The sequence below is a fragment of the Pinus tabuliformis genome, chromosome 2_2 (genome assembly GCF_031772625.1).
Source record: "Pinus tabuliformis cultivar Carrire ecotype Pingquan chromosome 2_2, CPIR1, whole genome shotgun sequence".
NCBI lineage: Eukaryota > Viridiplantae > Streptophyta > Pinopsida > Pinales > Pinaceae > Pinus > Pinus tabuliformis.
In genome coordinates this window covers 719,687,982-719,760,070 of record NC_142300.1, presented here as the reverse complement: position 1 = coordinate 719,760,070, position 72,089 = coordinate 719,687,982, and the positions used below count along the sequence as shown (strand labels likewise).

The window sequence follows — 72,089 nt, the reverse complement described above, 5'->3', positions numbered from 1 at the left end:
AGAATTAGTCTCTTTCATTTACATGCAAGTGGTTTGTTTTCATTTAGATTTATATCTTGAGATGAATGAGTTACTATGGAAAGCTTTGAGTGTCTCTTAAGTTAAGAGCCTTTTTCATGTATGATTTATGCATCTTGAGTCTTTGATTGTAATCTCTAATTCATTGAAGTCATACTTGAGGAGGAAGTAGATTTCTTGAGTCAAGAACTCTTCCAATGTTACCTCTTTTAAGCTGATTGAATCAAGAGTTTTTAAGATATAGTTCTTCTTAGTTTGTAATCATTTATCTTTCAAGCATTGATTATATTAGATCTTCACAAATAGTGGTTTGCCTCCAAGAATAAAACAACCCGGATTGATATTAAATACTTGTGTTAATTTAAGAACATAAATTAGCTCAACAGGTGTACTTCTGCATCAAGCCCAAGAAGATCTCCTTGATGATTTTATCATGTGACAAGATGGCACTTCAGTTTTGCGGACCTTTGAAGATTCTTGAGAGGATTGGACCAGTAACCTATCGACTTGCACTACTTTTAACAATGAAATTCCATGATGTTTTCCATGTGTCATTTCCTAAGAAGTATGTTAAAGATGTTGATCATGTGATTGATTGATCTGTATTGCAGGTGGAACCAGAAGGAGAATTTCATTCAAAACCTTAGTGAATTTTGCAGAGAAAGATGCTCATGCTCTGGAACTAAGAAATCAAGCAGGTTAAAATGCAATGGAAGTGCTTTGGGCCTGATGAAGCTACATGGGAGATGGATGACAAATGCGGGCTATGTATCCTTCTCTATTCACTAGTTGAGTGAATGTATTTTGGTATATGCTTTGGTATGGTGTTTTAGTATCTGTATATATGTATATGGATGTAAATACCACCATGAGATGTGTTATAAAGCTCCAATAAGTGGTATAGGTGTCATGTTGTTATGATTGTCATATTGTTATGTTTCTCATGTTGGTTTGCTTCTCAGCTGGATGATCATTGTAAATACTGCATCGAGTTAAGTTATAAAGCTCCATGGGAAGTATGTTTTTCTTTTCAGCAGTCGTTCTAGTTGTAGGTGTCATTGAACACTAAGGATGGTGTTCCCTCAAGGGGGAGGATTTTTATCATCCCTGGTCAAAAATCCGTGTAATAAAGTTAGTAAAGGAAAAAATAATAACCATGGTCATGTGACAAAAGCATAGTGATGGGGATCATTTGTGATTAATTAATGGCATGGAAATTGGCAAAGGAAATGGAAAAGGCTTTGGAAAGTCATGAGACATTTATTGGGATTTTAGTTATGAAAATAATGCAAATTAGGAGAAAAGGGAGGTGAAAGGTCACAGGTTGCATGTGAGGAGGAAAATGAAGGAAAATCATGGAAAATTGAAGAAAATAGAGGCCTCGTTAATAAAAAGGCTTATGAGGATCAGTTCACAGCTTTTGGTTAGTTCATCTTTTTGTCAGTTCAGTTTTGGAGCTCTCATCTTCTACTCTCTCTCTTATACTCTTGGACACTTAGAGTTTTCTTGGATGTCTCTTGGAGGAGTGTGGCGTACTTGGGATTTGGAGAAATAAGGAAAAGGAAGAGTATGAAAATGCAAGAGGACATCAGTATAAACAACTAGAATGGGTTTTTTTTGCAGGTACCGAGTTGCATGTATGATTTCCTTGCTAGTTTTCACATGCATGCCATATGCATGTGGTTTCTTGGTTATGATCTATCATTAGCATGGAGGATTTCCTAAATTGACATTGGATTTTCCTATACTTTCCATTTCCTAGATAGCCATGGTGTTGTGGGTTTCATTCCTTTTTTTTTTGGTTGGTTCTCATGTTCTTTATGGTTGTGGGTTGAGTTACTAGTTCTTGGAAGCCTTGGTTGAACAAATGCTCTAGAATTCCTATAATATCTTCGGTTGAGTTACTAGTCCTAGAAGCCTTGGTTGGAAAAAAGCTCTGGAAGCCCTTGGTGGGTTAAGTTACTAGTCTTAGAAGCCCTAGTTGGACAAACTCTCTGGAAGCTCAATAGTAGCTGTGGGTTGAGTTACTAGTCCTTGAAGACTTGGTTGGAACAAATTCTCTAGAGTCCTAGATAGCTTGGGTAGAGACCAATATAGTGAGGGTAAGTGATGTCTGACCATGAGGTGGAGTCACTAGTTGAGGGTTGAGGTGGCTTTACCTCTGTAAGCCCTGGTTTGGTTTTGTTTGTTTTGTTTCATGAGATCCCACATTCATGCTTGGAATATGGCACAGGGGTGATTAGCTGAACAAGAGATTTGGTTCAACCAATCTATGGTCAAGTGGTATGTAGAAGCCCCAGACTTGGTTGAATTTTTCATATGTTAATAAGAAATCCTTTCCTCTTGTACTCGATGGGTAAATATTCTCGTTCATATGTGTTTTTTATGGCTATTTTATCTTTCTTATTTCTATTGAATATATGTTGCTATGAGGATGTTTTATGGCAATATTGATGTATGGCTCTAATCATGTTTTGATTAGAAAATGAATGAGCAATGAATATATGACCTAATATATGATAATTCAAGTATTGTGATAAGGCATCAATACTTACAAATCTCAGATAAGTATGAGACACCTATGCTCAGTTTTGTTATTATGACCCGTAGATTACATATTTGTCATATGTTTGATGAAATTCCTGTCATGGATAGTAGGGGTCCAGTCAAGTCATTGATAAAAAAATTTCATTACCACCATTCTTTCTATGCTATTTATCATTTTTGGAAGTTTCTTTAAGTTCTGGGCAGCGGTATGAGTCCCAGCCTTGAAAAGAGTGGCATAAAATCTAGGGTCGCTGGCACAAAACTACTTGAAAAAGGCCACAGTCGCATGCATACCTTGTTGTGGGAGAAACTAGAGGGTCCCAATTGCATGCATGCCTTGGCATGGGAGTGAGGCTCTAAGGCAATGAAAGAGCAAGTTGCCGCAGGGGTTGGTCACCTGGAAGGGTTGGCTGGCTCCTGAAGGTTTTTTAGCATGTCTAGAAGGCTAGATTGGTCTTGTCATGTTAGTTCTACTTCCTTAACTGCACTTGTGGAGTTGAATCATGTCATAGTAATAGGCTCTAGTGCCTCCTTCCTTCTCCTATTGTGTCATATTTGTAAATCCTTCAATCCTATCCCAAGTTGTTCTTAAGGGGGGATGTTAGGATATTCCGACACATAGGAAATAGTTAGGTACAGCTTGGTCTAGTATAGAGTTAGGTATAGAGTTAGGTAAAGTGTGTTTCTTTACTATGTACATTTTGTAACTTACAATCCGATGGTCACGATATGTAGTGATCCGACGGTTCATTCTCTCCTCGGTATTACCGACACTTGATCTGTGGCTTAACACCCGATTGGTCCATGATCTCTATTTAAATAGCATGGAGGGTCATTTGTAGGGTAATCCGTCTATGAGAGAAGCATATGTAAATTTTCATTCTTTTATTAATAAATTGCCTGAAGTGGCCACGTTGGCTCAGGTCGTGGACTGTTTCCCTCCTTGAAGGTTTTAACTATGTCAAAATACTGGTGTATTGATCTGTGATCTGTTTGTGAGCAGTGTCCTTTGGTGTTTTATCTGAGGAACTTACCCTGTAAATTCCTACATGGTATCAGAGCTATTTGAGGGCCGCGTCCGTTGGTGATCCAAATCTAAAGCCGGTAGAACTGCATCCGACTACCGTTTCCTAGATCTATTGTTTTTTACTGCTTTCGGGCCGAGAGGACTGCTCTGTTGTGTTAGTAGCATCTGTTCCAGTGAGGAACCCCTTTTGTTTCACATGAAAAGGTTTCCGGTAGCCCTAGCTGCGTCATTTTTAAGATCTGGAGGTATACAGTGTTTATTTGCAGTTTATAGTTATTTTCTCTCTGTTTATTTCAGTTTTCGGTTTATTTAGCTTTTTTTATTACCAGATCTATACCTTTCATTTCTGCGTATGCTCTTTGCCCTGCGACTCTGTGCGATCTAGCAAATCAGAAACAGAAAGGAAGTATTTTTCTCATGCGTATGCTCTTTTCCACTGTGCCTTAGTGCGATCTCGGAAAATCAGAAACATTGAGGAAAATATTTAGTTTCCGGCTAAAGCTAACTTCGAGCCACAAGGTTCGTTTTTTAAAATATTTGGTTTCCGGCTAAAGCTAACTTTGAGCCGCAAGGTTCGTTTTTTTTGTATGTCTGTGTTGGGTTTTGTGTTTTTTGTTTTGTAGGGAAAAAGAGCTTTCTCAAAGCAAGCACGCAACCCAAAGCATCAACCTCTCTCTCTCTCTCTCTCTCTCTCTCTCTCTCTCTCACTTGGTGCAAAGCTAATTTATGAGAGTAGAGGTCTTGGGTTCAAATCTCCATTTTGTGGGGGCGGATTTTTCATTTTCGCACATTCCCGCACTTCGACGGCGACTTCATCAAATTTTCTTCAAAAAGCCATAACTTCTTCATCCGGAAGCCGTTTTCAGAACCGTTTTTTTGAAACAGCCTAATTTTTCAAGATCTTTCCATTGAAACACTTAGTTTTAGCATCTATAGCTTCAATTTTTTTTAAAAATGGAAAGTCCATGACAAGTTATTCTTGACAGCACCAACTACTTCCAATGGTGGTCCTACATTGTGGATTTAATTAGAAGTAAAGGTCTTTACAGAATAGCCACAGACCAAGAGACCAAACCAAAATATGAAGACAAGGTAGCTAAATGGGAAAATAGGCAAGACCAAGCACATGGGTTGATAGGGATGTCTATTTCTCCAGATCTTAGATTCCATATTGCAGAACTTGATACTCCTGATGAAGCAATGAAACAGATTACTAAAGTCTTTGGAATGAAAAATGAACTTAAAGCCCATCAACTTGAAAATGAATTGCTTACATTGGACCCCAATAACGTTTCTTGCATTGAAGATTTTTTGTCCAAGTTCAAGACCCTTAGACTTCTCTTGGAAGGTGTTAAGGTTAAGAAAGAAGATAGTAGCCTTATCTACTCCATTCTTACTAAGTTGGGACCAGCCTATTCTGTGTTCGTTTCCACCTTCCATTCTACAAGAGAAGCCTTCATTTCTCAAGGACAAACCTACAAGTCCCCTTCCTTTGATTCCTTTTGTGATTCTTTAATAAGAGAACAAGAAAAATTCTTACACCTTGGTCTTCTTCATCTTGGAAACTCTTCTAAGAAAGTGTTAGCTGCCCAGCAGCAACCAAATACAAAGAATCCTAAGAAGTTGTATCCTAAAAAGAATGGTCCTAAACCAAACAAGGGTCCAAAGCAATTTCAGCCTCAAAATGAAAAATCATTTCAAAAAAATGATAAGACAAATAAAAACAAAGGGAAGAAGACTGATAGACATTGCAACTTTTGTAATCGAGATGGCCACTTAGAATCCAAATGCTTTAAGAAGATGGAAGCCTTGGAAGCAGCAATGAAGAAGCATAACATCCATTTGGAGCACTCTTCAACTTCAACTTCATCTTCAGGAATGGCACTTTCTGCATGTGGTTGTCAAGCATCTCGGTCTGGCTATGCACTAAATGTATCTTCTTCTCATTCTCATGAGTGGCTCATTGATTCTGGAGCTTCTTATCACATGGCCAAAAACAAAGCCATGTTTTCTTCTTTAAATGATTGTAACACCAAAAATATATATGTTGGTGATGATAGATCTCTTAGTGTTGTAGGGACTGGAACTGTTCATATAGACAATGGTCAGTTTAATGATGTATTATGTGTTCCAACCTTATCCTGCAACCTTCTATCTGTATATCAGATAACTCATTCAGGTGAAGGTAAAATCGTTGAATTTTCATCTCACGATGTTGTAATTAAGGACCTAAGAGATCCTAGACAGATTTTAGCTACTGGCATTGCTGATGATTCTACAAGGTTGTATAAGTTTCACAACTTTGGGTCATTAAATCTTCCCTCAGTATTTGTTGCTCATAATGATGAAGTGAGCAAACTTTGGCATGAGCGATTTGGTCACTTAAACTATCGCTCTCTTTAGAACCTATGTAAAGAAAATATGGTGACAGGTCTTCCAATGGTATCTTGCAGAGATGGTGTTTGTTCCAGATGTGTACTCGGAAAACATCATTGGGACAGTTTTAAAAAGCGTGCCTCTTGGCACGCCTCAACCCCTTTACAACTCGTGCATAGTGATTTATGTGGTCCACTTCCAGTTGCTTCATTCTTTGGCTACAAGTATTTCTTAACTTTCATTGATGATTTCTCCAGACGCACTTGGGTATACTTCTTAAAACTCAAGAGTGAAGTATTTAACATGTTCTTGGCCTTTAAGGCCTTTGTTGAAAAACAATCTGGACATCAAATTCTTAAGCTAAGATCTGATAATGGCGGAGAATATGTTAAAAACACATTCATCAACTTTTGCACTGAGAATGGAATTCAAATGCAACATACTGTTCCATATACTCCACAACAAAATGGTGTAGCTGAAAGGAAGAATCGCACCTTAAAGGAAATGGCTAATTGTATGCTTCAATCTAAAGGACTTAGTCTTAATTATTGGGCAGAAGCAATTAACTGTGCAAATTACATAATAAATCACACTCCTACTAAGGTTTTAAAGAATATCACTCCAGAAGAAGCATGGAGCTCAATCAAACCAGATGTAAGTCACTTTCGTGTTTTTGGAAGTGAAGCATGGGCCCATATTCTAGATGAGAAACATAAAGCTTTAGAACCTAAGAGCGAAAAATGTATTTTTGTTGGATATTCTGAAGATGCCAAAGGATATAGACTTATTCCACTTAAGTCCAAAAATGTTATCATTAGAAGAGATGTAAAGTTTGCTGAAAATATATCAACCTGCGAGCCTAGTTCAGTGGATGTGCCACCTCTCCATATCTCTTCTACTTTTGAAAATATTTCTTCTTCAGATGATGAAAGCAAGGATGAAAATCCTCCCCCACCTTCTCAGGATCCTCCTTCAGCTCCTCAGTTTCCAAAATGGGTCTGTGCTACTCGAGATGCAACAGGGCATCTTGTCGGTGATCCTACATATCAGCGACGTACACGTTCTCAGTTCGAGAGAGCCTCTTCTTTACTAGCTCAAGCTTCAGTGAATTATGATCTTGACACCTTTGAAGAAGCTTCAGGCCATCCAGATTGGGAAGCAGCTATGAATGAAGAATATCATTCATTACTGGCAAATGATACATTGGATCTTGTTCCTCTACCAAAGGGATGAAAACTTGTTAGATGCAAATGGATTTACATAACCAAGTATGGATGAGATGGGAAAATTGATAAACATAAAGCTCGTCTTGTTGCTAAGGGTTTTTCACAAGTTGAAGACATTGACTATACTGAAACCTTCTCCCCTGCTGCCAAAATGAACTCTATCCGCCTTGTTCTTTCCCTTGCTGCCTCTTTCAAATGGGAAGTCCATCAGATGGATGTTAAATCCGCCTTCTTGCATGGGGACTTGCATGAAGAAATCTATATGGAACAACCTATTGGCTTTATACAAACAGACTCCAGCCTTGTATGTCGGCTTAAGAAATCCCTTTATGGTCTCAAGCAAGCTCCTCGAGCTTGGTATGCCAAAATGGATAACGTTCTTTTAGAATCTGGTTTCTCTAGGTGTCATTCGGACAATACTGTCTACACCAAGAAAGTGGGCAAGTCTCTTATCATTCTTGTTCTTTATGTTGATGATCTTATCCTAACTGGTACTGATCCCAACCTTATAAACCATGTGAAGTCTAGCCTTAAAAGGAAGTATGAAATGACAGACTTAGGACACCTACATTATTTTCTCGGTCTTCAAGTCTTGCAATCCAAGGAAAGTATTTCCCTTTCTTAGTCCAAGTATGCCTGTGATATTCTACGCCATTTTCACATGGAAGACTGTAAGCCAGCCCCTTCTCCCTTTCAGTCTGGAGTCAAACTTTCAGTCACTTGTACTTCTCCTGAAGTTGATGCTACCTTATACCGTCAACTTGTAGGAAAACTTTTGTATCTAACCCATACTCGTCCTGACCTTTCCTTTGTCGTTGGCCTTATTGCTCGGTTTATGAAAAACCCGCATGAAAGTCATTGGAAAGCAGCTAAAAGAATACTTCATTATGTTCGAGGTACAGTTCAGTTTGGGATTCATTACAGTGCCGAAGAATCTCCTCTATTGGTTGGTTTCACTGATTCCGATTGGGCTGGTGACACTGATGATCGGAAGTCTACTGCAGGTTATGTGTTCACTCTTAGTTCAGGACCTATTACATGGGCTTGCAAGAAACAAGGTGCCATTTCTCTTTCTTCAGCAGAAGCAGAGTATCGTGGTGTCGTAGAAGCTACTAAGGAAGCCTTGTGGCTTCGTCAGATCCTGTTAGAGTTTGGCTTTCAGCAGCAGCATCCGACTACACTTTGGTGTGATAATCAAAGTGCCATTCAGCTATGCAAAGATCCAGTCCAACATCAGCGCAGCAAACACATTGAACTGCACATGGACTTCATCAAAAATCTCATTCACGACCATGTTCTTGAAGTGCAATATTTTTCAACAGATGATCAAGTTGCAGACATCTTTACAAAGGCTCTCACAGAGGCAAAGTTCACTAAACTTTGATTTATGGTTGGAGTTCAAGAAGTTGTCACTAAGGGGGGATTAGGATATTCTGACACATAGGAAATAGTTAAGTACAACATGGTCTAGTATAGAGTTAGGTATAGAGTTAGGTAAAGTGTGTTTCTTTACTATGTACATTTTGTAACTTACAATCCGACGGTCACGATATGTATTGATCCAACGGTTCATTCTCTCCTCAGTATTACCGACACTTGATCCGTGGCTTGACACCCGATTGGTCCATGATCTCTATTTAAAGAGCATGGAGGGTCATTTGTAGGGTAATCTGTCTATGAGAGAAGCATATGTAAATTTCATTCTTTTATTAATAAATTACCTGAAGTGGCTGCGTTGGCTCAGGCCATGGATTGTTTCCCTCCTTGAGGGTTTTAACCACGTCAAAATACTGGTGTATTGATTTGTGATCTGTTTGTGAGCGGTGTCCTTTGGTGTTCTGTCTGAGGAACTTACCCTGTAAATTCCTACAATAGTAACTCTTCATCACATGTTTACCCCAGTGAATTGACTAGCTTGGGTAAATGTGGGAGGAGGGTGTTACATACATCATCTTATCATCCTCAATTTGATGAGAAAACTGAGATAGTGAAAAAATGTTTGGAAGTATATCACTGTTGCTTTATATATGATAAAAAAATACAATGGATCAAGTGGTTATCTCGGGCCAAATGGTGGTATAATACTTCCTTCCATATTGCAAAAAAAATGAACCCATTTATGACACTTTATGAATATCATTCATCATCCATCACATCATATTTAAGAGAAAATTCTAAGGTTCAAGTAGTGGAATATCACATCAAGCATCAACAACAAGTTCTCCAACTCTTAAAGGATAACCTCACTCTAGCGCATAATCGAATGAAACAACAAGAAGATGAGCATCACAATGAAAGAAGAGTTGACATAGGTGATTGGGTATTTTTATAGAGCTACAACCATACAAATAAATGTATCTCAAGCAAGCTAAGAAGGATAACAAATTATCACCCAAGTACTATAGTCCTTACAAGTTGTTGCAAAATACTAGTACTATGGCATAAAAATTGGAGCTTCCTGCATCTCTCCGACTACACCTATTTTTCCATGTTTCGTGCTTAAAAAAGGTTATTGGTGACAGGCTCTTAGTTCAAACAATATTTCTAGAACTTGACGAGGAAGGAAAAATCATATTGGAGCCTGAAGCAGTCGCAAAAATAAGAACCCAACAACTACAAAATAGATCAATTTCAGAATATCTCATTAATTGAAGAACTTACTCGTGGAACATTCCACATGGGAGGATGAGAATTTTATACATAAGCATCAAGAATTACTCAACCATTGAGCACAACACGTTTTTTGAAGGAGAGGGGCATGTTAGATCCCTATAATAGTAGTGTAGCCCCCTTATTGTTATTGTTGTGCCCAACAAAAGCCCACTATTGTTATTGTTGTACCCTTACATTGTTATTATTATATACGATATGATTATATTATGACCCCTTAGACTCCTATATATACCAAGGAGGTATTTTCATTTGTATCATCCAGGAATTATTCATTTATGTGATGTAATGGAGGCTTCCTCCTCGAAGAGGCTAATTTTCAAGTCGTTGACCTATATTTTCTTTGCTTTTGTGATCTGGTTGCACAAAATTCAATGCTCGATAGAGAAATCTTTAAGCTCTCAAACAACTCGATCAAGGGCTCAAAGATTGCTCATTTGAGTTCTTAAAAAGGATAGATTGAGCTTCTTTTTTCCACACACAACATTCCCTTTCTTTCCAATAAGTGTAACCCCACTTCATGCATAGACCCAATATTATTGCCTTATTTTTTATTCCAAATTTGGAACCAAGGTTAATTTCCTTCTTGAATCCATTTCCACCAAGTTTTAGCATTAAGGAAGACATAAAGTTCTGAGTATTTTATGGAAGGCCCTCTTGTAGCTTAGGCAAAAAGAGTTTGTGTAACACCCCCTCCCAGGTATACCCAAAGTAACCATGCCAATCGGGGTAAATATGAGGAGAGATTTTACTATGATCAGATTCAACCTCCTATGTCACCTTAAGGAAGTGGAATTGATGGAACATCACACATAGCCATCCAATATCATCAAAAAAACCCTCAAGAGACAAGTCAACCACTCAAACAGCTTGTCCCTTGGTCCCAATCTTATTTTGCAACTCTCAAGCCATAGTCACTCTCATTCTATGGGCAAGGGAGTGACAACAAACCCAAAGTCACTCTCATAGGCCTAGCTACAAGTGACTATGGACCAAAATTGCTAGTTATGTGCCAGCAACCCCGAGATTTAAGCCACTTTTCTAGCCTAGAATCCTAGCCTCTGCCTAGAACTTCTTCTAACTTCCATAATTCATTAAAAACATAATAATAATGTTTATCAACCAAAAATCAACCTCATGACTAGGCCTGAGCATCCCTAACCGGGACTGACATTCTGTCAAACACTTGGCATCAATGCAACCTACAAGTCTCAAATATAAGACAAAGAATAAACGACTGAAACAACTTATGAAACATATCCAGAAGGATCACCTCCTTCTCCTTTGAACTACTACATCATCAATTAGGCCTTGGATCCATCCATTTAATAGTTACAAGTACATAGATGAAATAACTATGACATGGAGCAGCCATTCAACCATGCTTATAACCATCATAAAACCATATAAATATCAGAGATATGACAACCATTAAATCCACATATAAACTAGTGAAAAAGTAAGAGAACTTAGTTTTTGTTAATCATAGGCAAATCCAACCAGGTTTGGGACTTCCATGTACCACCTGACCATAGACATGGATGAACTAAAATCTCTCTTTCAGTCAGTCACCCCCATGCCATATTCCAAGCATGAATGGGGTATCTCATAGAACAGCCAATCCAAGAACAAATAAGGGAATCCAAAGGTTAAACCACCTCCACCCTCATCAAACTGTGATCACACCAAAATCGGTGCTTTGATCACAACCGAACAAAACTTGGAATTCCATCTAGAATCCATCACTATCCTTCAGAAATTTTCCATCTCGTTGTCTCTCAAGATTTACGACAATTCAAACCCAGATCACTAGGCCCTAAACCGATACTGCTCCCTCAAGATTTATAGTGTATCTCGCCAAAACCAGTCAAGGGATTCCTAGGCCTTTGGGAATGATCCTTGATACCACCTCTATCCCAGATTCTGAAATCTATCTGGCAATTCCAAAGCTTAAAACCAAGGTCAACATCCCAACACACCATGGCATCCAAAAAAGGCTAGGCTAGGCTGAAATCCACTATCATAACCTAGAAAAACCATGCCACTGACAATAAGAGAACCATACACCGATATGAAAAGCCATGCATGTCCAAACTACCTAGGAAATCACAAATTGAAAAATGTTACGCGAAAGTATTCTTGTTGAAGCTGCTTGATCATGCTTTCCTTTCCTTGATATTTGCTTGATTTTACTTTCTTTTGCTTTCTTTTCCTTTCCTTTCCTTTCCTAGAGTGCTCCAAGAAAAATCTAAGTGACCAAGAGAGTGAGAGAGATAATAATGAGAGAGCACCAAACTTGAACTAACAAAAGGTTAACATTGAGCAAGCCTAACACTTAGCAACCTGTCAACTGATCCTCATAAGCCTTTTTACCGATGAGGCCTCTAATTTCTTCCTTTTCCATTATTTTCCTTCATTTTCCTCCTCACATGCAACTTTTGATCTTTCACCTTAATTTTTTCCTAATTTCTTTTATTTCCATAAATAAATGTGCCAAAAATGTCTTTTTTCCTTTTAATACCTTTTCCTTAGCCTTTGCCAATTTTCCTTAGCGAAAACGCACATCCAATGATGCCCACTAGGATATCTTTGCCGAACATTAAGCTTGGAATAAGTGTCCCTTACCCCTGGTCTTATTTTTCCTTTATTAACTTTTATTATATGTAATTTTCACTAGGGATATTACAGAACTCTCCCCATTGGGGAACATTATCCTTGGCGTTAAACCACACTAATACCTCATAAAAACTGCTGAAAACAAACATAATTCCCATGGAGCTTTATAACTTAGCTCGTTGCAATATTTACAATGAAAGGCCTGCTCAAAAGAAAAACCTCATGACAACATGACCAGATAACAACCATACCGCATACTGGAGCTTTATAACAAAACTCATTACAGTATTTACAATAACCACGTATACACATATGCACATTTTCTAAACCAATAAATAAAATGATATGATTCCCATATCAATCAATAAGGGAATCCAAAGGATCACACCTCCACCCTCAAAGTAATACCAAGATTCACCTCCTTCCCAAGAATCCCAGAATCCACTGTCACAGTCAAAGATGTATCCAATGTCCAGCGCTACAATCCTGCGCCACTTTTCCTTTCAGTGGACAATTACTGACTCATTGTTCCAGGGCATAGTTCCAATGCCAATGACCAAAACTAATATATTTGTGACCTTCCCTTCTTTGCTACATAGTCCCTCAAGAAATCCAGTCACCCCCCTGTTATATGGAATTTGTATCTATGGATAAAAACATTTTCCCTAAGTGGGTAGCTACACTTAGAAAAACAGAAATAAAATAGTTTAACCTTTTCCTATAGTAGATAGATGAGATGAAGGAACTTACTTGTAGTCTTTCACTTCCTTGATCTCCTTTGAATTGTTCTTATCGTTCCCGCTTGAACAGAATCCTCTTAATTGGTACGTGTGTCAACAGAAACAGAAACAATAACGATCAAATCATACATGATATATCTACTATAAACCAATGGAATTGACAACATTGAAACACATAATCATCATAGATATGAACAAGAATATGAGAAAAGGAATAAACAACTTTATTAATGTAGAAGGAAGAGTTTCACCTAATGCGGTTTGATCCCGTGTCACCCATCCAGCTTCAGTGTAACCCTCATCACACCAAAAGCACACCAATCTAGCAGCATAACATTGCTTGAGATAAGCTCAAATCTCAAACCAACAGAATTTCTCTACCATCTTCAAATTCTAGTCCCTTGATCACTACGATGAGTGCTCAATTTATAGGGAAATGGAGGTGGTTTTGTCATAAATTGGGTATTGAATGGCCTTCCAAAATTGGAGTTAGTTTCCATGGAGCAAGGGATGAGAGGATATGAGGTTAATTGATCCATATCCTATCCAAATACAAGCTCATAGGATGAGATAAGAGCTGGGATCCTTCTAGAATGATCTAGAATCAAGGAATATTCCCAAAACCCTATGAAAATTTCGCTCATTCTCGCCCAGTGCAGGTGTAAGTGGGCCTAAGTGCACTGAAGTGAAAGCCTGAATGGGCCTACCTACATTGAAGTTAGTCACTCCTGACCGAGGCTGCACTGGTGTCCCAAGAAGGCATTTCTGCAAGGTTTGAGACTAGGAAACTTTCATGGATGGAAGCATTCAATGAGATGACTTGTCTAGGGCATGTAGCAACTAAATTAGGGTTTTATGAGCCCTAATTGTACTGATCTAAGTGTCAGGAGTGATGTGCCCAATTAGACTTTTAACACCCCCTTCTGTGTAGTCACTCACCTTCCAAGTTCCCTAGAATCCCCAATCCCGAGCGATCCAGCTCTTGGCAAGGCTTACTCACATCGGAAGATACAAAACCAAGGCATATACCTACCTCAAAACCATCATCGGAAGATATGTTCTATGCTTATAACAGTTTACTTCTTTTTCTTATTATATTCCACCGATTAGCAATCACATGTACATAAAGTAAAGTGCAGATAGAACATTAAACGATCGACAGAAAACAAGCCAAGGCAAGAGACACAAGATGTGGCGGCTAGCCAGGGACAAACCCCACAATGTGTGGGGAAACCCTTTGATCAAATCTTCTTTTATCTTCAATAATTCAGCAGAGAGAAATAGTACAATAAATCTGATTCATATCAGCAGTAGCAAACCCTAGATCAGCAGCATTAGCATTAGCGGCTTCATTATCAAACTAGGGCAGACGATATTTCACAAACCGTCCGTCGGATTGACTTCATTCCACCACCAAAATTTTCGGATTCTAGAGGAGGTTCAGATGAACCTACAGTGTAGTTCAGATGAGGAGATCTTCTAGGCCACGCAATTCAATCTTTACTTCTGCAGTTGCAGCTTCAGATTCAAAAGCTTCCGGCTTCACATGTGTGAGAGAGAGAGACCCATTTCAGTGCAGTAGAGAAGAGACTCATATCTGCGCAGTAGAGAGAGAGAGAGATGTGATGAGATGAGTGAGTCCAAATGATGAAAAGTCCTCTTATATTTATACACAATGTTGGTGGGTGAATAGATGCGACTGTTGGGCTTCTGAGCCTACATGAGTTGTAGGTCGGCTTGATAATAATTCCATAATCAAAATAAATTCATATCTCCATGAATACTTATCAGAATCGGATGATCTTTATATCAATCCTACACCTCTCGACGAGAGGAATCTAATAAAAATATTATCAGTCATGAATAAGATGACCCACATGAAGTTTTTCCCTGGTTGCCAATTTTAACACTCCCTCTCAACCATGGAGAACTTCAACTGCAATCTGTCTATCGGTCGTTACTATTCATCCATCAAATGCACTGCTTTGTACAGCCTGACCCTTGCCCTACTCTGCTCTATTCTGCCTATTCTTCTTTGTCTTGTTCTGCCTGCACTGATCTGTACTGTTTTGCTCTGCTCTTGCATTGTTCTGTTCTGCTTTGCTTTTGTCAGAATTATGAAGAAGAAGAAATGATCGAGGATGTATCATACTGACTCAAAGTCAGTCTCAGAGTATGTACCACTGGTCCCAGACCAGTCTCAACCAACCCAAAGTCAGCGTCATAGTGAGTACAACTCCATTGGTGCCAGACCAATATCATCCTCCACTGACTCAAAGTTAGTCTCAGAGTATGTACCACTGATCCCAGACCAGTCTCAACCGACCCGAAGTCAGCGTCATAGTATGGTACAACTCCTACCACTGGTCCCAGACCAGTATCATTGATCCCAGATCAATGGAGGTCATCCTAGCGTAGGGAGTATGGTAGTTACAACGATGCGTCCATCGGTACTACTATGGTCCCTAACTTCATTTCCCTGCTCATTGATCAGATGAGAGGTACTTCCCATGAGTCCCAGACTGCATGGGTAGGATGCCTCGACAGGAGAACTAATCAATCCTGTCCTCACAGGAGAACACATCAATCCTGCTACAATTTCCATGGAGAACACATCAATCCAGGCCTCACAGGAGAACACATCAATCCTGCTACAATTGCCATGGAGAACACATCAATCCAGGCCTCACAAGGGAACACATCAATCCTGCTACAATCGCCGTGGAGAACACATCAATCCAGACTGCCATGGAGAACACATCAATCCAGGCCTCACAGGAGAACTAATCATCCTGCTACACAGGAGAGCGAATCATCCTGTTCCACAAGAGAGCGAATCATCTTGTCCCACAAGAGAGCGAATCATCTTGTTCCAGTGTGCACCACCAGGGGAGGGTGAGTCACCCTATGGTCATATGTTGCTCCAGTAGGACCCGCAAGCCCTTAGAGCTCCCAGAGCTCAATGTATGCAACATGCAGGACCCTTGTACAAAGGTTTCTTGCCGACTCCAAGTCGTTTGGGAAAATCACAGATTAGATCTTTCCTCGGGGCTTTGACAAGGTGTATCAACCTGTACATCATCTTAATGTGATGGAGCTTCCTTGCTCATCGACTTACCATATCCCAGATGATGTCTATCTGCTTGAGCAATTGACGAATACGGGATTCCTCAATAATCGAATCCCACCTCTGGTTGTTACAGAGAATCACAGTGGTATCCAATGTAAATCCAAACAGCTCACTGTAGAGCTTTTGCAACCAGACTGGCTCACACGAGGTTATGCTCGCAACAATATATCCTGCTTCGGCGGTGCTCAAAGCCACCGACTTCTGCTTCCTGCTCATCCAGGATATCGAAGCAGATCCCAAGGTGAAACAGTACCCGGAAGTTCTCTTACGGTCCACCACACTGCTTGCCCAATCAACATCAATATATCCAAGTAGTCTCACATCTCCAGCAGTGTATCTTAATCCATGAGAGATTGTGTCCTGAAGACATCTCAGAAGATTCCTGGCATCAATCCAGTGAGGCTCAACCAAATATGAGCTCACAATGCTAACTGCAAAACATATGTTCGGACGGAGGTTCACCAAGAACATCATTGCGAATGAGCTTTTGAAACTCAGAGGCATTTCCCAAGTTTGGTCCAACATCACTACCATATAACTTCTAAAAGTTAAGATCCTCGAGGTAGTCACAGGCTTGCAGTCCATCATACTGAATCTTTCCAACATATTTACCACATATTTTCCTTGAGATAGGAAAATTTCCCTTGGATTCTGCCACACTTCAAGTCCTTGGTCCTTCATTTCAAATTCAGAAGCCATCTCCCTCTTACATTTGTGAATGAGAGGGTTTGCACCTGTTAGAAAGAGGTCATCCACATACAACACCAGTATGAGAGGCTTGTCATCTTCAACCTTAAAGTAAAGGTTAGGATCAGCCTCACTCCTAGTGAATCCCAGCTTCATCAAGTAGCTATCGATCCTCTCATACCATGCTCGGGGTGCTTGCTTCAGCCCATAGAGCGCCTTCTTGAACCTGCATACATGAGATTTTCAATCATAAATCTCAAATCCTCCAGGTTGCTCCACATAGACCTCTTCTTTGATAGAACCATGCAAGAACGTGGTCTTAACATCCATCTGATGTAGGTTCCATCCTTGTGAAGCCACAAGGGCTATGATCAAGCGGATGGTCGTATATCTGGCAACAGGTGCAAATATCATAGTCTATACCTCCCTTCTGGGATAAACCACGAGCAACAAAATGAACCTTATACTTTTCCATACTTCCATTTGCTGCATGCTTTATCTTGTAAAGCCATTTTGAAGTAACAATTGTCTTGTCCTAGGTCTGGGAACTACTTCCCAGACATCATTCTCCATAATAGACTCATATTCTTCGGTCATAGCATCCTTCCATACTTTATGCTTGACGACATCTGAGAATGACGAAGGCTCATTTTGTATGATCGTGCTCATGATGGTCAGGTATCCTTGATACCTATTAGGTTTCTTAATTTCACGAAAGGTTCCTCGGGGTGCAGCATGTCCTTCAGCATCATCAGGTAACCCCTTAAGCCATGAAGGCCTCTTCCTAGAAGAGGAAGGCTCATATGGAGGAGGATCAATCGGATCCATGGGTTCTTCTACATCAGGCATTGATTCATCATCCTTTTCTTTCGGTTCCCTGGTGTCGGCTTCTTGAGAGCTCCTCAAAGTCGGAAGATTGATCACCTTGCTGAGAGCCATATCTTCGTCAAAGGTGACATCATGACTAATTATGACTTCCCTTTGACCGGCTACATAGATTCTATAGCCTTTAGTATTTTCACCATAGCCCACGAAAATTCCCTTCTTTCCAGATGCTCCCAATTTATTTCTTTTCTCTTTCAGCACATGAAAGTATACAAGGCTTCCAAAAAATTTTAAAATGAGAAACATCAGGTTTCTTACCGGTGAATTTTTCTTCAGGATTCTTGGAACCCAATGCTTGATGAGGGCATCGATTTTGTACATATACGGCAGTGTTTGCAGCTTCAGCCCATAGAAACTTAGGAAGACTTTGATCATGTAGCATGGCCTGGACAGCTTCCATAATTGTGCGGTTCTTCCTTTCTGCCACACCATTTTGTTCAGGAGTAGATGGTGTAGTAGTCTCCCTCTTGATGCCAACCTCTTTACAAAAATCATGGAACTCATTAGATTCATATTCAGTCCCATTGTCAGTTCTTAAGATCTTGATCTTCTTTTCGGTTTGATTCTCGATTAGGGCTTTGAAGTGTCGGAACCAAGGGAACACTTCATCCTTCTTTGTCAAGAAGTATATCCAGGTCTTTCGAGAATGATCATCTGTAAAAGTGAGATAATATGAGTATCCTCCCAAGGAGTTCACAGGCATCATACCTGATATGTCTGAGTGAACTAGTTGTAATATATCGGAGGTCTTGCTTTGACTTGAAGGGAATGGTCCCCTTTTGAGCTTCCTTCGGCACATCCCGAACATACACCTTCTTTCTCTACTTGGAATTCAGGCATCCCTGTCACCATTTGTTTTACTCCAAGTAGAGCTTTGTAATGAAGGTGGGCAAACCTCTGATGCCAAAGTTCAGACTGAAGAGTTGTGTCACAAGACATGACACCTAGTGGACTTCCATCGACCTGATATGATGAATCAACACTAAACCCAAGAGTAAAGTCATTTCCATATACATACCTTGTCATTGCTTAAGTCTACCTTGTAGCCTTTGTCTTCCATTGTCAAGATGGACACTAGGTTCATCCTGGACTTTCTAGCCTTCTTGAATGGTTGTCTTCTTCCTCGATCCCCAGCTCTCCTCTTACCTTTGCTGTTGAATTTTTAATTCCTTTGATTTTCCATCAGAGGGATTTTGATCATTGTCCCGGTGTGAGTCATTTCTATCAGGGCACTCCCTTGCATAGTGACCTGCTTTATCGCAGATGTAACATCATCCTGTTCTTCCACCCTTAGGTCCAGCCTTTCCTTTTGATTTAGACCCAGAATTATTTCTTTTCTTAGCATGAGAAGAAAAAGCAGAAGGAGGACCTTTATGCAAGGGCATTTCCTACTCTTCTATCCTTGTTTGTTCTTGAATGCATCTAGCCATTAATTCCTCGAAACTAGGAATTACATTATTGTTCAGAAGAGTAGTCCTGAACACATACCATTCAAATGGTAATCCTCCGAGAGTTGTGAGTGCCATTTCTCTGTTAGTAATGGTTTCCCCAATAGATAGGAGATCATTCTTGATCTCGGTGATTCTTAAGAAGTATGCTTGCATACTTTCATCTTTACCCTTCTTGATTTCCCTCAACTTATTTCTAAGAAACAAAACTTGATTTGCATCATTAACTTTAAATAAACTCACCAGTCTGTCGTAGATTTCTTTGGAGGTGTCTAGATCAGAGATGTAGGCCACCAAGCGCTTGTCGATAGAGTCCCAGATGATCTTCTTTGTTTTGACTTCTCCATTTTTCCATTTTTTACAGGCAGCAGCAGATGCATTTGATGAAGGCTCAACAATATTGCCTCTTACACGGTCCAACACTCCTTGATCTTCAAGGGTTAGATCGATAGACATCTTCCATCCGTGATAGTCAGCTTTCTCACGGAGCTTGTCTTCGGCAGGAAAGAGTGTTGAGGACCCCATAGTTCTTTTAGGATAGCCTTGCCAATCTTCTCTTCAATGATTTCTCTTGCTCTTGCTCGGGCTTTGTCTTCACCTCAGCTCTGATACCATGTTAAGTTATGGTATGTTCTATGCTTATAACAGTTTACTTCTTTTTCTTATTATATTCCACCGATTAGCAATCACATGTACATAAATTAAAGTGCAGATAGAACATTAAACGATCGACAGAAAACAAGCCAAGACAAGAGACACAAGATGTGGCGGCTAGCCAGGGACAAACCCCACAATGTGTGGGGAAACCCTTTGATCAAATCTTCTTTTATCTTCAATAATTCAGCAGAGAGAAATAGTACAATAAATATGATTCATATCAGCAGTAGCAAACCCTAGATCAGCAGCATCAACATTAGCGGCTTCATTATTAAACTAGGGCAGACGATATCTCACAAACTGACCGTCGGATTGACTTCATTACACCACCAAAAGTTTCAGCTTCCAGAGGAGGTTCAGATGAACCTACAGCGCAGTTCAGATGAGGAGATCTTCTAGGCCACGCAAGTCAATCTTTACTTATGCAGTTGCAGCTTCAGATTCAACAGCTTCCGGCTTCACATGTGTGAGAGAGAGAGACCCATTTCAGCGCAGTAGAGAAGAGACTCATATCTACGCAGTAGAGAGAGAAAGATGTGATGAGATGAGTGAGTCCAAATGAGGAAAAGTCCTCTTATATTTATACACAACGTTGGTGGGTGAATAGATGCGACTGTTGGGCTTCTGAGCCTACATGAGTTGTAGGTCGGCTTGATAATAATTCCATAATCAAAATAAATTCATATCTCCATGAATACTTATCGGAATCGGATGATCTTTATATCAATCCTACACCTCTCGACGAGAGGAATCTAATAAAAATATTATCAGTCATGAATAAGATAACCCACATGAAGTTTTGCCCTGGTTGCCAATTTTAACACAGTCATAGCATGCTCATGGCAATCAACAAACACTATTGGGTACTAGTTTCCCACAATGGCCTTGCTCCTCAAGTGTTTTACTAGCATACTACTACATGTTCCTATTTATTTTGCTGTTGCTCCCAATTCTTGTAGTCGATTTCAACCACCCAACTGGGCATGTTCATGCATTCCTGTTCCAGGCACATAACTTCCATTAGATTCAAACAAATTGAAATAACCTCATTGGTAACTTGTCAGTAAGGTACACTTGCAATCTTTTTTACTTCCTATCATAAAAAATCAAACTAGCATCTATGACCAAATCATCATTCATAACAAAATCACATCAGGTTAGCTCAAAACATAACCATGAAAATCATAAATCACATGTAACCATCATAAACATAATCATATATCACCTGTAATCATCGTGTGCAAAACATCACATGTACATGGCACCACCTGCACAACGTGTACACAAGGCCATATGTACACTACACCATATGTACAATCTGTACACAAGACCACATGTACATAGCATAACATGAACGACATGTGAACGACACCACATATACATATCATCTCATGCATGACACGTACACATCACCACATACACACAACACCACATGTACAACATGTACACAACACCACATGCTCACAACACCACTTGTACAATCATGCACACAAAACCATATGTACATAGCACGAGATGTACAACATGCATAAAACACCATATGTACATAGCATTGCATATCCAACATGTACATAGCATCATCTGCACACAACACTGCATATGAAATATTCAGACAGCACTATATGTACCATCTTGTACATAACATTTCATAAACACCATGTACACACGTTATGTATACACAACACCACATGTGCACAACATCATAGATGCAACATGTACAACATATACAACATATACAACATATGCACAACAATAGTACCTCACCTCCAAAATAACATTGTCTCTACCAAGAAACCTTGCTCCCAGTGTCTTATTTATGCTTGTCCCAGCATGTCGCAAGCCATACTGCTTTCAATTCATTGATGTATCCTTCCACATCACATGTCATAAACATAGGCATAATACACATATACAATATCAATTCATATCCAAAAGATATTGAACTTGTATATTTTTCGTGACTACTTTTCACACTTGATTCCTCGTGAACCAGGAATCTCTTCATGCCATTCACCTGCATAACAAATCATTCCTCTACAAGAACGTTCCCTGAAAACCCTGTCAAATAGTGACAACATACATATATATATCTATATATATATATAATCATTAGCATAAAACAATCATCATCCTGTCTAACAACGACATACATACATACATGCATACATATATAAACATCAACATAATCATGATCATCACATAATTACCAGATAACATAAGGTCTAGGCTAAGAGAACTTCCTTTATCGGTGTACAACATGTACAACATTGAGAAAAATAATTCCCAATATAGCCAAGGCATCCGACACCTCATATCCATTTAATTTACCTTTTCTATTTACCTTTCACATGTTTGTACTACCACCATCCATTTACCACTATGGACCCAACCAATCCAATCAATTGTCATAGTTTTACCTACTGTTGTGCTTAATCATGCAAAAAGCTTCATCTGAGTCTTACCTTACTTGTTAGGTACCGTATAGTTCTCCCAGAGCTCCATTAAGTTCATCCTTTCCCAACCAATTCCCAAGACACCAAACATAAAAGGCAACCCAAGAAATAAACAAGAATAAGATCATGAAAACCCATAACAACAATACGACACTGCAGGGAAGTGGCATAGCTATGCATCAGACACACGCAAAACCACAAATCAAGCACAACAATCACAAAAGACAAAAATCATAAGACTAGCAACATACACTATTTCTCAATCCCCATGGTTCCCAATGCTTCCAAAGGAAAGCTCAACCTGAGCATTCTTCAACCTTCATGTTAACCTCTCTTGCCATGCAACTCCCTACATTATATTGCCATAAACACATAATGCCAGTGCATAAATAAACATAACAATAAATATGATACCTTATCTTTCCATGTGAGGCTTGCTGCCTTAAAACTGAACACATCCTTTCCATCTCTCAAGGGACTCCAATTATCTTGACATATCCACCTATAACTAGAGACTAGCTAATATATCTGTCAAGTAAATGTTCATGAATCTAACACATACCCACATAATGTCAACAAAATCAAGGTTAAGAAGACTCCATGTATGCAAAGCACTCATTTGATTGGAATTAGAGTTTCAAAACCTAACCAAATAAATTCTTTCCCAATTCCTTTCTTTTACCTTTTTCCTTACTGTAATCGAGGCTTACTATGTGTTGTCACATCACCCAAATATTAGTTATATAAACACATCAACTATTACCTTGTCACGCTATTACCAAGCATGTTTCCTGCAACTTCTCACACATGTCAACCACATGTTCAACATATCAAGAAAATCATATCTATAAATTCGAAATCAACCTTTACAAGGACTAACAATCATGTCGTAATCCATAGACAACTCATAGTCATTAGTCATAGTACATAATGCTACAAATATCACCTATCATACTTAAGTACATGTCAACTTATATGTATTAGCACAATCATCTTAAAACAAGATCATTTGAACACATAATCATATTATCCAATTCATCAAACATTCAACCAACTTGCAACATACCATGTTAAATAAATCAACTAGACAACATAATCAAATAGTCAAGCACCAAATATAAAACATAAGGAAAATCGTACCTTACTATATCTCAAAGGAGTCAATCTTTGTCAGGCCAGGGTAACTCCAGAATGAGCGGAAGAAAAACTGATATGTTATTTCATTAGAGAACTATTGTTTATATACAAAAAGGAGACGGAACAGTTCATCTTCTTGATGACTGTTCACGTTCCAGTTCACCCATCCGTTGAGGATTAGGTGTCAACATTCCCCCCCTTAATCTGAAGGGATGTTGGTGAGTCCAAGCATCGTTCTGAATCTTTCAAGCTTTTCTCTTCCAAGCGCTTTGGTGAAGATGTCTGCAATTTGCTCGTTTGTGGAACAATGACGGAGATGGATTGTTTTGGCCTCAACATGATGTCGGATCAGATGATATTTAGTATTGATCATGGAACTTTGGGTTCTTGGCCAACTTTATTGCAGAGGTGTTATCAATCATGAGTGGAGTTGATTGTATTTGTTTTACCTACAAATCTTCAAGAATTTTCCTGAGCCACACAATTTCTTTCGTTGCTTCAGCTGCTGCCACATATTCTGCTTCTGTTGTGGAATCTGCTGGTACTGATTGTTTGTGTGATCTCCAGGAGACAGCTCCTGATCCAAGACTCATAGCATATCCTGAAGTAGATACCCCAGTTTCTTTGTCTCCATCGAAGTCTGAATCAGAGTATCCAATCAAGTTGAAGTCGTCCACGTGTGTATACTTGATTCCAAGGTCTTGAGTTCCCTTCACGTACAACTCTTTTTGCAGCAGACCAATGTCCCTCACAAGGCTTTTGCATAAACCTGGAGAGGATTCCAACAGCAAATGAAATGTCTGGTCTGGTAGTAGTGAGGTAGATGAGACTTCCTACAAGCTGTCTATACTTTGTTGCATCCTCAAATTCCTTTCCTTCAATAGATGTGAGCTTCAAGTTTTGTTCCATTGGAGTAGAAAGAGGATTGCACTCTGTCATGCCAAATCTGTTTAACAAATCTCCAATGTATTTATTTTGAGAAAGAAATATGGATTTTGGATGTTGGGTTACTTCAATGCCAAGATAGTAATGAACATAGCCCAAATCAGTCATTTCAAAACTTTTTCCTAATTCTTTCTTTATGGATGCAATATAGCTTTCTTTGTTCCCTGTCATTAAAAGATCATCTACATATACCACAAGATATACAACTATTTTGCCAACTTTCTTGACAAATAAAGTTGCATCATCAAGATCAAAATGTTTGAAGTTGAGTTTCAGAAGATGCTCAGTTAGTTTTTCATACCAGGCTCGTGGTGCTTGTTTGAGGCCATACAAGGAATTCACAAGTTTGCATACTTTGTGTTCATGTCCTTTCACAGCAAATCCTTCAGGCTGGGACATAAAAACATTCTCTTTTAAATCTCCATTCAAGAATGCAGTTTTTACATCCATTTGATGGACTTTCCAACCGTTCTGAGCAGCTAGTGCAAAGAGTGTCCGGATGGTGGCCCATTTTGCTGTGGGGGCAAAATTTTCCTCATAATCGACCCCTTCCTTCTGTGCAAAACCTTTTGCCACAACCCTAGCTTTGTGCTTGTCAAGTGAGCCATCAGCTTTGTACTTGTTCTTGTAGACCCACTTGCAGCCAATTGGTTTGGTTCCAAATGGAGGATCAACCAGCTTCCAAGTGCCATTCTTTATGAGGGCATCATACTCCTTCTGCATCGCTTCTTTCCATTCATCATGAGAAGAAGCTTCTTTGAAGGAAGTTGGTTCAAAATCTGTAGACAAGTTCAATTCACAATCATAAGTAACATCCATATCAACAGGTGAATTAGAGTTATCTACATCACCTCCATCTTGTCGGTTTGTATTTCTGGTTCCTGTTTTTCCAATTTCATTAGGATGAACACTTTCAAGTGTCTTTGTCAGCCACTTTGGGGGACCTTTCTGAGATGGTCCAGGCTGCTCTGTTGATTGAGTTGGGACTGAATCAAGATTGAGTCTCCCAATTCTATCAATTACATCACTTAAAGGATCATCCGGTGTTGGAGTTTCATGCAAGGGAGATTGTTCTTCAGAAGAAGATTCCATATGTTGATCTAGTATAGGAATCCCCCCTTCAAGATGTGGAATCTGATTCTCAAACTCTTGAAATGATTTTGTTTTTGTGAATCTATCCAAGCGATCAAGTTGCCGCTCAACAACACTGTTAGATTTGGATGATTCAAGAAAAATGACATCTCTAGATACAACAAACTTTTTATTTACTTCATCATAGAGACGGTATACTTTAGAGGTGTTTGAATACCCCATGAAGATACACTTACGACTTCTAGCACCAAGTTTGTTTCTATGTACCTTTGGTATTAAAGCATAACAGGTGGAACCAAAGATCCTGAGATGTTTTACCGAAGGAACATGTCCATACCACAATTCATAAGGAGTCTTGTTTCTTATAGCACTAGATGGACATCTATTCTTTATATATGCAGCACATAGAACAGCATCAGCCCAAAACATTATCTTTACATTTTTGAAGAAAAGCATGGATCGTACCATATTCAAGATTGTTCTATTCATTCTTTCTGCTACACCATTCTGTTGGGGATTATAAGGTACAGTTGTTTGATGTTTGATCCCATGTTGGCGAAGATAGTTTTCAAATTCATTTGATGTATATTCTTTTCCATTATCAGTGCGAATAGACCCAATATGAGATTGTGCATCATTTTCAATCCACTTATGAAAATTCTTGAATGTTTGAAAAGCATCAGATTTGTTCTTCAATAAATAAACCCAACACATTCTGGTGTAATCATCAATAAATGTCATGATATATTTATTTCCATTTGCAGAAGGAACAGGCATTGGACCACATAAATCTGAATGAATGAGTTCAAGCTTCCTATGTGCTCTTGAATGTGAATCATGAAAAGACTGTTTGATATGCTTTCCTAGAATGCAAGCATCACATTGCTTATGTTTTCTAGGAATTGTAGGCAAACCAGCAACACCATTTTTCTTCAACAAGCGAAGACTATCATAGTTTAAATGTCCAAATCTAACATGCCATAATAAACTTGACGGAAGTGTACCTTCTTCATGATGAGAAATATATGAGAAATGTTGTGCATGAGCAGAGGTTCCTTGCAGTTTAAGAAGTCTTTCTTCTTCTATACCCCTCATGACAAGTGAGTGGTCAGATGCCTTTCTTACCTCAAGCTTTCCATCAAACATATGAATGGAGTGACCTTGCTGGCGGATGTGGACCAGGGACAACAAGTTTCTCTTGAGCTGTGGGAGATATATAACATGATCCAGAAGAAAGTCTGGAAGACCAGGCAGTTTAAGCCTGATTGTGCCAAGCCCTGATGGCTTGATTTTTGACTGATCTGCAAAGTATACTGCTCCATCAACATTGTCAGTGAAATCTTCAAAAAAATCTTTCCTATGAGTCATATGACAGGTTGCTCCTGAATCAAGCAACCAATCATTTTTCGAAGAAGCAAGTGAAGCATTAAACAAATCTTCATTTACTCCAATGTTACATTGTGCCTCAATATAGTGAGCGGATTCAGGTGCTTTACCTTTGTCTGTGTCATCAGTTTTACCTTTCTGCTGATTTCTTCTCTGCTCAATTTTGTCCCATGGTAGCTTGCATGTAGAAGCATCATGTGATCCATTTCATTTGCAGTGAATGCAATGCAGATCTGCCTTTTCTGCTTGAGAATGTCTGCCCCCCCTGCCTCTGAAGTATCTTCCTCTTCCTCTTCCTCTTCGTCCACCTCTTCCTCTTGTAGAATCTTGAGCAGGATTCTTTTCTTTATGAGCAAGGCAAACAGTCTCTTCAAAAGATTCAGGGACTGTTTTCTTTCCAAAGGCTTTCTCTCTCTCAGCAAACTTTTTCACAAGAGACTCAAAGGTTATGTCTTTAAGATTTCCATTTGCTTGTAAAGACTCAAGATAATTGGAGTAGGTAGGATAGAGTGCTTTGAGAAAGGCAATAAGAGAGATATCCAGCTCAACCTTAGTGGATTTAATATCATGCATTATAGACTTTATTTCAGATGCAAGAGCAAGGGGATCATTATTTTTCAGTTCAAGAGTGAAGAGTTTAATCATGAGCTGAACAACTTCAAGTGCAGAATGTGAATCATAGAGTTCTTTCAGCTTTTGTAAAGCTTCAAAGGCAGTGGAATAAGATGAAATATGACGACTTACTTCTTCATTTACAGATGCTGCGATCAATGCATAGGCTTTGCTGTTCTTGTTTTCCCAAATGACAAGTTCTTTATCTGATGTAGGCTACACAGGGTCTTTGTCTTCTTCTCCGACACACACTCCTTTCCACAACTCATTGTAGATGAGGGTGTGTTTTACCATCCGAGACCATTCAGAATAGTTCTCCTTGCCAGTGAGAACTATTCCGACCATAGAGATGATTGAATGCATTCTGTAAAAAAAAAATTCTGCTAAAAAAACTTCTGCTGATAAAAAAACTTCTACTGATGTACAGTGAAATTGTACTCAAAAAAGGGCAAATACTTTACTGTTTATTCAAAGCCCTCTAGAGATCCTCACCATATTACATATGTATAGACTACGCATTCAAAACTCAAACGCTGGTTAATGTAACCACAGTGCACACATATATACAGCGTTAGTGCACATATAAAGCACCACCACAGCAACAACATTAACTCAGCACCGCTATCTCAGATAAAAGGAACACCGCATATAAAGTGATCATAAAAAATTTCAATGTATTGTAAATACACCAGCATGCAATCAACGCACATACAATCTCAGTTGTAACGCACAACAACATGGACCATCATATACCATTCAAGGCAGCAATTAACACATGAGTATAAGGTCAGATCAACGGTCATACAATCCATGCAGCTCGGTCTTGAACGCAGAGATCAAACGACTTACGTAGAACGAATCACCATAAGCAGCTCGGTCTTACATTTCTTCCGCCAGCTTCGACATGTACACATAAGAAGGAAATGCAACTTATCTCGAGGTGGTGGTCAGAGTCATATCTGCCGCAGCTGGATTTCTATAGGAAACGTCACGTGGAACTTTACTTTTGGGCGTTTCTAGGCACATTCGAGCCCGAATTTCGTAGCAGCAGAATCGCCTTCACAAAACTTTCAACCTCGATGACGGTTATAGATGACCTATATGATACTCACGGAACTTTGGACGAAATCAAAATCTTCACTGAGGGAGTGAGAAGATGGGATACTTCACTAATAAGCCGCCTTCCAGACCACATTCAAAAAATATTCGAGTTTTTCATGAAGACATCGAATGAATGGACTGTTGAAGTGAGAAAAAAAAAGGCAAGGGCGTGACATGGCCGAGAGGGTTCAAAGCTTTTAGTGGTCGAGATACGCAAGTCCTACAGAGCCCGAGCCCTTGTTTGCCATCCCTACAAAAGGCCCGACGACCCCAACGCGGATGCCCTCCTCCAGAAGATACAAACTGCCTGCAAGCTTCTCACTGACAGAATGGGAATACAAGGCGTGTAATCGTTCAGAGGAGATCAAGGGATCGTCTTGCAATACGTTTTTCACAAAGATATCCGCCCAATGTTTCAGCTAAACAATTGAGGCGATTGTATGTGTAACGTTTGAATAGCTCAGTGCTTATGGACGCTAAAATGGTAAGATATGTTCATAAAAACAATGTGCAGTCTCTGGCAGTCAGAGAGCACAGAGAATCATCATTGAGACGCAGGACAGAGGTGCAGACAATCAATGATGTGCAGAGAATCAATGACACTCAGAGCAGCGCTCAGGAGAGAGCAACGCTCAGGACTGAGCAGCGCTCAGGACAGAGGCAGGAGTTACAACTATTTTTAGAACCTGGGACCTGTGCTCTGATACCATGTCAGGCCAGGGTAACTCCAGAATGAGCGGAAGAAAAACTGATCTGTTATTTCATTAGAGAACTATTGTTTATATACAAAAAGGAGACGGAACAGTTCATCTTCTTGATGACTGTTCACGTTCCAGTTCACCCATCCGTTGAGGATTAGGTGTCAACAATCTTGTCTACACAATCAATCCATTAGCATGATATAACTTCTCAACATATCAACCCAACATAAATAATATTGTGATATCCATAACAATCATTAATAAACACGTTCAAATCTTAACTCATAAACAATTATCATTTATGCATAGCAATCAAATATGTATGATCAGTCTAGATTAGTACCACACATTGAAACATGATTAGTTGACTCACACCTAAATTTCGTAACCCTAACCATATGCATAGTCCAATCCAATTTAGCAAGATACATAGAACATCAATATCATAATGAAATAACCCTAATCATCAAGTTACTAGAATACAACAACCATAAGTTAACCTATAAGATATTTCATTAACAACACATAACATTTTCCTTAAGTTATCTAACCTAACGCAATAATAGCAATGCATACAACCATAGGTTACTACCATTCTTGATTATCCAACACATGTGCACATAACTATACTAATCAACTAACATATGTCATAATGTAACCATAAAATCAAAATACATGTGCATAAACCTAATGTATATAAACCTAATGCATATAACGATCATTAACTTACGTACCTGCATGTCAACATACAATACCAGTATGACGATATCCTCTTACCCCAAAGCCTAATGTTGCAACCTCATTATGATGCTTTACATCTCCTGCTCTATCTCAGCCAACACATTAGCAGCATAACACAGCAATAGCACCATGATGACCTAAATTGCATACCATGACTTCACAAGTCATGTTTGACATACTATTCATGCATAACTATAACCATGAACATACATGCATGACCACAACCATTACTCCAATGTACACATTGCCTCATGCAACTATCAACTTGCATAAGCAATTCTGTTGGGTCCCTATAATACTAGTGATTACCCCATTACTATTGTAGTTATACCCCTTATTTATATTGTTGTGCCCCTATTAACCCCATATTTTTATTTTTGTGCCCCATAGAATCCCTCTATTGTTATTTTTGTGGCTTTATATTATTATTGTTAGGTCGCCTGGATTATATTGTGACTCCTTAGACTCCTATATATAGAAAGGAGGTTTTGTCATTTGTATGATCGAAGAATTGTTCATTTATGTAATGTAAAGGAGGTTGCCCCCTTGAAGAGGTGGAGTTCTAAGGCGTTGATCTATCTTTTCTTGAGCTGGTTTCATAACATTTGGTATCAGAGCTTTGGATTCTAGGGTTTCGCTGCTCCAAACAGGTCATCGTGGAATTTTCATTATAACTTTTTTTCTGTGATGTTTCAGAAGTTGCAAAAAAAAACCCATTTGAGAAGAAATCGTGCTAAACCTTCGTTCCGAGTTTCAGAGCTTTTTGCACGATATTTGCAGATATATGATCTAAGGAAGTTGGTATTTTTGCAGACTCCTGAATTACATTCAAAACAGGTGACCTGGGGAAAATCGTCATAACTTTCTCTCTGGGGATCAGATTGAAATTTCGTAAGAAGTTAGAAAAAGAGGACGGATTGTAGTTTCTTGTGTGTGTATTTCAGATTCAAAGGTTGAAACAGTGACTCGTGGCACGTCGTACAAGTTCTCTCTACTGAACCAGTCTAAAAGCAAGTCACTGTGGGAGATTTCACATAACGCTTCCTTGGAGAATCCAATTTGGCTCAGACTTGGGGCAATGGAAAGAAGACATAGAACTCTACTACAGGTAGCAATTTCAGAACTGGATGATCCGAAATTACGAGATACATCAGATTCAATATCAGGCTTTTATAAAGTGAAAAAAGTTGTGTAGTTTTTTTTTATTATTATTATTTTTGTGTAAGCTTGGTTTAACAGAATTCAAAGGGCATAGTAAAGCATTATTATCGGTAACTGATGCCCCGAGGAAAGAAAATGCAAACACCTAGTAAGGAACCTGAAAGCTCTAGCATGACTCATGAAGAAGAGGAAGAAATGCTACATGATATATCAAAATTACAAGAACAAGTGCAACAAATGTCACGCTCACAAAAGCTAATAGAAGCTAAGATAAGTGGCGTGGAATCTAAGATAAAGGGCATGGAAGCTAAGATGGATGATTCAAATACATATTTGAAGAGAGACATGGCAGATTTGAAGATAGATTTGAAGACAGACATGGAAGAATTGAAGAAGTTGCTACAAGAAAGGGTCACTAATGGTGAAAAGGTAGTAAAGGAAACTCATGATGAGAACAAAAGAAATGTTAATCATGATTCCATAGACGCTAATGTTGGATCGAAGAATCACTATATTCCAAAAATCGATATGAGGAAGTTTGATGGCAAGGATCCCGCCACATGGATATTACAGATGGAGCAATTCTTCGATCTCAATAATGTGCAAAATGCACAAAAGGTACGTATGGCAACTGTATATTTGGAACCAAATCAGTTTGTATGGTATCAATGGCTTTGCGCTCGTAAACATTTTATCACTTGGGCAATTTTTACGGAAGAATTGATAGCACATTATGAAGATACAAAAAGCAACACTTTTTTTAGCCAATTGATAAGTCTCAAACAAAAGGGTTCAGTAATGGAGCACATTGAGGAGTTCCAAAAATTGAACATAAGGGTAAAAGATATTCCAGAGGAGCATAGGATTGATGTGTTCATATGGTCTTTAAAGGATAATATCCAACATGATGTTCGCCTTTGGGAACCTGATTCATTAGAGAAGGCATTCAGGTTAGCAAGAAAAATGGAAAGCAAAATTATGGCAACCAAGAAGCATACCACTCACAACTATAAAGACGAAAGTGTTGTTGCCCCTAGTCTTCCACAACCTATAAGTTTGACACCACAACAATTGGAAGAAAAAAGAGAAAAAGGGCTTTGTTACAGTTGTGATAGCAAATACACTAAAGGTCATAAGTGTGCTGAGAAGAAATTATTCTACATAGATTGTGAAGAGGAAGAAGAAAAGGAGCAAGAAAGGTCAAAAGAAGAAGATATACTCCAGGAACAAAGCCTAGATGAAGAACAAATAAATCCGACCATATCTTGTAATGCATTGGCGGGAATTACCACTCCTCAAACCATCAAGATAGAAGGACAAATCAAGAAGAAAAAGGTAATAGTGTTGATTGATTCAGGAAGCACCCACAATTTTATTCATTGTAGGGTAGCAAAAGAATTGAATTGCTTCCTATATCCAGCACCAGAGTGTCAAGTGATGATTGCAAATGGAGGAACAATAAATTGCTCTGGAAAGTGCCATAATATCAAGCTATCCATGGGAGAATATGTATTGACTAGCCCAATGCTTTCCATTCCAATGGGAGGTGCTGATGTTGTACTAGGAGTCCAATGGCTACAATCCTTGGGTACAATAGCTTTTAATTTTCAAGAAATTTTCATCAAATTTTCTACGGAAGGAAAGGAAGTTGAATTAAGGGGTATTGCAGGGAAACCAGGAAATATAATCAGCTCTAATGGCATGACAAAGCTTCTAAAAAAGGAGAAAAGAGGTGTAATTGCACAATTATGTTCGCTAGATTTTTCCACATTGGAATCATCTATTTCTTCAGATCTCCAAAAAGTCCTGGACAATCATTCCAAGGTATTTGAGACTCCAAAAGGTCTCCCACCTATGCGTGATCATGATCATGCTATTCATCTAATTCCAGGAAGTGTTCCTCCAAACATCAGGCCGTACAGATATCCCTATGTCCAAAAAAGTGAAATTGAACGTATGGTTGCAGAAATGCTAGAGGCTGGTATAATTCAACTGAGTCAAAGTTCTTTCTTAGCTCCAGTAGTATTGGTGCACAAGAAGGATGAATCATGGCGCATGTGTCCGGATTATAGGGTGTTGGCATTATGATGCATGTGTTGTACTTAATGGCAACCCTCTCATAGAAGAATATCTCACTTATGTATAACTGGATGAATCTTCAGACGAGATATCAGATGTAACTGATGGAGGATAGCTCAAAGGAATCAGATGATGAATCTTCAGAAGAGATATCAGATGTGACTGATGGAGGACAGCTCAAAGGAATCAGATGCTAATTCTAAGTATGACAAGTTAGCTTTGCCATCAAGTCCAAAGGGGGAGATTGTTGGCATTATGAGATAAGTGTTGTCCTTGATGGCAAACCTCACTGATGACAAATCATAGTACAAAAGGTCAGCAGCAAGGAATTGATGATCAGACTATAAGAAGAAGAGAAAGTTCACACACGCAGGTTCATTAAGCCCAAGTCGCGTGTACACGCTGGTTGGCTTCAGCAAAAGCGCGTGTATGTGGAAAAGTACCTTTGGTCCATGGCGGTTATTCCTTGGAAGTTGTGCCTATGGTTTTGGACCTTGGCGTCTCGGCGGACGTGTTGATCCCTAGTTTTTGTTGATGGTATTGGATTTCTATGGTTTTGGCTCTTGGTATTGAACAAGGCCTAAGGCTATATAAAGGGAAGGAAATCATTAGGCAAGAGTATCTGAAATGTCTCGAATATCTGATGAAGCATTAGATCTAGTATGCAGGTTATGGGTTGATGATGCATTTACTGAAGATTAAGCTAACTGAATTATAAGATCTCTGGATATACGCGAGTTTCATTAGACACAGTAGCGTGTACACGCGGGTTCACTTAATTGAAGTAGCGTATATGTTTCTGAGTATGAAATTGAAAAGTTTGATTGATCTGATAATACTGATTCACCCCCCCCCCCTCTCAGTATTATTTCCAACAATTGGTATCAGAGCAGGTCCTTTGATAGAAGCTTGATCGCTTGAAGGAGATCCGTGGAACAATGGGAAAGAAGCTTAAGAAGAAAGCTCATAAGAAGAAGAAGACATCTCAGAAGGACTATGACAGTGGGAGAGTCGATTGGGGATTAGGTATAAGAAGCTCTTCAGATTCAGAATCAGATTCAGAATCATTATCAGGTATGAATGTGTTATCCTCTGATGTTCCTGCTATATTTCCTTGTGAAAGTGATGGAAGTGATAGTGAAACTACTGAACATGCTTTTATGGGTGAGCAAGAAAAGTGTCAAATAGAGGCAGTGTTTAGAAGGCTTGCAGACAAAGTTAAAGATCAACAAGATCTATTGAACAAAAGGGAATGTGCTTTCAAAGAAGAAGTTACCAAACTAAAGGCCCAACTAGAAGAAGGAAACAAGGTAAGAAAGCTACTCAAGGACAAGGAAGACCAATGTCAAAAATTGCAGCATGAAGTGACATCATTAAGAAAAGAAGTCAACGAAAGAAGCACAACCATCAAGAAACTCAAAGATAGATCCAGCTACTATGAAAATCTTGAAGCTACGATCCTCTCACTAAAGGAAGATCTTGAAGAATCCAAGAAGCAGAATGAAGATCAACACCAAGCAATTGAAAAACAAGACAACGAAGTCATCAGCTTAAAATCACAGTTGGAATGTGCCTTCAGAGTTCGTCAAATTCAGCAGGATCTGTATGAAAAGCAAGAAAAGGAGATACTCAATCTAAGGCAACAAATGGAAGAAGGAAGAAAATATGGAGAAGACATGAAGAAGCAATGTCTAGAAAAGGAGGAACAACTTCAAGTTGAGGTAAATATCTTGAAAGGTAAATTAGAAGAAAAGGATAAACTTTTGAGATTTCAAGATAGTACTAAAGCCTTGGATGATATTCTTAGTAGTCAAAGGTCTCCTGCAATCAAGACTGGTCTTGGTTTTCATGAATCTGTTGAAGGTGAATCTAGCTCACAAGGTGAGGCAAGGAACTCTAAAGAGAAAACTAAAATGATCGACAAGGAGATGAAAGGTCAACAATCAAGGAAAGAGACTCCTCAAAGAAAATCTTTTACTCCTCCTATGAATAATATTGAATGTTATAATCTTGGACATGTTGCAGCTAGATGTAGAAGAAGAAGAGTTCAAGACTATTATGCGGACAGGTCATCTCAATCAAGGTACTTTAATGGATATTGCTTTGCTTGCAATATGTATGGTCACAAAGCTGCTGATTGCTACAGGAGAAATATGAAACATGTAAAATGTTATGCATGTAACAAGCTTGGACATATAGCAAAGGAATGCAGGAACAAAGGATGGACATCACATCAAAAGGAGAAAACCTCATCACACTTGAAGATATGGAGGAAAAAGGAAGTACAGTCAGCACAATGTACTGAGACACAGCACAGCATAGACATATCAGACTCAGGGGGAGCTGAAAGTGTAAACCTTCAGTGTCCTGAATCTCATACGCAAGTTCCTTAAAGGGAAGTCGCGTATATACGCGAGTTAGACACTGCAAAGTCGCGTATATGTCAGTCTGAGGAAAAGCAGTGGGGACAGGCTCAGAAAAGGGATCTGATATGATTCAGTCCATTATTTGCTCTATTGGTTAATAGTTACAGTCTGCTGAGGATGTGTAAAAATGTTTTGATACTTGTAAGATGTCTAGAAGTGTTTTGATCCTAACTTGATGATGATGATGATGTCTTGATGCTTATTGCTGATATATGCATGATCAGATCTAACAGATGGCACAGGTTGAGGGGGAGCATATGCCTTTAATAATTCATTGTTGGCATTATGGTTAATAGTCCTTGGTGATGATTCTTATATGGCTAAATGATATATCTTGCTATGATGTGGTTGTGAGTTGTCTATGATAAAATCTCATATGATTCTTGGGGTTACATAGTTGATGTTCAGATCAGATTTATGGATGATTCTTTGATGATGCATATATGGTGCTTACATGGTGATCTTCATAAGGACAAGGAGAAGTACAAAGCTTGAATATATATCTTCCTCACTTAATGATGGGTCACTCATATACTGCTGTTGTCATATGCATAAAAATCATACAGTTATGATGCAGGCACTCTTGTGGATAAGGATTGTTGCTGTTGATGATATCAAGAAGTTTTGACAAATGAGCTTGAGCTCAAGATACATAATGCTGATACATGGATGACTACGCAAAGCTGCTTTATTGGAGACATGGTGATGAGTTCTTATCTATATGATGATAGGTTTTGATGCAGATGTTCCCAAGTAATGATACTTGGATCATGTAGAGCTTGATGAAATGGCTATGGTGGTTTCACACATGATACAATGTGAATGACTCTGAATTCTGTTCAAAGGGATGAATTGATGCAGACATACCTTGTTATAGGTTGATGACCTATTCTCTACAGGACATTTACAGGTTGCTGATATGGAAATTTGTGTACGCGTGTTGTTTAAAGGATATCGGCGTGCATACGCCGTTTTACAAGGGGATAGTCGCGTATATGGTGTACGCGCTTTGCGTAAGGGATATCTGCGTATATACGCTTGTTTATGTGTATACAGACGCGTATATGGAGATTTGAAGGAAATCAGCAGGGACAGATGTTGGTTGCAGAAAGTCTGATATAAGTCTGACAGAGATCATCTGGCACAGGTTCAGGGGGAGCAGATAATCTTCAATGATGCATTGTTGGCATTATCTTAGAAGCCTTTGGTTCTAGTTCACAAGTTGTTGTTGATTTCAGGTGAATCAAAGTCAGAGGAAGAACAGAAGGATCTCTTGGTTGCTGATCTGAATGGTGATTATCAGATGCTGCTAGTGACTTTCATAAGTCTTGGTCTAGTTATTTCGTCTCTATGTCATATATCTCTTTTGTGGTACCTCTTTCATGGTGTCAAGGTCATGTAACGGCCTATTTTGGTTTCCCCACTATGCCTGGGATGATTGATGCAATATGATTGGTTGTCATATGTAAACTTTTGATGTATCCCCACCTGGTTGGGTGGATGAGTCAATTTTTGTATATCCTCACTTAGTTGAGAGATGGATGTATGTATGAGTCTTTGGTGATAGGAAGGTCTTTTATGATGTATAGAGTCATGTTCTTCTTGAAGAAAATCTTTTGCAGATCTTGCCTACAGTCAGGAAGAGCATGAATAGCACACTTCAGCAGTACAGAGACTTGGCATGTACTCTGGGGGAGCATTGACAGATTGGTACACCTTGGCATATACAAAGGGGGAGATTATTCAGAGATTTCAGCAGGTACTCAGGGGGAGTATGGACAGTGGAATGATTCAGCAAAGGAAGAGAATATCTTGGTCCACCCTTTGCCCTTGATGTCAAAGGGGGAGAGTGATTTGGTGTTGTTGCCATCAAGTCCAAAGGGGGAGATTGTTGGCATTATGATGCATGTGTTGTACTTGATGGCAACCCTCTCATAGAAGAATATCTCACTTATGTATAACTGGATGAATCTTCAGACGAGATATCAGATGTAACTGATGGAGGATAGCTCAAAGGAATCAGATGATGAATCTTCAGAAGAGATATCAGATGTGACTGATGGAGGACAGCTCAAAGGAATCAGATGCTAATTCTAAGTATGACAAGTTAGCTTTGCCATCAAGTCCAAAGGGGGAGATTGTTGGCATTATGAGATAAGTGTTGTCCTTGATGGCAAACCTCACTGATGACAAATCATAGTACAAAATGTCAGCAGCAAGGAATTGATGATCAGACTATAAGAAGAAGAGAAAGTTCACACACGCAGGTTCATTAAGCCCAAGTCGCGTGTACACGCTGGTTGGCTTCAGCAAAAGCGCGTGTATGTGGAAAAGTACCTTTGGTCCATGGCGGTTATTCCTTGGAAGTTGTGCCTATGGTTTTGGACCTTGGCGTCTCGGCGGACGTGTTGATCCCTAGTTTTTGTTGATGGTATTGGATTTCTATGGTTTTGGCTCTTGGTATTGAACAAGGCCTAAGGCTATATAAAGGGAAGGAAATCATTAGGCAAGAGTATCTGAAATGTCTCGAATATCTGATGAAGCATTAGATCCAGTATGCAGGTTATGGGTTGATGATGCATTTACTGAAGATTAAGCTAACTGAATTATAAGATCTCTGGATATACGCGAGTTTCATTAGACACAGTAGCGTGTACACGCGGGTTCACTTAATTGAAGTAGCGTATATGTTTCTGAGTATGAAATTGAAAAGTTTGATTGATCTGATAATACTGATTCACCCCCCCCCCCCCCCCTCTCAGTATTATTTCCAACATAGGGAGCTCAACAAGCTCACTATTAAAGATAAGTTCCCCATTCCTGTTATTGATGAATTACTGGATGAATTACATGGATAAATTTACTTCACCAAGTTGGATCTTTGTTCGGGATATCATCAAATCAGAATGAAGAATGAAGACATTCCAAAAATGGCATTTAGAACTCATGAGGGTCATTATGAATTTCTGGTCATGCCTTTTGGCCTTACCAATGCACCTTCAACATTTCAAGGTTTGATGAATTCAATTTTCAAACCATTCCTTAGAAAATTTGTGTTAGTATTTTTTGATGATACACTAATCTACAACAAGTCTTGGAAGGATCATGTTGAAAATGTTGACAGGGTGCTACAACTATTGGAGGAGAAACAATTATATGCAAAAAGATCCAAATGTTTCTTTGGAGTCCAAGAGGTGGAATATTTGCGTCATATTGTATCTCATGAAGGAGTTAAGGTAGACCCTAGCAAAATTAAAGCCATTAAGGAATGGAAAATCCCCACATCCATAAAGCATCTGCGAGGATTTCTTGGGTTGACAGGGTATTATCACAAGTTTGTTAAGCATTATGGGAGAATAGCAGCACCTCTAACAACATTATTGAAGAAAGATTCATTTTCATGGACTCCGGAAGCAACAAAGGCCTTTGAACATCTTAAAAAGGCAATGTGCCAAGCACCGGTCTTAGCTACGCCGGACTTCACAAAAACCTTTATTGTGGAATGTGATGCTTCAGGAAATGGAATTGGTGGTTCTAATGCAAGATGAAAGACCCATTGCTTTTGAAAGTCGTCCAATTAAGGGAAAGTTTTTAAGCAAAGCTATTTATGAGAAGGAAATGTTGGCAATACTCCATGCACTTAAGAAATGGCGACCCTACCTAATGGGAAGACACTTCAAGGTAAAAACGGATCATGATACCCTTAAATACTTTTTATAACAAAGATTATCCTCTAAAGAGCAACAAAAGTGGGTCACAAAGATGTTGGGTTATGACTTTGAAATCATCTACCAAAAAGGGAAGAAAAATGTGGTGGCAGATGCACTCTCAAGAAAGGATGAGGATGTGGAAGCATTGTTGTGTGCCATTTCTATTATCCAACCAGATTGGATAAACGAAGCAAGGGAGGAATGGAAGAATGACGAAGAAGTGTGGGCACTTATTCAAAAGCTACAACAAGATTCCAGTACTTTTGATACATTTAGCTGGCAAAATGATTCGTTATGGTACAAAGATTGCTTATACCTCTGTAAGAATTCCCAGCTAAAACAAAAGATTCTTATGGAATTGCACACTTTTCCCTTAGGAGGGCACTCAGGATTTTTAAAAACTTACCACAGGGTTAAGAAGGAATTTTTTTGGGATGGCCTTAAATCAGATATTCAAAAGTTTGTGGCGGAATGTTTGGTTTGCCAGCAAAATAAAGTTGAAACAATTAAGACACCGGGTCTATTACAACCTTTATCCATTCCAAGCCAACGTTGGGAGGAGGTTTCAATGGATTTTATCACAGGTTTACCCAAGTCTGAGGGAAAGAGTGTCATCATGGTGGTAGTTGACAGACTTACCAAGTATGCACACTTTTGTGCATTATCACATCCATTTAAAGCCAGTACAGTTTCTACTGCATTTATGGAAACAATTCAAAATCTACATGGAAACCCAAAGATTATTGTAAGTGACAGAGATCCCATTTTCACTGGAAATTTTTGGACAGAACTATTTTCTTGTCTTGGTACTCAGTTAGCTCATAGCTCATCTTATCATCCTCAATCTGATGGGCAAACTGAGATAGTAAACAAATGTTTGGAAGGATATCTTCATTGCTTTGTATCTGATAAACAGACACAATGGGTCAAATGGTTGCCTCTGGCTGAATGGTGGTATAACACTTCCTTCCATACAGCAACAAAAATGACCCCATTTATGGAACTTTATGGGTATCAACCACCATCCATCACATCATATTTAAGAGAAAATTCTAAGGTTCAGGCAGTGGAACATCACATCGAACATCAACAACAAGTCCTCCAACTCTTAAAAGATAACCTCGTGTTGGCACAAAATAGAATGAAACAACAGGCATATCAACATCGCAGTGAAAAAAGTTTTGATGTAGGTGATTAGGTATTCCTATGGCTACAACCATATAAGCAAATGTCCCTAAAGCAAGCTAAGAAGGATAATAAATTATCACCAAAGTATTATGGTCCGTACAAGGTGTTGCAAAAGATTGGTACTATGGCATACAAATTGGAGCTTCCTGCAGCTTCTCGATTGCACCCAGTTTTCCATGTTTCATGTTTAAAGAAGGTTATAGGTGACAAGTTCCCAATTCAAACAATATTGCCAGAACTTGACGAGGAAGGAAAAATTATATTGGAACCGGAAGCAGTCACAGAAACAAGAACTCGACAACTACGAAATCGATCAATTTCAAAGTATCTTATCAAGTGGAAGAACTTATCCGCTGAAGATTCCACATGGGAGGATGAGAATTTTATGCAGAAGTATCCAAAACTACTCAAGCGTTGAGGACAACACTTTTTTGAAGGAGAGGGACATGTTGGGTCCCTATAATACTAGTGATTACCCCATTACTATTGTAGTTATACCCCTTATTTATATTGTTGTGCCCATATTACCCCCATATTGTTATTTTTGTGCCCCATAGAATCCCTCTATTGTTATTTTTGTGGCTTTATATTATTATTGTTAGGTCGGCTGGATTATATTGTGACTCCTTAGACTCCTATATATAGAAAGGAGGTTTTTTCATTTGTATGATCGAAGAATTGTTCATTTATGTAATGTAAAGGAGGTTGCCCCCTCGAAGAGGCTGAATTCTAAGGCGTTGATCTATCTTTTCTTGAGCTGGTTTCATAACAAATTCCTAATCAACTACACATACATATATCTGCATGTAGTCGAGCATAAGCGATCAATTCTTGTAATCAACCTACAAGACGGATGCATCTAATCAAATAATCAAGAATGCAACCAATGTACAAGGATGCAATCAAGCTGCAGATACTCAAGTAACCAGTCATATACTCCTCACAATGCATTCCATAAAATCAACATCAAGTTCCTCATGACAACCTTACTACAACCATGATCAATCATTATGCAATGCAACAAGCACATGGAATTCAATTGTAAGAGACACACATGAAACCGACTTGCATGCATTACCAACACATTCACCTAAGGAGAGTGCAACCACGCTCTGATACCACCCTGTAACACCCCCTCCCAGGTCTACCCAAAGTAACCATGCCAACTGGGGTAAACATGAGGAGAGATGCTACTATGATTTGATTCGACCTCCTATGTCACCTTATTGAAGTGGAATCGACGAAACATCACATACAGTCATCCAACACCATCAAGAAAGCCCTTACGAGACAAGTCAGCCACTCAGATAACTTGTCCTTCAGTCCCACTACTATTGTGCACCTCTTAGTCCATAGTCGTTCTCATGCTATGGGAAAGGGAGCGACCAGGAACCCAAAGTCGCTCTCAATGAACTGAATGCCATTGATTGTGGACCAAACTTTCTATTTCTATGCCAGCAACCCTGGGATTTAAGCCACTTTTCTAGCCCAGAATATTGGGCTCCGCCTAGAACTTGTTTTAACGTCCAGAATTCACTAAAAACATAATAACAATGTTGATAATCAAAAATCACCATCGGGTCTAGACTTGAGCATCCCCAACTGGCACTGACATTTTATCAAACACTTGGCATCAATGCAACCTACAGGTTTAGGATATAATACAAAGCATAAACGACTGAAAAAACTTATGAAACATAACGAGAAATACCACCTCCTTCTCCATTGACCTACTACATCATCAATTGTGTCTTGCATCCATCCATTTAATAGTTACAAGTAAATACATGAAATAACTATGACATGAATTTGTCCTTAAACCATGCTTATAACCAGCATAAAACCATATAAATATCAAAGATATGAAAACCATTAAATCCACATATAAATCAGTGCAAAAGTAAGAGAACTTAGCTTTTATTAATCATAGGAAAATCCAACTAGGTTTGGGACTTCCATGTACCACCCGACCATAGACATGGTTGAACCAAATCTCTGTCTTAGCCATTCACCATCGTGCCATATTCCAAGCATGATCTTGGGATCTCATAGAAAAACCAATCCAATAACAACCAAGGGAATCTAAAGGTTAAACCACCTCCACCCTCATTAAACCGTGATCACACCAAAACCGGTGCTCCGATCACAACCAAACAGAACTTGTAATGCCATCCGAAATCCATCACTATCCTTGAGGAATTTTTTGTCTCCTTGTCTCTCAGGATTTACCGCAATCCAAACCTAGATCACTAGGCCCTAAACTAAGACTGCTCCCTCAGGCTTTACGTGTATCTTTCCAAACCCAGTCAAGGTATTCCTAGGCCTTTGGGAATGAGCCTTTAGACCACCTCTGCCCCGGATTCCAAAATCCATTCGACAATTAAAAGCTCAAAACAAAGATCAACATCCCATCAAACCATGGCATCCGAAAAAAGGCTAGGCTAGGTTGAAATCCATTATCATAACCCGGAAAAACCATGCCACTGACAACAAGAGAACCATACACCAACATGAAAACCCATGCATGCCCAAACTAGCTAGGAAATCACACATACAAAATGTTATCTACAAGTATTCCTGTTGAAGCTGCTTGATCCTGCTTTCCTTTCCTTGATCCTTGCTTTCTTTTACTTTCCTTTCCTTGCTTTTCCTTTCCTTTCCTTTCCTTTCCTATAGTGCTCCAAGAAAACTCTAAGTGACCAAGAGAGTGAGAGAGAGAGAGAGAATAATGAGAGAGCTCCAAACTTGAACTAACAAAAGGTTAACACTCAGCAACCTACCAACTAATCCTCAGAAGACTTTTTATCAATGAGGCCTCTAATTTCTTCATTTTCCTTTATTTTCCTCCTCACATGCAACCTGTGCCTTTCACCTTACTTTTCTCCTAATTTTCTTTATTTTCATAAATAAATGTGCCAAAAAAACATTTTTACCTTTTAATGCCTTTGCCTTAGCCTTTGCCAATTTTCCTTAGCGAAAATACACATCTAGTGATGTCCACTAGGATATCTTTTCCCAACATTCAACTCGGAATAAGTGTCCCTTACCCGTGATCTTATTTTTCCTTATTAACTTTTATTACATGGAATTTTTACCAAGGCTATTACAGAACCCTCCCCCTTGGGGAACACTATCCTCGATATTAAACCACACCAATACCTCAACAAAACTGATGAAAAAAAACATATTTCCCATGGATCTTTATAACTTAGCTCATTGCAATATTTACAATCAAAGACCCACTCAAAAGCAAAACCTCATGACAACATGACCATATAACAACCATACCACATACTGGAGTTTTATAACACAACTCATTATGGTATTTACAATAACCACGTATACACATATGCACATTTTTTAAACCAACAAATAAAAGGATATGATGCATTTACCAATCAACAAGGGAATCTAGAGGATCACACCTCCACCCTCAAATTAATACCAGGATTCACCTCCTTCCCAAGAAGTCCAGAATCCACTGTCACAGTCAAAGCTGCATCCAATGTCCAGTGCTACAATCTTGCGCCACATGTCCTCTTAGTGGACAATCACCAACTCATTGTTCCAGGGCGCACTCCCAATGTGCATCTAATTCCATCTGGCAATGCTAGTGACCAAAACTAATATATTTGTTACTTTCCCTTCTAATAACCAAAACTAATATATTTGTGACCTTCCCTTCTCTTCTACTTGTCCTCTCAGTGATTATTGGCTCATTGTTCCACAGAACACTCCCAATATGAATTTGATTCCATTTGGAAATTCTAATTACCAAAACCAATATATCCGTGACCTTCCCTTCTCTGCTATAGAGTCCCTTGGAAAATCTAGTCAGCCCCCTTCTGTGCAGTCTTCCAAGTTCCCCGAGATCCCATTTCCCGGGTGATCCATCCCTTGGCAAGGATTCCTCGCATTGGAATATACAAAACTAAGGCATATACCTACCTCAAAACCACCATACCAATCATATCATGCTCATGGAAATCAACAGGCACTATTGAGTACCAGTGTCCCACAATGGACCTACACCTGAAGTGTTTTACCAGCATACTGCTACATGTTCCAATTTATTTTTGTTGTCGCTTCCAATTCTTGTAGTTGATTTACACCACCCAACTGGGCATGTTCATGCATTCCTGTTCCAAGCACATAATTTCCATTAGATTCAAATCAATTGTAATAACCTCAAATCATACCTCACTGGTAGCTCGTCAATAAGGCACACTTGCAATCTTGTTTACTTCATGTCATAACAAATCAAACTAGCATCTTTGACCAAATAATCATGTACAACAATATCACATTAGTTTAGCTCAAAACATAACCATCAAAATCATAAATCACATGTAACCATCATAAACCTAATCATAGATCACCCGTAATCTTCGTATACCATAGTGATAAATCACATGCATACAAAGACTAAAATAAAATATTGTTACTTATCCTTTAATTAATCCTTAGCTTCCACCTTTGTCCTTATTCTGTACACACCTCAGATCAATGGCCACACTCAACAAACACCCAGTGCCTTCTCCTCTGCCATTTGTAAATACACATAGTATAGCATGTACACAACACAACATGTATGACATTCACATAATATCATATATACACTGGTACCATATGTACAACATGTACACAGTACCACCTATACACCACAACACCTACACAACATATGCACAACATCACATGTACATCGCGCCACCTGCACAACGTGTACACAATGCCATGTGTACACTGGACCATTTGTACAATGTGTACACAATACCACATGTACATAGCATCACATGCATGACATGTGCATGACACCACATGTATATAGCATCGCATGCATGACATGTACATTGCACCACATGCACACATCACAACATGTACAATCATGCACACAACACCATCGATACATAGCACCATATGTACAACATGCATAGAACACCATATGTACATATCAATGCATACCCAACATGTACATAACATCATTTATACACGGCACTGCATATGCAATATTCACACAACACTTTATATACCATCTTGTACATAACATTGCATAAACAACATGTACACATGCTATGTATACACAACAAAGCATGTGCACAACATCATAGATGCAACATGTACAACATATGCACAACAATAGTGCCTCACATCCAAAAGCACATTGTTTCTACCAAGAAACATTACTCCCAATGTCTTATCTATGCCTATCCCAGTATGTTGCAAATCACATTGCTTTCATTTTGCTGATGTATCCTTCTACATTACCTATCATAAACATAAGCATAATGCAAGTATACAATATCAATTCATATTTGCATGATATTGACCTTGTATATTTGTTGTGACTACTCTTCCCAGTTGATTCTTCATGTATGAGGAATTTCTTCATGTCATTCACCTGCATAAGAAATCATTCCTCCACAAGAACAATCCCTGATAACCCTATCAGATGGTGACAACATACATACATACATACATGCATATATATATAAACATTGCCATAATCATGATCATGACATAATTACCAGATAACATAAGGTCTAGGTTAAGAGAACTTCCTTTATCCATGTACAACATGTACAACATTGAGAACAATCGTTCCCAACATAGCCAAGGCATCTGACACTTCAGATCCATTTAATTTACCTTTTCTAGTTACCTTTCACATGATTGTACTACCACCATCCACTTACCACTATGGACCCAACCAGTCAAATCAACTATCATAGTTTTATCTTCCACTGTGGTTACTCATGCATAGAGCTTCATATGAGTCTTACACGTAAAATAGAAAATCAAGCACAACAATCGCAAAATACCAAAATCACAAGACTAACAGTAAGCACCATCACTCAATCCCCATGGTTCTGAGTGCTTCAAAGGAAAGCTCAACCCGAGCCTTCTTCAAGATTCATGGCAATCCATCTTTCCATGCAACTCCTTGCGTTATATTTCCATAAACACATAATGTCAATGCATAAATAAACATAACAATAAACTTATCTTTTTGTGCCAAACATGTTGCCTTACAACTGAACACATCCACACCATCTCTCAAGGGACTCCAATAATCTTAACAGATCCACCTATAAATAGAGGCTAGCCAATATACCTGTCAAGTACATGTTCATGAATCTAGCACATATCCACAGAATGTCAACAAAATCAAGGTTAAGAAGACTCCATGTATGCAAAGCACTCATTTGTTTGGAATTAGAGTTTCCAAACCTAGCCAAATAAATTCTTGCCCAATTCCTTTCTTTTACCTTTCTCCTTGTTGCAATCGAGGCTTACTATGTGTTGTCACATCACCCAACTATTATTTATATAAACACGTCAACTATTACCTTGTCACTCTAATACCAAGCATGTTTCTTACAACTACTCACACATGTCAACCACATGTTCCACATATCAAGAAAATCATATCTATAAATTTTAAATCAAGCTTTACCAGGACTAACAATCATGTCATAATCCATAGTCAACTCATAGTCATGAGTCATAATACATAATGCTACAACTATCACCTATCATACTCAAGTACACGTCAACTACCTCAACTCATATGTATTAGCACAATCATCTTAAAACAAGATCATTTGAATACATACTCATATTATGCAATTCATCAAACATTCAACCAACTAGCAACATACCATGCTAAATAAATCAACTAGATGACATAATCAAACAATCAAGCACCAAATATAAAACATAAGGAAACTTGTACCTTATTGTATCTCAGAGGAGGCAATATTGTCTTCACAATCAATCCATATTAGAACTATATAACTGCTGAACATATCAACCCAACATAAATAAGATCATGATATCCATAACAATCACTAACTAACGAATTCATAATCTAACTCATAAACAATTATCATTTATGCATAGTAATCACATGTGTATGATCAGTCTATATAAGTACAAACATTGCAACATGATAATTCGACTCATACCTGAATGTCGTAACCCTAACCATCTGCATAGGCCAATCCAATTTAGCATGATACATATAACATCAAGATCTTAATGAAATAACACTAATCATCAAGTCACTAGCATCTAACAACCATAAGTTAACCTATAAGATATTTCATCAACAACATATAACATAATCCGTAAGTGATCTAACCTGAAGCAACAATAGCAATGTATACAACCATAGGTTACTACCATTCTTGATTATCCGACACATGTGCATATAACTATAATAATAAACTAACATCTATCATGAATGTAACCATAACATCAAAAGACATGTGCATAAACCTAATGTATATAAACCTAATACATATAACAATCCTTAACTTATATACCTTCATGTCAACATGCAATACCTATATGACGATCTGCTTAACATGCAATACTCTGCATCTCCTACTCTATCTCAACCAACACATTAGCATCATAACATACCAATAGCACCATGATGACCTAAATTGCATACCATGACTTCACAAGGCATGTTTGACCTACTATTCATGCATAACTATAACCAAGACCTACACATTGATTCATGCAACTATCGACCTGCATAAGCAATTCTTAATCAACTACACATATGCATAACCGCATGTAGTCGAGAATAAGAGATCAATTCTTATGATTAACCTACAAGATTGATGCATGTAATCAAACAACGAAGAATGCCACCCAACATAAAAGGATGTAATCAAGATGCATATAATCATGTAACCAATCATATACTCCTCGCGATGGATTCCATTTAATCAACATCAAGTTCCTCATGACAACCTTATTACAACCATGATCAGTCATTATGGAATGCAACAAGTACATGGAATGCAAGTGTAAAAGACACACAATGCATGCATGACCAACAAATTCACCCAAGGAGAGCGCAAACCACGCTCTACTACCACCCTATAACACCCCCTCCCAATTCTACCCAAAGTAACCATACCAACCAGGGTAAACATGAGGAGAGATGCTACTATGATCATATTCGACGTCGTATGTTACATTAAGGAAGTGCAATCAATGGAACATCAAATATAGTCATCCAACATCATCAACTGAACCCTCAGGAGACAAGTCATCGACTCAGACAGCATGTCCCTTGGTCCCACTGCTATTCTGCAGCTCTTAGACCATAGTCTCTCTCATGCTATGGGCAAGGGAGCTATCGGAAACCCAAATTCACTCTCACAGACCTAGCTGCCAGTCATTGTGGACCAAAATTACTAGTTTTGTGCCAGCGATCCCGAGATTTAAGCCACTTTTCTAGCCCACAATCCTAGCCTCTTCCCAAAACTTGTTGTACCTTCCAAAATTCATTGAAAGCATAATAACAATTCTAATCAATAAAAAACTACCCTCAGGACTAGGCCCAAGCATCCCCAACTGGGACTGACATTCTATCAAAAATTTGGCATCAATGCAACCTACAAGTCTAGGATACAAGACATAGCATAAACGGCTGAAAAAACTTATGAAACATAACCATAAGGATCACCTCCTTCTCCATTGAACTACTACTATAACTAGTAAATACATGAAATAACCATGGCATGAACCATGCATTCAACCATGCTTATAACCAGCGTAAAACTATATAAATATCAGAGATACGACAACCATTAAATCCACATATAAATCAATGCAAAAGTAAGATAACTTAACTTTTATTATTCATAGGCAAATCCGACCAGTTTCAGGACTTCCACATACCAGCCGACCATAGACATGGTTGAACCAAATCTCTCTTTCATCTAGTCACCCCTGTGCCATATTCCAAGCATGAATCCTAGGATTTCAATGGATGACTTAATTGAAAATCCTCCCAATTGGATATTGAATTACATTAATTAACATGGAAATTCAAACATTTTATTTCAAACCTCCATTGAGATATCTTTAAAAAACAAAAGAATTACACATATTGCTCAAGGTGAAAGGAAAAAATAGAATATTTATTTAACTTTCACTTATTTTATAAAGATGATATAAAATTATGTCTTCTCTTGGGTGATACAACATTATATTATTTAATATGGATATCAAAATATTTTATTTATGGCTTGGACCTAAATAGTCTTTTGTAATTAACAAAATTAACATGTTGTTTAGATAATCTTCGGCAAAATCACATAATCAATCATTTGTCGACGCGTTTCGAACCAACCAGTGTGGTTCATCGTCAGGACAAGTTGAAGAACTGATCAGGTTTAGCTTGATTAAATAGGGTGTGCAGAGACTGCAACGGCTATATTGCAACGGCTAATTTTGACTTGATGATCTTAGTCAAACCCTTAATTTTATTATTATTATTCGTTAATTGAATAATACAATAATTCTTATTAATTAAATATAATGGTCATTATATCTTCATTTTCGTTAAGCAATCAATATTTATTATTATTCCCAAATTTATTTAAATATAAATAAATAGTATTAAATTATTATTATTGTTAGAAATTAGTTACAAAAGGTAACTTGAGTATTTATTTATTAATAATTGTTTAAATCAAGGTCCAAAGGTAATATTAGATATAATGGTCATTATGGTACAATCAATAAATCATATCATCAACTAACCTATATTTATTTATTATTATTCCCAAATTATATTTAAATATAAATACATAGTATTAAATTATTATTATTCATAGAGTTTTGTTACACTAAGTAACTTGAGTATTTATTTAAAATAATCGCTTAAATCTAAGGGTCCAATGGTAAAATAATAAATCATATTTATTAATTATTTAACCGTAAAAGCCCAATCGAAATTAAATTGATAATTAGGTCCATTAAATAATCTATATTTATTTAATAATATGTAATTTTACTATTATTAAAATTAATAAAAAGAACCATAATTATAGTGCATGTGTAACCATTAACTCAATGTTATTGGTATATCATCAAATTCTAATAATTCCTTGATTATCAATTAAACTTAAGGGTCATTAGGTAAAAATAGATCACCTTTTATAATTAATCTAATAATTTATAATCCTTGAAACATCAATAATTATTCACTAAAATTATTTTAAATAAATTAACAACGTTATTACTCATGGGTGTGAACCTTCCTTACATCCAAGGGACCACAGATAGGATTGCGAGGGTTCTGAGGAAGTATGATGTGCCCACTTCTTTTAGACCTCTCCTCACTATCCGTAGCTCCCTCAGGTCTGTGAAAGACCCTATTGACCCTAAGGACATGAAGGGCGTCTATGTCATTCCCTGTTCCTGTGGGACCCCTTATATTGGTGAGACGGGTCGCTCTATTAATCAACGGATTAGTGAGCATTCAGCTGACTTAAGACATGGTAGGACCAAGTCCTCAGCCCTAGCTGAGCATGCGGGGAAGACTATGCATCATGTTTGTATAGAAGATGCTCAAGTCATTGCCAAAGTTGCACATTTTCACCATCGCAAATTTAGAGAGGCCCTGGAGATTGAGAAAAGGCCGAACAATCTTAATAGAGATGATGGCTGGAAGATTAGCAGTTGTTGGGTCCCAGCCTTATCTTCCTAGCCTCCTCTTTCCCCTTTTGTTGGTCTTAGGGTTTCTGTCTTCCCTCTCCTCGGGTTATGTTTTTGACGAGTCTGGAATGCATGAGTTTTCTGTCATTATGTAATCCCAGGGGTCATTTATAATTAGATTAGATTTGTTGCATTGATATTTAATTCTTCCTTCCCCCCCCCTTTTTTTTTTTTTAAACCTTATGAGTAATAACATTGTTAATTTATTTAAAATAATTTTAGTGAATAATTATTGATGTTTCAAGGATTATAAATTATTAAATTAATTATAAAAGGTGATCTATTTTTACCTAATGACCCTTAAGTTTAATTGATAATCAAGGAATTATTAGAATTTGATGATATACCAATAACATTGAGTTAATGGTTACACATGCACTATAATTATGGTTCTTTTTATTAATTTTAATAATAGTAAAATTACATATTATTAAATAAATATAGATTATTTAATGGACCTAATTATCCATTTAATTTCGTTTGGGCTTTTACGGTTAAATAATTAATAAATATGATTTATTATTTTACCATTGGACCCTTAGATTTAAGCGATTATTTTAAATAAATACTCAAGTTACTTAGTGTAACAAAACTCTATGAATAATAATAGTTTAATACTATGTATTTATATTTAAATATAATTTGGGAATAATAATAAATAAATATAGGTTAGTTGATGATATGATTTATTGATTGTACCATAATGACCATTATATCTAATATTACCTTTGGACCTTGATTTAAACAATTATTAATAAATAAATACTCAAGTTACCTTTTGTAACTAATTTCTAACAATAATAATAATTTAATACTATTTATTTATATTTAAATAAATTTGGGAATAATAATAAATATTGATTGCTTAACGAAAATGAAGATATAATGACCATTATATTTAATTAATAAGAATTATTGTATTATTCAATTAACGAATAATAATAATAAAATTAAGGGTTTGACTAAGATCATCAAGTCAAAATTAGTCGTTGCAATATAGCCGTTGGAGTCTCTGCACACCCTATTTAATCAAGCTAAACCTGATCAGTTCTTCAACTTGTCCTGACGATGAACCACACTGGTTGGTTCGAAACGCGTCGACAAATGATTGATTATGTGATTTTGCCGAAGATTATCTAAACAATGTTATGGATCACAGAAGTCTAAATTCCTTAAAAATTAACATGTGATATTTAAAAAAAAATTAATAACCAAAAAAAAATCACTATTATCTATAAATATAATATTTGAGCTATACATTAATAACATAATTTTATGTCATTCTTGTAATTAAAAATAAAAATAGCAATCAATTATTTTGTAATCTCAAACAATAAAAATGAAGTTATATATATATAGTTATATATATATATATATATATATATATATATATATATATATATTCAACCATTTTTAAATGAATATTTAATTTTCTTTTAAAAAAATTCTACTCTAAATTGAATAATAAAAAGAAAAATTACACTCATTCTCACACTAAACTATAAAATATAAATTTTTAATAAATTTACTCAAAACTAATTATAACACATCTATAAGCATTTTTAATATAAATATAAAACATATATAAAAAAAATTAAAATGCATCCAAAATCATATCTAACCACCTAAACCTTATTAATTTATCTCTAATCAATCCCTATGTTCAAACCCCAATCGTTCAAACCCCAAGCTCCGACTTACAAATTGCATTTCATTCATAGGATGAGAAAACAAAAAGTTCTCTTTTCTTAATTATTTTTTACTAAATAAGTTATATTTTGTTGTAATTCATTAATTTTTTATTTTATTATATTTTCATTTCAATAACAATTTATTTCTTAAAAAATTATGTGGAAATATAAAGTAAATATAAATATAACATTAGGGGTTCAAATCCTTAGTTACATAGTGAAGTTATTTCACTTAAGAGTAATAATGGTAACAATGAGAAAAATCAATCTCATATCACACTCGTATGAAATTAATGAGATTATATAATTATTTATATTTATTTATATATATAGATATATATATATATATACCAGTATTAAATTGATTATATATATATAATTGTGTTTGAGAATTGAATTATGATATAAAACTGAGTTTTTATATAATAAAATTGTTGAGTTTAACTTATACATTTAATAATTTTTTTTACTATTATAATTTTTTATTGTTTAAAATATTTTTTTGAATGGCTAAATGAATTCAACACCTTGTAAAAACTTGGGCACTTGAATTTTATAGATTAAACAACTTAAATTCAAGTCTTTTAAAAAGTCCTCTTGGAATTAGGTTGAAATTAACTATAAAAGTGCACTGAAAATGACAATTTCTTCTATAAGTTAGACTACGCTTAATAAAAGTTATTTGTTATGTTGATAAATTTTTATTTTGTGGTTATAAATGAAAGATATTAGCATTTTTTGGTTGTATACTATACGTCAATGAATAGAATTTCAAATACTAATTGTTTTATATATTTAAATACATGCTTATATTTTCACATTTATGTAATGCAATTACCAAATTATCATGCAAATTGACAACAACAACAAAAATGACATAATTTGGATGAAAAAATTTATAAATAGAGAAAATGATGTGAATCTATGTATATCAACTACATTTAGTAATATAAATAAAATGATGTCATATATATCAATTACATTTGTTACTATAATTACACTAATATCATATAACAAATTAATTATGTTAATGGGTGTTTATTGTTGTAGGGCTTCTAAAATTTTAGTTTAATTATCAATTATTATCACTATATCATTTTATTTTTATTTTTGAATAAATTGAGTCTAAACCACCATAATCTTGTGTATCAGATAAAAACATATATCTATTTTAAAATAAACTTTCTACAATTTTAATTTAATTATTAATAATTATCAATAATAACCATCAAAAATAAACAATTTTAATTTAATATCAATAATAATAATCAAAACTTACCTAATACGTTAACATTAAAATAACCTACTTACCTATCTAGTTTCTTGTGGTCCAGATACATTTTCCACTACGCCTACATACCTTTTCCACTACGTAATGCACATACGTTTTCCACTATGCAATGCACACGTGGTCCGCATAAAGATAACTTCGACTAAACTACCTTGGTTGTAATCTACGAATCACCATCAGCCTTATATATCAAATATTAGCATAATATATATCAAATATTAGTATGCTAATACAAATGACTTTTGTACATTTATTCAAGAATAAACCATGTGTACTCATGATGAAATATATATACGTAGATTCTTAACGATGAATTACATTTACTGGTTTTAAATGTCTAGATTTATGAATTATGATGTGATTATTGCCAAAAATATGTCTCAAAAACTTGGTATAGATTTATGAATTATAGTGTGATTATTGCCAAAAACATATCTCAAAAACTTAATATAGATCACAGAAACTTAAATTTAATATCATCATTACTCACATTTACAACAACCATATCAATTATGTAACATTGATCTCACATATAAAACATATCTGTTGTATCACATTGTTGTTTCATCCACATTAACATATCACAATCCTACATCGTTCAATTACAACTTTATTACGTAAATATCTTGCATATTTAGCATACAACATTATCACTGAAGTATCTACTATTAAAAAAAAATAGTGTTTTGATATTTTAATGGATCACAATGCAATTTGTAATTTGAATTTGGTTATTTTAAACCAGTATAATGTATGAACCAAGAATTTAATATTTTGATTTTATTTAATATTAATTTGGAAGGTTGTAAAATTCAAGTCTACTTTAAATTAAAATTTATGATTACTATAAAACGTATTAGGTATAATTAATGTATAATAATTTAACTATAAGAAAAATTATAAATCTCAGGGTATTTTAAATTAAGATTTATGATTACCATGTAGCATATTTTATAAGTAGATGGTTTTTGATGTTTTTACCTTTATAACTATTTAAATTAGTATAATGTGTTAGTCAAAATTGTAATATTTTTATTTTATTTAACATTAACTAAAAAAAATTATAAATTCCAATACAAATCTTTGCCCCTTGGTAAGAAATTAATTTTTCTTTTACTTAATATATTTAATAAATAAAACACAATCTTTTAAAACTAAATATATTAGCAAAATTTAATATTTCAATCAATATTCTTAAAATCATAATTAAAAATATTTCACTTTATAATATAAATACAATTAAATTCAAATAACAAAACTTAAAATTTAAAAATATATAAACTAATCACTATATTACTCCATTCAAAATTAATTTTCTCACATAATTGCAATTATTAAAATTATAATATTTGAATAATAATTTTAATACAAACAATATTTCTATTTTATTAGTTTGGTAAAATAAATTAATAACAATATGGTATATTACACTCGTCATAAAATAAAAATTGCTTTTAATCTCTATACCTAGATAATTTAAAATAAAATTAAAAATTATTATGATTATTTTTTCAATTTGGAAAATACAAACTATATAATAAAAAAAGGGTTGATGATTGCATAAATTTAATTTATATTATAGGATTGCGCGCTATATCATATACAACTTTTTGAAGTTAGAGCATGATTCATACAGATGACGAAAAAAGGATGAATTCTTTGTTTTCAATCGAATCAATAATATACATAACAATACCATCAAACAACACCTCTGAAACCGCTTTCAGTGTGACGGAACATATTCAAGACAATCTATGATCAAATGCTTGGATTTTGAATAACGTTTCACCTTCCTCTGCCTGCCCTTCTTCCTCAGTGGCCCAATCCCGTCTTGGGTTGTCGCTATTCTTTCTTCCGTCCCTTTATGCTCTTTACAATCTGTTACACATGTCGATTTAACCCGATCACCCAGTGCGGAAATAACTGCATTCAAGGCTTTCAGAGGGTCGTCCAAATGACTTATCAGGATTTCAGAGATTTCTGTAGGAGTCATTTCGGCTTCAGTCTCCCTCATGCTTTCCTCCACAGCAGAAAGAAGTGGATGGTCTTCAACCTGCAAATAGTTGAATGCAAGCGATTTGAAAGCAGGAAAGTTGCAGAAAGAGAGGAGTATGTGCATGTCCATCCTGCCAGATCTTAAAAGTGCAGGGTCCAGCTTATCCTTGTGGTTCGTCGTGAAGATGATAATTCGTTCCTCCCCGCAGCATGACCATAATCCGTCCGTGAAGTTGAGAAGTCCCGAAAGAGTTACTCGGCTTCCGCTTTGCTGTTCACCAGGATTTGGAGGCTGGGAAAGCCTGTCCGTCAGATCGAGCGAGCAGTCGATATCCTCAATAACAATGATGGATCCGCTGCTGATTTGCAAGAGCAGCAAACGAAGCTCGGAGTTGTCGAAAACCTTTGTGAGCTCCAGCTCGTACACATCGTACTTCATATAGTTCGAAATGGCGGCCACGAGATTAGATTTCCCTGTCCCAGGGGGGCCGTACAGAAGGTACCCGCGCTTCCAAGCACGGCCGACTCTGTTGTGAAACTCCTTGCCTTTCTTGAAACAGTCGAGATCCTTTATAATTTTGTTCTTCATCGTCGGATCGAAGGCCAGAGAATCGAAAGTGGATGGATGCTTGAACGGAACACCGGTCCAACCATTCCCATATCGGGCATCTCTATTATTGGTATAGATGGTTATGCCCCTGCTCTGTTTCTTGAATTCAGCTGCACCTTTCGCAATATGGTCAAAATAGGTCGACAACAAGCGCTCGTTAGACCTCGCTGTTTTTAGGTGAAACCAGCGCTTATCGAGCCGATTGTCGCTACCAAGAAGTTGAACGTGGTGAGACCACCACATTGTGGCTCCCGTGAAAGATTCTTGCATCTCTTCATCGGGAGCCGGGCTAAAATTCATACTGCACGATTCCTTGGCGCGAAATACTGTTAGTCTCCGGGCTCCCTTAATGACGTCGAGGTTGGATAAGTAGAGCTCCACTTCCTCGTACACCTCGTTTGGATTGGCTCCATAATTCCCATTGAACTGTGGAATGTCAAGTTCGTAATAGGTATTGAAACGTTCCTGAAACAGGAACAGCCATCGATTCAACAATTGCAGCAACTGTGGAGGAATGAAGTTTTGGAGGAGAGTGAAGAGACCAATCAATGACCAAATTTGGGAAATCACGTTCTCCATCTTCGAACGATGATTTCCCTCACATTTGATGTAATGTTGTGGTGGTGTCACAAACCTTTTATATCGATCTGCACACTCCTGTGTAGCCTGTTCGACAGAATCCGTGAATCACATCTCGCCTTCTTTGGTCAACAACTTTCACACGGTTTAAGGCGGTGCCTTGGTCAACAAGTATCCTCACCTGCCGCCTCCTGGTCGTGGCTTACGGAACACGTATTCTTGGTGAACACATCATTTGAAGTCAAGGTTGTCTGCAGATCTAGAAGCGTAATTTTCATATTGAGTGAAATTAATATAATCAACACTACACTCAATTTTATCCATGATGGAACCTATCCATTGCCATTTGCTTACTATGAAGTGTAATTGTTAATATGGTTCAACGTAGTCTCCTAGAACGTGGTCAAATTTTATGGTCAATGGTAAAATTTATGAGTTAATAGTTAATTTGGAGTATGCATAGTTATTATATGGGTATACAAAGCTGTGATTGGTTAATGCCCCTAAATTGAGGTGATTTATTATAATTACTACTATTAATATTTTGAAAATATATAAATAAGAACCCTATAAATATTAGAATAAGAATAAATACGTAAAGACAAAAGTCTATTTTTGTGATTTTATATAAACCTAATCACATTAATATAAATAAATTTAATTTGAGAATCACTCGCATGTATGTATAAAAAATCAAAAAATAGTAAAAAATAATTATTATTTTAAGTTATATATATAAATTAACAAAAATTTTAAAAATGGAGATTTGTAATCTATAAATAAGGTTTCTTACAATTTCATGATTCAATACCATAGTTTATTTCATATGCAATGGTTTAGATGCAATTTTTTAATTAATTAATTTAATTAAAAGGGTAAAAAGGGGATATTTATGGAGGTTAAATCTCTATCATGTACTTAATAATTATTAGTAATTAAACTAAAATTTTGGAAGCCCTATTCCAAATAAGCCACGTCTATCCACATAAACATATATAACACTAGTGTATCCATAAATTAAATCTCTACTAAATGATGATAGACATCAATCCATGATAAACCTCAAAACACTTACTTAATGATACTCATCATATTGTCAAATATTAAAAAAATCATAAACATTAATTTAACTATAACTTTGTTTTAAATTATTATTATTAGTAGTAGCTATAAATTAAACCATAGTTAACATGGGCATTAGTATTAGCTTTGTTGTTGACAAACAATGCCACGAAGCAACAAACAATAAATGCTATCATAATGTGACGACCAATAAACAAGATCGCATTTGGACAAAAAAACAATGTCATAATGTTGTGAACGAGAAAAATGGTCACAATTTGATGAATAAGAAATGATATCTCAAGTGCTAACAATAAACAATTTCATAATGTGACGAACAAAAAAAAATGTCGCAATGTGACAAACAACAAACAACATTTCAAAGTTACAAAGAGAAAATGACTTAAATATTTGATGAACAATAAGCAACATAGCAATTTAACAAATAATAAGTGTCATTGCAATCTAACTTGAGTTTACAAGTTTGACCTAGGTTTACTAGGTTTACTCAGTTGATTTGTATTTACTAGTTTCACCTTGCTTTACTAGGTTGACCTAGGTTTACTATGTTGACCTAAGTTTATTGAGATTACTAGGTTTATCAGGTTGACTATGATTACTAGGTTAACCTAGGCTTGCTAGGTTGACCTAGGTTTACTACATTTACTAGGTTGACTTGATTGACATAAGTTTACTAGATTAACCTAGGTTTATTAGGTTGGCCTATGTTTACTAGGTCAATAATCGTCAACCATAGCCATCCATGGTCAACCATAGTTAACTATAAGTTCACCATAATAATCTCTTAGCCATAACTTGAATATATTAGTCATAGTCAACCATTTTCAATCATCGTCTACTAATCTTCCAAATGCATGTCAACTAGCACAACCACATTAAAAAGGTGATTGAAATATCTCGATTAGCTTCATTTTCCACCTTCCATATGCCAATCAACAACATTAAAAGGTGGAAAATGATGCCTAAGTAGCTACTTCAACCACTTTATTAATGTGGTTTTGCTAATTAACAAAAAAAAAACCTATGAAACACTATGCTCATTAAAAATGTGAAAAGCAAAGTTTAGAAACTCACCAATCATGCTAAAGGAACCCATAATAATTCAATTCTTTTTTATTATCAAAACTATATACAACATGCCTATTTAAACAAAAAATAAAAATATTTAATAAAAAAAATAAAATATGTTTGATTAAAAATAAAAGTCTCTGGAAAACTTATCTTGCTTCTTAACTAAACTAAGGTTTGATCCTGAGAACTATTGGGGACTAAACCCCAATCAAACTAACGTATCTAGGGCTAGGGCTAATGAGTATATATATATCATACTTGTTTGACATGGATAGATTCAACCTATTACCATTATAACCACTAAATGCATTAGACCTACTTATAATGTGGATATGGGTTAATTAAGAGATCTAATCAACAATCTCATAATATTTTCCATAACACATTTACCAAAAAAACGTCATTCTATATTTAAAACAAGCTATATAATTTGAAAGTAAACATTTATTAATTGAACTTGACACTCCAAAGTGGGCAAAGGTGAAAACATTGAATTCATTCCCTTGACCAAAAAAAATTCAAATGTCATAAGAGGTCAATAAGTGTTCTTGTAAAGTGAAACATGAGCATGAATTTTCAATTATAGCATAAAGGTGGAATAGGGCCATGATGATATCTTTTGGGGGCCTGCCAAGTCACCTCGTTTATCATCTTTCTATAACTGATATTTTATCCCTAGAATATGTGCACTTTTACACCCGCCTAGCAGCCCATGTAAGATATTCCAAGATTGAGGACTCATAATCTAAGCAATATTACTCAGTAGGAAGGATTGTCAAAGTATTGTCGTGACAAATCCAGAAAAAAATATGAAGTTTGTTTGAAGATATCGACACCTTTTTAACAGAAAAAACAACCCATGGATGAGGAATTATGGTTGCCTTCTTTAGGGAAGATAATCCAATGGTGTGGATATGTCCAAGTTGTAACGTGAATAAAGGATATTAATGGAAATCCTTCCTATAAAATAAAAAGGAGAGGAATTATGGTTGCCTTCTTTAGGGAAGATAATCCAATGGTGTGGATATGTCCAAGTTGTAACGTGAATAAAGGATATTAATGGAAATCCTTCCTATAAAATAAAAAGGAACTTTGTGTTGGATGAAAATCGTTGACCAAGTGGGAAGTGCATTCATGTGAAAGAAATCCAAGGTTATCAACCCTAATGATTGAAAACAACTAGAAGAGTCATAGGAAGTGTGACGGGTGGAACCATGACAAAGATGCCACATAATCTGGAACTATGATTGGCTTCGTAATTAGAAGGTAAATCAATGTGGGATATTTAAATACAACTTAGTTGTCACCAAACCTCGATTCTACAAGAGACATTCGAATACACTTGGAATAAGTGGTTGTAGGGAAGATCAAAAGAACTATATTATATAATATTCCAGAACACTATTGAGGGAAGCCTGGGGCAACACTAACAAATAGGCTACACTTTGTAAGGATGCAAGGCCAAAAGAAGACTATGATAGGAATAAAAGGAATGAAGACTATGATAGGAATAAAAGGAATAGGACTAGAAGGCTCCAAGTGATCATTTTTGGTTGAACACACTACACCAATTTGGTTACCTCACAACACCAATCTAAGGGTCATATGGGATACCTGCACATGCAATAAGATATCTTAGAAATTTAAAAGTTAAATGACATGATCAAATGTCAATTAATATGTTTGATTTAATAAGTGATTAAGTGGTTGTTGTTGTTTTCTAGACTAGTATATGGTGTTTATAGTCTAAAAGACAATAATCCAAAAGTATTTAGTTTCTCAAAATCATTGAACAATCTTACATAAAAAAAAATTCCTCTAAACTTGTTTTAATAAAATTGGATAATAAAAAATAGATTATTAATGTCATATTACCTATTAGAATTTGACATATCAAAATTGTCATATATAAAATGGCATAAGGTCAAATGAACCATATTTCAAGCAATATTAATATTAGTTAAATGTTTAATGGGATCAACAAAGTTATCGAAAGGTTGTATAAAAAAAAATTAATCTATACAAGAATAATTTCCCTCCATCTTATTTCCTCATTGTTTTCAGAATAAAAACCAACAAAATTAATGACTAATGGTACTAATAGTTATGAATGTTGGTCAAATTGATCCCCTAAATTATGTACCTATGCAATAGAGACAATTCTTATATATTATATAGACTTTCCTTAAATATGAATCGTTAGGTACGATCCCTCATGCTCACTATTCTTCCAAAGGTATGTCAAGGTTCCATATGCAATGCTCATGGTCATGGAACCTTGATGCACCTTTGGTAGAACTATGAAAAAATAAACTATGAGCTGAAAACTTGCACTTAAGGCATTATCGTGCAATAGCATAGGGCTCAGATAGATATGTTCGTTAATTGTTTTTCAGCGATTACTTGCCTTAATGTTTTTAGAATAGAAAACAACAACAAAAACCTCAAATAGACACCAAAAAAAGCAACGACTAAACGTACCAATACCTATGAATCTTGGTTAAATTACTAACCTAAATTTTGTATCTATGCAATAGCATAGGCATCAGACAAATATGTTTAATGGATTTATTCTTTGATCATTGTTCAATTTTGAAAATATAATCACAATGTATATCAAATGGAAAAAAATTAACCAAAGAAAGAATTTGTATTGATAACTAGTGAAAACAACCAAAAATAGGAAGCTAGCCATAAACAAACATTTTACAATGGATATATGCCATGGAGAATACTTGAAATTATTGTACACCAAGGGCTCATTAGGCATTTAATGAAAAAGGATAAATGACTAAAACTAGGAATGGGCTTGTGCTTCAACAGTGAGCATGAGAATTGTTTTCATCATTTAAAAAAAATATTTTTCTAAGGAATTTTTAATATTAGAAGTTTTAAATGGGGTATTTTGATGCTAGTGTATTTTTATTTTTATTTTAAATATTCTAGGAAGAACATTAAATATTGGAATTTGTAATAGTCATAATTTAATTTTCAAATAATATAAATAAAGATATTATTTTATTTTTATATTATAAACATTTTTTAAAATAATTTAAAATAAAATTATAACGAAATTTGAGGAAATTGATTTTGAACCAACATTGAACAAGCTAATATTACTAATAAATTGAAAAGGAGTGATACAATGATGTGTGGTTTACTAGTAAAGTTTTGTTGGGTGAATTCTACGAGAGTACGGTTCAAATCTCATTGAGTATGGTTTCCTGCTATGATCACAGCTCAAGGAGTATACTTCTCTTATCCGCGAGTCTCGATTCTTGCTAAATCATAAGAATTTGGCATATCTGACTTGCAGGTTGTTGGATATACTCTTGGTGTTATAGTGGCAGCAACGAGGGTTGATCAGTCTCTGCTCTTGCTAAATCATAAGAATTTAGTATATTTGGCTTGCAAGTTGTTGGATATACTCTTGGTGTTATAGTGGCAGCGACGAGGGTTGATCATGTGTCTCCCTTAGATTAATCCACTCTTAGTGTTATAGTGGCAGCAACGAAGGTTGACCCTGTGTCTCCCTTAGATTAGTCCAAAAAGTTATCGATTCACCATATAGTTTAAAATAAATGAAAAAAAAACATCCTAAAAATGACAAAGTCACTAGATAAAATATGCAACTCCAACAAAATGTCTATCCAAAATCAATAGATAAGATATGCAATTCTGACCCAAATGTCTATCCAACGAACTAGAAACTTCATGCCTCTCCCAAAACAGCACAATATGATTAGGAGGAAAATATCTTAGGGGATTTCGCAAATATAGAAGAGACAATTAAGGATCCAAAAAAAACTTTGTGCTGTTCATCAAATGTAATATGTACTTTGTATGATTTAAAATGTTCTATCTACATATAAAATCTCTTTTCATGTCTATGGTTTATGTAATTTAAGTTTCTATTTTTTCCAATCAGCATATCACCAACAGAAACCCACTTAACACTTCACAGCAGTAATTTTTTTTTTTTGGCATCGAGTGTTATAAACGTGGAGCAATTTTATGATGAAATTTAGGCGACATTGGGCACCGTTTTACATAGAGTTCGAAGAAGAGCAGACAAATTTATGAGTAGAAGCGTGCAGCAGGAAGTAGGTGCGGAATGAGGTAGAATTTTTCACCACTGCATAACTAAAATCTTGCAGAAAATGTGAATGATATGCACTCGTTAGCACTACAGCAAAATGTGAATCAAACAGCACTCGTTAGCACTCGGTAACGCAGCCATGGTTCTATAGTAGGCACTTGGCAGAAGTCTATTCCAATGCTCGGTTTTATGAGCAGAAGTGGACCATCAAGTTGAAGTCGAGGTAGAAGGAGGTATGTTTTTCTTGGCAAATATGGATGTCGACAACTTTTTGGAAAGCTTCATCCATTTTTTCCCGAAGAAAAAAACCTGGGCTTTTTAATATTAATGAAAAAGACTAGTACATGTATCAAAATGTAAACTATGAATCTAGATAGACAAACAGAAACAGTCTTGCCGGATAAAGTGATGCGGCATGGCATCCAAAATCAACGTGTGGTGTGCACCTTGTGCCATCCAAATTTCAGTTCAAAATGGAAAAAAACAGCAAACCAGAGCGGTCCATAAACACAAGGAGCAAAATAGGAAAAATTCGAAATACAAACAGAAAGCAAGATCCAAGGTGCATGTGAATCTCTCCAACCTCTTTGATATGCTGGTCCACACATAGAGTATAATGAATGATTCCGAACTGATCTAATAGTCCAGCTTTTGATAGTCTATCCACATCCTTGTTGTTTTCTCTGAGTATATGTGAGATGGAGTATGATGTGAGAGAGGCCAGCAAATGTCTTACCCTGTTGGTCCAACCAACTAGTAGAGGAGGATCGAAAGCAGTGTGGCCTAGTATCCCGTCGATGATGACTTTGGAGTCTCCATAAATGTTGGTGATGTCCAGTTGCTTCTCCGCAGCAAACCAGACTAAACCCCAAAGTGCTATGATTTCAACTCTGGTGTTGGTCCCAGGACCACCATTCCAGTGAAGGTAGTATTATGTGTTGTTATCTGGTTTGAGAACCACACCACAGCCACACATTCCCCTTTGTGATGCACCATCAAACCATCCCGCAGGCAAAGTAATCAGAGGGGGAGATCTCATCTTCTCTTTGTACTATTTTACACCTATGTCCATGGTAATGTCACTTGCCCATGATATAGCATTATAGCAGATACAATTATAATCGATGGGTTCCCTTCAAAGATGTAATGGTTCCTTGCATTCCAGATCTCCCAAATGATGAATATGTTGGGTATTTTTAATGGGGAAAATACCAAAAACCAAATATTCAAACACACAGAGGCAATGCTCTGTTTTTACTTTTCTCCAGGATCCTTTTGTGCACAGAAGACTTAAAAAAAAAATTCACTGAGAGACAGAGTATTTCAACACCATAAAAGATTTCTGAGAAATTACTGGGTTAACTGCTGTAAATCCCTTTTTACATTCACTGCAGTGAAAACAACTTACTGCTGTAATAAAAGTTTACATAAGTTTACTGCTGTAAACAAAATTCACACAGACTTACAAAAAAAACTTCACCATTTTCTTTATGCACTGCTCGTGCAAAAACCACACACGGTTTTCTTACAACTCTGTTTTACTATGCCTCACAAAAACATTACAAAAGACATTTGTGCACTGCTGTGCATACAACCTCTGGTTCTTCTTTTCGCTGCTGCGAACACATTCCATTTACCTCCCGTGTGCCATACATAATGAAAGTCAACACACTCAAAAACATAAAAACTTATTACATATGTTTTCACATTTAATACATGCCGTATATAAGAAATATATATAAAAGACATATATTATACGTGCCCATACCCATAATAAAAAGGCCCACCTAAATCTACGTAGCACCATTAAATTCAATGACTCTCTCTCACCTACGGCGGTCAACCATAAACCTTTTACTCCACGCAATGCATTGAATTTAATATTTTCCGTATGCAGGTTTGGGCAATCAACGGACCAAAAGGGTGGAGTAGATCGAACGGAGGAGGAGAATATCGGAAGGCCAACAAGTGCTGAACATTAACCTCCGAGAAAATGACGTTGCGTTACGTCAGGGCTGAACCACGTGTCAGCTCCACATTTTCTCGGGCCCTTGTGTACGAAAACCATTCTCTGCAAGTAGGCGGTCCGAGAAATCTTTAAACCGGTTTGTGGTTTTTGCTGGCGGTTTTGGGGAGCGTACGGCTGCGTTGAAATTAGATTTCAACACTCCCCTTTAATTTCAACAGCTGGGCATTCGGTCATACCGAGACACTTTCTCAAAAATTCAAAGCTTTTCTGATCCAATGGCTTTGTCAAGATGTCTGCTACCTGTTCCTGAGTCCTGCAATGTTCTAGGACAATTTCTCCATTGTTCACCAATTCTCTGATGTAGTGAAACCTGGTATCAATGTGTTTCGTTCTCTTATGAAACACTGAATTCTTTGACAATGCAATAGCTGAGCTATTGTCACAAAAGATCACTGTCGCTTTTGCCTGCTCTTGGCCTAAGCTTCTCAACATTCTTCTCATCCACACTGCTTGACATGCTGCTGCTGTAGCTGCCACATATTCAGCCTCTGCTGTAGACAATGCTACAATGGACTGCTTCTTAGAAGCCCATGAAATGGCTCCTGAACCCATATGAAAAACATAACCGGAAGTGCTCTTCCGATCATCTACACTTCCAGCCCAATCGCTATCTGTGTATCCAACCAAATCTGAATGTTCTGAGGCATGATATAAAATTCCAAACATTTTGGTACCTTTGACATACCTCAAAATTCTCTTTGCTGCCTGCCAATGTGCCTCCTTCGGCCTCTCCATGAACCTGGAAATTAAACTAACAGCATACATTAAATCAGGCCTAGTTGCTGTTAAATACATAAGGCTGCCCACAATACTTTTATACAAGCTAGGATCAAAATCCTTGCTGCTGTCCTCTCTGCTGAGTTTTAATCCCATTACTGTGGGAGTGATGGCTGCCTTGCATTCTTGCATGTTAAATCTGTCCAAAACTTGATTTACATATCTTGCTTGAGATATAAAAATTCCTTTTTCATTTTGATCTACTTCTATGCCTAAGAAGTATCTCAAGAAACCCATGTCAGTCATTTCAAATTCATCCTTCATGACTGATTTAAAATTTTTAATGAGCTGATCATCATTACCTGTGAAAATAACATCATCAACATATAAGACAACAAGTAAAATCTTACCATCCTTTTCCTTGATGTAGACTGTGGGTTCTCCTTCACATTTGTCAAATTCATTATCCAATAGATATGAATCTATCCTGCTGTACCATGCTCTTGGCGCTTGCTTCAGCCCATAAAGAGCTTTCTTCAATTTGCACACTTTGTGCTCTTCACCTTTCTTCTCATATCCAAGAGGCTGTTCCACATAGACCTCTTCCATTAACACTCCATTTAGGAATGCTGACTTCACGTCCATTTGGTAGACTTTCCATTTGTTTTGAGCTGCTATGGACAGCACTGCTCTCACGGTTTCCATTCTTGCAACCGGGGCGAAAGTCTCCTCATAATCTCTCCCATACTGCTGCTTGTAGCCTTTGACAACCAGCCTTGCCTTGTGCCTTTCAATCTTGCCTTCAGCATTGCTCTTGGTCTTGTAGACCCATTTCACACCAATGACTTCTTTGCCTTTTGGTAACTCAACCAAATCCCATGTTTTGTTTCTCTCTATGGCATTCATCTCCTCATCCATAGCTTCTATCCATTTCTTATCTTTAATAGCTTCTCGTTCACTTGGTGTGCAAGTGCTTGAAGATGCACTTGAATTTCCTCCTTGTGGTGTGCTTGGAGAAGCACTCTCATTGATCCTCAATGGTGTACCTTGCTGTCCTTGTGTTGGCGCTGTTGTTTGGGGATTCATTTCAGCCACCTCCTCTTCATCTTCATCATGAGACAAACAGTTCTTGACATTGACTGTTTTCTCTATGCTTCCATCCCAAGCTTCCTCTTCTATGAATTGAACATCCCTGCTGACAAAGAACTTCTTGGTAGATGGAATGTACAGCCTGTAGGCTTTGGATTCATCACTGTATCCAATGAAGATGCATTTCTCCCCTTTGCTGTCCAACTTCCTCCTTAGCTGATCTGGAATGTGTGCATAGGCCACACATCCAAAAACTCTCATGTGGGTGACTTCTTGCTTTTTCCCACTCCATGCCTCTTCTGGCACTTTGTTCATGACTGCTTTTGTAGGACACCTGTTCAATATATAAACTGCACAATGTACAGCTTCAGCCCAATACTCATTTGGCAAATGCTTTGCCTTCAACATGCTCCTTGCCATCTCCATGATGGTTCTGTTCTTCCTTTCAGCAACTCCATTTTGCTGTGGAGTGTACCTTGCTGTAAACTGTTTATGTATTCCATTTTCTCTACAAAATCTTAGGAATTCCTTGGAGATATATTCACCTCCTCTATCAGTTCTCAAAACTTTAATGTGCAGCCCGCTTTGGTTTTCAACAAATGCTTTGAAGTTTTGGAATTTCTCAAAGACTTCACTTTTGTTCTTGAGGAAATATATCCAAGTCTTTCTTGTAAAATCATCAATGAATGTCAAGAAATATAGGCTGCCTGCTAATGATGGAGCTTGCATTGGTCCACACAAATCTGAGTGGATAATCTCTAAGGGTGTCTTTGCCCTTATACTCTTCCCTGATGGAAAACTTTCTCTATGTTGTTTTCCCAAAATGCAGCCTTCACATAGGCTGTCCGGTTTCTCTATCAATGGTAATCCTCTTACCATTCCTTTTCTGCTCAATAAGTTTAGACCTCCAAAATTTAGATGCCCAAATCTCAAGTGCCATAACCAGTTCTCATCCTTTGGCACGCTTTGGAAGGCCTCTTCGGTGACTGCTGCCATTTCCCTTTTGTTCTTCATGTCTGCCCTGATCCGGAGAGGGAACATCCTGTTCCTTGTCATCTTCACTTCAGCAATGCATCTTTTGCTGGGTGGTATATCCATGATGGTGCACACATCATTTTTAAAGAAAACATTGTAGCCCTTATGGACAAGCTGTCCAATACTCAAGAGATTACATCTCATTCCGGGGACATAGTATACATCTGCTATGGTTTTCCTTTCTCCTTGCTTTGAAAGTATTTTTATTTTTCCTCTTCCCATAACAGACACTTTACTATCAGTTCCTAGTGTGACTTCTGATTTCACATTTTTATCTAGGGCAGAAAAGAAGGCTATGTTTCCGGTCATATGGTTGCTGCAACCTGAGTCTAAAAACCATATGTCCTCACTATGTGTTTCAGCCATGTTACAAGCTAACAGGACATTTTCTTGACTGCTGTTTTCTCTTGTAACATTTGCATTTTGTCTACTGTTCATATCATGTTGTTTCTTTCTACAATCACTTGCATAATGTCCATACTTTTTGCAATAATAGCATTGAACATTAGATTTATCATACCTTTGTCCTTGAGCATGATGTTGTCCTCCTTGTTGGCTGCTGCCTTGGCCTTGGTTCTGATTTGGATTGTTGCCTCTTCCTTGTGCATTTGATGAGTTGTTCCTTCCACCTCTATTCTGGCTTCTGCCTCTTCCTCTTTTGTTTCCTCTGCCTTGACCTCTGCCTCTTCCAAAGGACATCTGGGTCTTGAAGGCTTGCTCAAGAGATGAGTTTTCATTCCTACTCAACCTCTGCTCATGTGTTATCAGTGATGCATGTAGCTCATCAACTGAATAGCTTGAGAGATCCTTTGTCTCTTCAATGGTGGTGACTATGGCATCAAACCTTGAGGGTAAGACCCTCAATATTTTCTCCACAATTCTTCTGTCTTCAATGGTTTCTCCATGAGTTCTCATTTGTGTGATTACACCAATCACATGAGTGAAGAATGAGTCAATGTTATCTGACTCCTTCATGTTCAAGTTCTCAAAATCCTTTCTCAGCAATTGTAGCTTTGCTGTCTTCACTCTCTCCATGCCTTGATAGGCTGTCTTGAGGGTTTGCCATGCTTCATTGGCTGTCTTAGCTGCTGCTAACCTTGGAAACATACTCTGGTCTACTGCTAGATACAACAACACACGGGCTTTTGAATCTTTCTTCCTATTGTTCTTAAGCTGATCTCTCTCTCCCTGAGTTAGTGCATTGAACTCAGTTTCATCTGCTGGTTCTTGAAAACCTTCCTCAACTATTTCCCATAAGTCTTGAGAGGCAAACAGGGCTGTCATGGTTATTGCCCAGTAGTCATAGTTTTTCCCATTAAACTGTGGGAGCTGGGTGTTAAACAAACCCATACCAGTGCTTGTGCTGGCCATTCCTTGTATTCTGATCTATGCCTCTAAATCCTTGACTGTGTGTTTAAAACAAATCACTGCTTCTTCAGCAACAAAAAAACTTTTTGGAATACCTGAATCTTTTGTTGACTGTCTTCTGTCTGCCTGAGAGTTTTTGCTCAGCAACAACCGTCTCCCTTAAGCTTCTTTAACTTATTTAAAGAGCCTGAGCCTGCTCTGATACCACTGTTGGGCCTTTTTGATGGGGAAAATACCAAAAACCAAATATTCAAACACACAGAGGCAATGCTCTGTTTTTACTTTTCTCCAGGATCCTTTTGTGCACAGAAGACTTAAAAAAAATTCACTGAGAGACAGAGTATTTCAACACCATAAAAGATTTCTGAGAAATTACTGGGTTAACTGCTGTAAATCCCTTTTTACATTCACTGCAGTGAAAACAACTTACTGCTGTAATAAAAGTTTACATAAGTTTACTGCTGTAAACAAAATTCACACAGACTTACAAAAAAAACTTCACCATTTTCTTTATGCACTGCTTGTGCAAAAACCACACACGGTTTTCTTACAACTCTGTTTTACTATGCCTCACAAAAACATTACAAAAGACATTTGTGCACTGCTGTGCATACAGCCTCTGGTTCTTCTTTTCGCTGCTGCGAACACATTCCATTTACCTCCCGTGTGCCATACATAATGAAAGTCAACACACTCAAAAACATAAAAACTTATTACATATGTTTTCACATTTAATACATGCCATATATAAGAAATATATATAAAAGACATATATTATACGTGCCCATACCCATAATAAAAAGGCCCACCTAAATCTACGTAGCACCATTAAATTCAATGACTCTCTCTCACCTACGGCGGTCAACCATAAACCTTTTACTCCACGCAATGCATTGAATTTAATATTTGCCGTATGCAGGTTTGGGCAATCAACGGACCAAAAGGGTGGAGTAGATCGAACGGAGGAGGAGAATATCGGAAGGCCAACAAGTGCTGAACATTAACCTCCGAGAAAATGACGTTGCGTTACGTCAGGGCTGAACCACGTGTCAGCTCCACATTTTCTCGGGCCCTTGTGTACGAAAACCATTCTCTGCAGGTAGGCGGTCCGAGAAATCTTTAAACCGGTTTGTGGTTTTTGCTGGCGGTTTTGGGGAGCGTACGGCTGCGTTGAAATTAGATTTCAACAGAATATGGGCATTGCTTTTCCATGACTATTGCACTCGGACCATTGGGATATCATTTCTTCAAGATTTTTGTTTAAGACCACTGATAAATCCATGAAGTGTACAATGTTCCTAGGATAAAAATATGTGTTCTGTTCATTCAAAGCAGTCTCTACAGAAGGAGCATATTCCAAGACCATGAAATCCTCTTTTGAGCAGATTGTCCCAGGTCAATACCTTATTTCTCCAAACAAGCCAGGCAAACAAAAGTAATTTGATGGGGATTTTTAGTTTCCATACCTTATAGAACCAAGAGGTCTGCTAAAGATAATATCTCTGAGAAACATAAAATCTGTATGTTTCAGCAATGATAGGCATTTGGTTATGAATTTTCCCACCCCAAGTAATGTGGTCACCGTCGGAATTGTAAAAAATACCAGACAGACTAAGTGCCTGGTGTAATCATGCCATTTATTTGCATGTTGTCCAAGCAGAACCATATCAGATGCATCTTTCTATATAGGACAACAATTTTGATAATACCTTATGGATTGGCCGAGGAAGAAGTATCCATTTTTGTTAATGATGTCTACAATATGTCCCTATAAATTCTGCTCTTGGTTCATGCCTTTTATGATATCTGAGCCCATCAGAATTTTCCAGCCATCCCCAAACCCCCATTCCATTCTCATGCGCCACCAGGGGAGTATCTTCAAGTGACTCTGCCAGATGATGGATCCAAATTTCTTGTAGGAAGTATTGTTCCTGAATAATCCTTCTATGCTTGAGTGTCTCATGTATTTAGTTTGTACAATGTCCTGCGAGATGTCGTGTCCATTGACAGCTCTCCAAAATTATTTAATGAGAAGCGATTGTCCAAAGGAGTGAATGTCCAGGAGTCCCCACCCACCAAAATCCTTTGGGATGGTTAAATACGACCATTTGCAGAGATGTATCCTTGTCGAAGCCCCGACTTCATTCCA

The 72,089-nt window shown here is 37.1% G+C and overlaps 1 pseudogene; it reads right to left on the bottom strand.

Moving 5' to 3' along the window:
- Positions 1-55,971: 55,971 nt before the first annotated feature.
- Positions 55,972-57,462, bottom strand: LOC149194697 (AAA-ATPase At5g57480 pseudogene; annotated as a pseudogene).
- Between the last annotated feature and the right edge of the window lie 14,627 nt (positions 57,463-72,089).